Below are 72,089 nucleotides of genomic sequence, written 5' to 3'. Positions count from 1 at the left end.
ATTAGTATTAGGAAGCCAAAGTATTGTTTGATCTAAAGATTGGTTTATGATGCAAATTAGGCAATGGATGCTTTGATAAAAGAGCTGGTAAGGTGTGGTTAAGTTAAATATGAACTAAGCTGGAATTGTTGTTGTTTAGGGTTGCAAGAACTGTTTTAATATGCAGCTAGTTCAATGAAGTAAACCATATTTTCTGTAGAAATATTATATAGGAAAGTTGTAGATAACTTCTTTATCTTAGTTGTGTTAATATTTCATGACTATAGGTCTAGTAGTTTGAAAGTTACGATTTTCTCAATTCCAGTTTCAGAATCTGTCCAAATTCTGTACAGGTTTTGAAAATTGGATTGTTTGGCTAAGCTAAACTGAGAATCAGCCCTTAGTAATTATAGAAGAATTGTAGTATTTTTCTTAAGCTTTCCAACAAATTTCGGATCACCCTTTTTGGTGATCTATAAGTTAAGTTATAGCTGTTTGAAGTGCGATCTCTGAATATGTCCAAATTTGGATACCAAAGTGGTTTAGAAGGTTAGTTAGCTTATTTGTATTCTTGTTCTAAATTTGGAGTGTATAAATAATGACCCTATGCTTTATGAATCTTTTGGTGTTATGTTCGAACTAAAGAAAATATAGGAACTATATATAGTTTTATAATTCTTGATGTTTGGATTTAATTCGTGTAAGTTAGAGAACGTGATCATTATGCTTGGTTGTGTATCTCTATCTAATGCTTGGTTATGAATGTTTGTGATGTCTTGTTTGAAATATTTCCCCTCTTTAGTATAGGTTATTTATTATTTGCTATTCATGTCCTTACTCATATGCATTATTGCATATCATCTAGGTAGTTAATTAATCATGTGATGTGGAGGCCAAGAGTTGGATTAATCTCAAAGTGATGCTGATGAATAAACCAGAGGAGTGGATGATCTGATCAAGTACCAGGATGGGAGATGCTCACTAAGTGGTCATCATTTAACAACACTGACGTAGTGTTTATCCCAGGCAAGTCCCGGTGCATTTGCCATCTCCATGCTGTTTTAAAAACTTTTATCATTTATCTGCTACATTAGGTGATAAGAGCTGAGTGAATAAACAATTGATGCATTACCATTCCTTGGAATTTGATTGTCCTCCTTGCTACCTGTTTTATAAAGAGAACTAATGAGGCTTAGCCCTACCTAGAGAATTAAAACTTGTTTCTTTTTAAAAGAATATTGTGTAACACTAGGTATGGGTTTGTTTTATGAAAAAGGAACTTGCAATAATGAAGGCATCACTCATGATGATGAATTCATTATTCAAGTATGGTACCTCTGTCAGGTACATGATTTTGGGAAGGAAATAATAATTTTAGACCAAACGTTGAGCAGGAAAGGTCGCCCGTTTATGTCGATTAAGGATCGCAATGAAAGTAGGCTTGCTGATCTAGGACCTTTTAACTGGACACATGCCTCGTCATGGCTAAGCTTAGCCTTGGCTGGACCAATACCAGAAAGGCCGGCCCGCAATGGAAGTGGAGAGATGGCGAGAGTATAGTGTATCCACCTGGCAAGAGGCTGGATGGTGGGTACTGAGCTCTCGGTTGGCGGGGACCCGTTCTGGTCTTGAGAAATCCGGTGACGAGTTGACATATGCAAGGATTAAGTGCTACATATATCGTGTGGTTGGAGATCCTCATCTGAGTATTAATCGATTCAGATCACCGTTACTTCTCGGATATGAAGATTGGATCACTGCTCTGCATTGTAGATAACAAGTGAAACTAAAGCTGCTAAAATGAAGCTAGTGTAGGACAAGTGAATGCTCTAGATTAGGCAAATCTAGATTCAGAAAAAGTACTTAACTTGTGAAGTAAAATTTTGGCATAAGGATCCACTACTAGTAAGCTCTTCTGTGAAATGAGTCTTCAATATTTGATAAGCTTTACCTTGAATCCCTTCAAGGCAGCATATCCTTTAGAGTCTTTTCTTTAGTCGGGTAAGTCTTGCTGAGTAATTGCGTACTCAGGGCTTTATTCCATGTTGTTTTTCAGGTTATAATTTTGTTCTGTTGTGGATGGTGCTAAGTGCTGGTGGGCTCGGCCTTCTCATATGTATAAGTATATCCTATCTATAGTTTCTTTATTGAGGATTGTCACTTAAGCTAGCATGCATTTCAAACTTACAAATATTTTATGACAATTCAAAGTGTAACTCTTTTGAAACACTTTCTTTTGTAATCAACTCCGATAATTGTATAATGTAAACTTATTATAACTTGTAACCATTTTGTAATAAAGAATTTCTGCTGTAAATGTTGGTGTGTGATTTTTGTTTACTTAATCCTGCGATCTTGGCGATTAGTGGTTTATCCAAGGTTCTTGGGACACTCGAACAGATCCTGTTAAGTTGTTTGGTACACATGCATAGCCGTCTGGTCCTTGGGACAAAGACAGGTGCATGTGGGTCCAATAACTTGAGAGGTTCTGTGACATGGACACACCAAAAGGTTGAGTTGTAATTGCATGAGGTGAGGATGTCAAGTTCTGACTTTGATGTTCACTAGGCAACTCCAACAACATACGCTTTCGTGGAGGTGAAGCTTCACCTTCACTAGCCATTAGAGCGGATCACAGTTTCTACCTGCAAATAAAAATTGTGACATTGAATAAAAATTGCAGCATTAGAGTAGATCACACCTTCATAGTTTCTACCATGCGTGGAGGTCGAGCTGTGGAGGCCGTGCGTGGAGGTTGTGCGGCCGAGCTATGGATGTGGATGTTGTGTGTGGAGGCCAACTATTTGAAGATGGGATTACATACCGACGTGGATTACTTACCGGTCGATCTATGGATGTGGATGCATTGCGTGGTGCTAGTGCATGCGTCCGTGTAGTGGGTGCCGCAGCCTGACAGTGCGTCCGGCAGTGGTGCGTCCGTCCGGCAATGCGTCCGTCCCAGTGGGTGCATTCGAAGGAGCTAGGCGGAGAGGGTTAGGTTAGGTGGGTGTGAGCGCACGTGAGGAGGAAGAGCAGCGACAGGAGGAGGAGTAGGTGTACAGAGACATCGCTGTCGGCCCGAGCGAGACTAGTGTGGAAAGGAGTTGCCCTTCCTTGGAGTGGGTGCGTCCATGGCGGCTGGGTGCGCCCGGCAGTGGTTGCGTGCGTCCATGGCCACAAAGCTAGGATTACAGATTACTTACTGGATTGGGGTCAGTGCGTCCGTCCATGGTCTGCACGCGCAGCCCAGCAGAGAGGAGGAAGATGAGTCACAGACTCACGGCCTAGAGCACTGAGCAGTGAGAAGTGGCAACTGGCGGCTGTGTGCAATGTGCCTGTGCGGCTGTGCCTAGGCGAGGGCGATGACTGTTGTTGACTCGTTGTTGGTGGTGGGATGTGCGATGGGCCAACGACTGATGGGTTGCCCGTGGTGGGCTGATGCCTGCCCTACCATGGGCCATGAGTTGTGAATTTGGAACTTGTGCTGGGCTAGTTAATAGTTTCAGTAAATTCCGAATTTTGAATTTGGTAAATTTCGACCCAAAACGGTAACAGAAGAAAATGGTCGGTAAAGGACTGTACTGATTTTGATACCGATTCCGATCTAATATTCCGATGACCGATTCCGATTCCAAGAAATACCGATACCGAAGATTCTAGTAGGAAAAATCAGAAACTATTTACGAAATTCCGAAAAGTTCCAAAATCGTTTTCATCCCTACTCCCTCGTACCACTCATGCGAATCCACAGGCAATGCCATCCTCGGTGCCCCTGCTTCTCCCTCCCTCCTCCCTCCGCCGCAGCGCGGAGCCCCACCGGGCGCTGGCCCCGACACGGCTTTGTCGACCGTTGTGCCGACCCTCCGCCGGCTCCCACACGCACCTCCTTGATCGCGTGCGTCGCCGCCAAGGTCACCATCGTCGCGACCACGCACCGCCACTCTGAAAGTCGCCTAGAGGGGGGGTGAATAGGGCGAAACTAAAATTTATAAAGTTAATCACAACTACAAGCCGGGTTAGCGTTAGAAATATGATCAAGTCCGCGAGAGAGAGTGGAAAACAAATCGCAAGCAAATAGGAAGTGTGACACACGGATTTGTTTTACCGAGGTTCGGTTCTCGCAAACCTACTCCCCGTTGAGGAGGCCACAAAGGCCGGGTCTTTTTCAACCCCTTCCCTCTCTCAAACGGTCCCTCCGACCGAGTGAGCTTTTCTCTTCTCAAATCAACCGGGAACAAAACTTCCCCGCAAGGACCACCACACAATTGGTGTCTCTTGCCTCGGTTACAAGTGAGTATTGATCTCAAGAAAGAATGAGAAAGAAGAAAGCAATCCAAGCGCAAGAGCTCAAAAGAACACAACAAATCTCTCTCACTAGTCACTAAAGCTTTGGGTGGAATTTGGAGAGGATTTGATCACTTGGGTGTGTCTTGTATTGAATGTCTAGCTCTTGTAAGTGGTTGGAAGTGTGAAAACTTGGATGACTTGAATGTGGGGTGGTTGGGGTATTTATAACCCCAACCACCAAACTAGCCGTTTGGTGGAGGTTGTCTGTCGCATGGTGCACCGGACAATCCGGTGCACACCGGACAGTGTCTGGTGCGCCAGCCACGTCACCAGGCCGTTGGGTTCCGACCGTTGGAGCTCTGACTGCTGGGCCCGCCTAGATGTCCAGTGGCACACCGGACATGTACTGTAGAGTGTCCGGTGCGCCACTTCGCGCGTGCCTGACTTCTGCGCGCTCTGGCACGCATTTAATGCTTCTGCAGGTGACCGTTGGCGCGAAGTAGCCGTTGCTCCGCGGGCTCACCGGACAGTCCGGTGTACACCGGACATGTCCGGTGAATTATAGCGGAGCGAATTCCCGAAGCTGGCGAGTTCGAGAGTCGCTTCATTCCTGGAGCACCGGACATTGTCCGGTGTACACCGGACAGTTCGGTGAATTATAGCGGAGCGCTTCTGGATTTTCCCGAAGGTGAGGAGTTCAGCATGAAGTCCCCTGGTGCACCGGACACTGTCCGGTGGTGCACCGGACAGTCCGGTGCGCCAGACCAGGGCACACTTCGGTTATCCCTTGCTCTCTTTGTTGAACCCAATTCTTGGTCTTTTTATTGGCTAAGTGTGAACCTTTGGCACCTGTATAACTTATACACTTAGAGCAAACTAGTTAGTCCAATTATTTGTGTTGGGCAATTCAACCACCAAAATCATTTAGGAAATAGGTGTAAGCCTAATTCCTTTTCAATCTCCCCCTTTTTGGTGATTGATGCCAACACAAACCAAAGCAAATATGGAAGTGCATAATTGAACTAGCTTGCATAATGTAAGTGCAAAGGTTGCTTGGAATTGAGCCAATATAAATACTTATAAGATATGCATGGATTGTTTCTTTTATTTTTAATATTTCGGACCACGCTTGCACCACATGTTTTGTTTTGCAAATTCTTTTGTAAATCCTTTTCAAAGTTCTTTTGCAAATAGTTAAAGGTAAATGAATAAGATTTTGCGAAGCATTTTCAAGATTTGAAATTTCCTCCCCCTATTTCAAATGCTTTTCCTTTGACTAAACAAAACTCCCCCTAGATGAAATCCTCCTCTTAGTGTTCAAGAGGGTTTTAAGATATCAATTTTGAAAATGCTAACTTCTCCCCCTTGTGAACACAATAAGATACCAATTTTGAATTTTACCAATTGAAATTTACCAATTGAAAATCCTTAGTTTTAAAATTAGGTGATGGTGCGGTCCTTTTGCTTTGGGCTAATACTCTCTCCCCCTTTGGCATGAATCGCCAAAAACGAAGTCATTAGAGCCCTTGAAGTAATTATCTCCCCCTTTGGTCATAAATAAATGAGTGAAGATTATACCATAAGACGGAGGCCTTTTCTCCCTCAAAGATGGAGAGTTGCTCGGAGTGACGGCGAAGGATGAGTTACGGAGTGGAAGCCTTTGTCTTCGCCGAAGACTCCAATTCCCTTTCAATATACCTATGACTTGGTTTGAAATAGACTTAAAAAGACATTAGTCATAGCATATGAAAGAGACATGATCAAAGATATATTAATGAGCTATGTGTGCAATTCAACAAAAGAAGTTCCTAGAATCAAGAATATTTAGCTCATGCCTAAGTTTGTTAAAAGTTTGTTCATCAAGAGGCTTGGTAAAGATATCGGCTAATTGATCTTTAGTATTAATGTATGAAATCTCGATATCTCCCTTTTGTTGGTGATCCCTTAAAAAGTGATACCGAATGGCTATGTGTTTAGTGCGGCTATGCTCAACGGGATTATCCACCATGCGGATTGCACTCTCATTATCACATAGAAGAGGGACTTTGGTTAGTTTGTAACCGTAATCCCTAAGGGTTTGCCTCATCCAAAGTAGTTGCGCGCAACAATGGCCTGCGGCAATATACTCGGCTTCGGCGGTAGAAAGAGCTACCGAATTTTGCTTCTTTGAAGCCCAAGACACCAAGGATCTTCCCAAGAACTGGCAAGTCCCCGATGTGCTCTTTCTATTAATTTTACACCCCGCCCAATCGGCAACCGAATAACCAATCAAATCAAAGGTGGATCCCCTAGGATACCAAAGCCCAAACTTAGGAGTATAAACTAAATATCTCAAGATTCATTTAACGGCCGTAAGGTGAGCTTCCTTAGGGTCGGCTTGGAATCTTGCACACATGCATACGGAAAGCATAATATCCGGTCGAGATGCACATAAATATAGCAAAGAGCCTATCATCGACCGGTATACCTTTTGATCGACGGATTTACCTCCTTTGTCGAGGTCGAGATGCCCATTGGTTCCCATGGGTGTCTTGATGGGTTTGGCATCCTTCATTCCAAACTTGCTTAGAATATCTTGAGTATACTTCGTTTGGCTTAGGAAGGTGCCTTCTTGGAGTTGCTTCACTTGAAATCCTAAGAACTACTTCAAATCCCCCATCATAGACATCTCGAATTTTTGTGTCATGATCCTACTAAATTCTTCACATGTAGACTCGTTAGTAGACCCAAATATAATATCATCAACATAAATTTGGCATACAAACAAGTCATTCTCAAGAGTTTTAGTAAATAAAGTAGGATCAGCCTTTCCGACTTTGAAGCCATTATCTAAAAGGAATTCTCTAAGGCATTCATACCATGCTCTTGGGGCTTGCTTGAGCCCATAAAGCGCCTTAGAGAGTTTATAAACATGGTTAGGGTACTCACTATCTTCAAAGCCGGGAGGTTGCTCAACATAGACCTCTTCCTTGATTGGTCCGTTGAGGAAGGCACTCTTTACGTCCATTTGATAAAGCTTGAAGCCATGGTAAGTAGCATAGGCTAATAATATACGAATTGACTCAAGCCTAGCTACGGGTGCATAGGTTTCACCGAAATCCAAACCTTCGACTTGGGAGTATCCTTTGGCCACAAGTCGAGCTTTGTTCCTTGTCACCACACCATGCTCGTCTTGCTTGTTGCGGAACACCCATTTGGTTCCTACAACATTTTGATTAGGATGTGGAACCAAATGCCATACCTCATTCCTCGTGAAGTTGTTGAGCTCCTCTTGCATTGCCACCACCCAATCCGAATCTTGTAGTGCTTCCTCTACCCTGTGTGGCTCAATAGAGGAAACAAAAGAGTAATGCTCACAAAAATGTGCAACACGAGATCTAGTGGTTACCCCCTTATGTATGTCGCCGAGAATGGTGTCGACGGGGTGATCTCGTTGGATTGCTTGGTGGACTCTTGGGTGTGGCGGCCTTGGCTCTTCATCATCCTCCTTGTCTTGATCATTTGCATCTCCCCCTTGATCATTGTCGTCATCTTGAGGTGGCTCATTTGCTTGATCTTCTACTTCATCAACTTGAGCTTCATCCTCATTTTGAGTTGGTGGAGATGCTTGCGTGGAGGAGGATGGTTGATCTTGTGCATTTGGAGGCTCTTCGGATTCCTTAGGACACACATCCCCAATGGACATGTTCCTTAGCGCGATGCATGGAGCCTCTTCATCACCTATCTCATCAAGGTCAACTTGCTCTACTTGAGAGCCGTTAGTCTCATCAAACACAACGTCACAAGAAACTTCAACTTGTCCAGTGGACTTGTTAAAGACTCTATATGCCCTTGTGTTTGAATCATATCCTAGTAAAAAGCCTTCTACAGTCTTAGGAGCAAATTTAGATTTTCTACCTCTTTTAACAAGTATAAAGCATTTGCTACCAAAGACTCTAAAATATGAAATATTGGGCTTTTTACCGATAAGGAGTTTGTATGATGTCTTCTTGAGGATTCGGTGTAGATACAACCGGTTGATGGCGTAGCAAGCAGTGTTGACCGCCTCGGCCCAAAATCGATCCGATGTCTTGTACTCATCAAGCATGGTTCTAGCCATGTCCAAAAGAGTTCGGTTCTTCCTCTCCACTACACCATTTTGTTGTGGCATGTAGGGAGAAGAGAACTCATGCTTGATGCCCTCCTCCTCAAGGAAACCTTCAATTTGTGAGTTCTTGAACTCCGTCCCGTTGTCGCTTCTAATCTTTTTGATCCTTAAGCCGAACTCATTTTGAGCCCGTCTTAAGAATCCCTTTAATGTTTCTTCGGTATGAGATTTTTCCTGCAAAAAGAATACCCAAGTGAAGCGAGAATAATCATCCACAATAACTAGACAGTACTTACTCCCGCCGATGCTTATGTAAGCGATCGGGCCGAATAGGTCCATGTGTAGGAGCTCCAGTGGCCTGTCAGTCGTCATGATGTTCTTGTGTGGATGATGAGTACCAACTTGCTTCCCTGCTTGGCATGCGCTACAAATCATGTCTTTCTCAAAATGAACATTTGTTAATCCTAAAATGTGCTCTCCCTTTAGAAGCTTGTGAAGATTCTTCATCCCAACATGTGCTAGTCGGCGGTGCCAGAGCCAACCCATGTTAGTCTTAGCAATTAAGCATGGGTCGAGTTCAGCTCTATCAAAATCTACCAAGTATAGCTGACCCTCTAACACACCCTTAAATGCTATTGAATCATCACTTCTTCTAAAGACAGTGACACCTACATCAGTAAAAAGACAGTTGTATCCCATTTGACATAATTGAGAAACGGAAAGCAAATTGTAATCTAATGAATCAACAAGAAAAACATTGGAAATGGAGTGGTCAGGAGATATAGCAATTTTACCCAATCCTTTGACCAAACCTTGATTTCTATCCCCGAATGTGATAGCTCGTTGGGGATCTTGGTTTTTCTCATAGGAGGAGAACATCTTCTTCTCCCCTGTCATGTGGTTTGTGCACCCGCTGTCAATTATCCAACTTGAGCCCCCGGATGCATAAACCTACAAAATATGTTTATTTCTTGACTTTAGATACCCAAATGGTTTTGGGTCCTTTGGCATTAGACACAAGAACTTTGGGTACCCAAACACAAGTCTTTGACCCCTTGTGCTTGCCCCCAACATATTTGGCAACTACCTTGCCGGATTTGTTAGTTAACACATATGATGCATCAAAAGTTTTAAATGAAATGTCATGATCATTTGATGCACTAGGAGTTTTCTTCTTAGGCAACTTAGCACGGGTTGGTTGCCTAGAGCTAGATGTCTCACCCTTATACATAAAAGCATGATTAAGGCCAGAGTGAGACTTCCTAGAATGAATTCTTCTAATTTTGCTCTCGGGATAACCAGCAGGGTATAAAATGTAACCCTCGTTGTCCTGAGGCATGGGAGCCTTGCCCTTAACAAAATTGGACAATTTCTTAGGAGGGGCATTAAATTTGACATTGTCCCCCTTTTGGAAGCCAATGCCACCCTTAATGCCAGGGCGTCTCCCACTATAAAGCATACTATGAGCAAATTTAAAATTTTCATTTTCAAGTTCATGCTCGGCAATTTTAGCATCTATATTTGTTATATGATCATTTTGTTGTTTAATTAAAGTCATGTGATCATGTATAGCATTAATATCAACATCTCTACATCTAGTGCAAATAGTAGTGTGCTCAACGGTAGATGTAGATGGTTTGCAAGATTTTAATTCTACAACCTTAGCATGCAATATATCATTTTTATTTCTAAGGTTGGAAATGGTAGCATTGCAAACATCAAAATCTTTAGCCTTAGCAAGCAATTTTTCATTTTCATCTCTAAGGCTAGCAAGAGAAATGTTCAATTCTTCAATCTTAGCAAGCAAATCATCATTATCATTTCTAAGATTGGGAATTGAAGTATTACAAGCAATAGAATCAACCTTAGCTAACAAATTAGCATTCTCATCTCTAAGGTTGTCTATGGTCTCATGGCAAGTGCTTAGCTCACTAGATAATTTTTCACATTTTTCTACTTCTAGAGCATAAGCATTTTTAACTTTAACATGCTTTTTGTTTTCCTTGATTAGGAAGTCCTCTTGGGAGTCCAAGAGATCATCCTTCTCATGGATGGCACTAATTAATTCATTTAATTTCTCTTTTTGTTGCATGTTTAAGTTGGCAAAAAGAGTACGCAAATTATCTTCCTCATCACTAGCATTATCATCGCTAGAGGATTCATATCTAGTGGAGGATTTAGATTTAACCTTTTTCTTTTTGCTGTCCTTTGCCATGAGGCACTTGTGGCCGACGTTGGGGAAGAGAAGTCCCTTGGTGACGGCGATGTTGGCGGCGTCCTCGTCGTCGGAGGAGTCGCTAGAGCTTTCGTCGGAGTCCCACTCGCGACAAACATGGGCATCGCCGCCCTTCTTCTTGTAGTACCTCTTCTTCTCCTTTCTTCTCCCCTTTTTGTCGTCGCCCCTGTCACTGTCACTAGAAATAGGACATTTTGCTATAAAGTGACCGGGCTTACCACATTTGTAGCAAACCTTCTTGGAGCGGGGTTTGTAGTCTTTCCCCCTCCTTTGCTTGAGGATTTGGCGGAAGCTCTTGATGACAAGCGCCATTTCCTCGTTGTCGAGCTTTGAGGCGTCGATTGGTTGTCTACTCGGTGTAGACTCCTCCTTCTTCTCCTCCGTCGCCTTGAATGCGACCGGTTGAGCTTCGGACGTGGAGGGGCCATCAAGCTTGTTGATCTTCCTTGATCCCTTGATCATGAATTCAAAGCTCACAAAATTCCTGATTACTTTCTCGGGAGTCATTAGTGTATATCTCGGATTGCCATGAATTAATTGTACTTGAGTAGGGTTAAGGAAAATAAGTGATCTTAGAATAACCTTAACCACCTCGTGGTCATCCTATTTCTTGCTCCTGAGGTTGCGCACTTGATTCACCAAGGTTTTGAGCCGGTTGTACATGTCTTGTTGTCACACCCGGATTTTAGGGGGTCCAAAACCCGGGCGCGAACATAATCACCAGGTGTGCTGGGACCAAGTCTCACACTTATGATGAATCATGGCACATGATCGAATGTCACATCTTTACTATATAACAGGAGTTCTATGCAAAATAAATAATTACATTATAAGGAGACAACGGTCCAGCAACTCAGAGTTGACTGGGAGACGACGGCCTAGACATCTCACGAACTCGCACAGCATCCTCCACGCGCCTCATCCTGCGGTACCTGTTCTTGACCTGTGGTGGGGGTGTGAGACAGCAAGAGTGAGCTCACATACATTCATCGCTCAATAAGTTGTGGGGAATAATGTGAATGAACTCACCAAAGGTGGGAGTTCATGTGAAGTGTAAGGCTTACCAAAGAGGATGGTTAGAGCTGAGCATTGCTTTTAAAGTTGGTCAAAATTTTATTAGCAATTACTAAGTATAAGTAAATATCAAACCCAATTAATTAGTAGAACAAAAGTAACAACATCACCTGCGATGCAATGCATATGACAAATTGAATTTAGTTCCATAAATTAATCATGTGAGGGTCCGAGCTGCTCATGACCGTGAGCACGGCTAGTATACCAGTTTTACACTCTGCAGAGGTTGCGCATCTTTACCCACAAGTCATGTTACCATCTACCAAGGGATCGCGACTTCCCATACACCTCTACCGAGGAGGCGAGGCAGGGTAACACTACGAGGCCTTTACAAAGTTCCACTAGCTTCAGAAAACCCGCTACAGTTTATATGAAGCTCCAATGCAGGGACCCCTCGCATGACCGCCATCGCACCAAAATCATCCCAAGGACCTCCCTACACTGACCACTCCCCTACTGCCCTTGCCCCTTTCGGGTAAGGTAGTCCTCCACTAGCTTTCCTAATTAATCAGCCAAGGGCGTCCATAAACCCTTGTGGTAGCACTGTTTTCCCGGGTGGTCGCTCCATGTTCCAATTAACATAATGATCTTATCATGAACAGTAAATAACAATGGATAACAAAAGTATAATCATGAATAATGTGTATCTCAATGCCCAAATCCACATAAAGCACTAGCAAGTACTACCCAGAAGTTTAGTGGTAAACAAGGCATAAAGATAGTCAAACTAGGGTGACCTATTGGGTCCCATCAAAATTAACCTATGCAGATCATTATGATTAATCAGAACATGAATGGGTAAAAAAAGTGATCAAGGGCATAACTTGCCTTGGACTTGAGATTCCAGGCACCAGGATGATCTTCAGATGACACGTGTCCTCACTGCTAAACGTATCAATACAGACAAACATGGTATAGGCAAAATTAACATTACACCAAACATAAGAATAAACTGCATAATAATGATCTACGTGAAGCTACGAGATCGCAGAAACAAGAACCGCTAAATTCGGGGCTACGATTATTAAGTTATGAATTTCTGAAATTATTTAGTGATTAGAATAGATTAATCCAAATGAATAATTTTAATTAAAGTTTCATGGCTAGACAGTGTTACTAGGTGGTAGACAATATTAAAACAAAATTAATGTCTCTGGAATAAATTAATTTGGAGCTAAAATGAATTTAATATGAATTATATAAGTTTCTGGATTTCTTTGTGTATTGAAAATCAAATTCTAAATTCATTTTCCTGATTTTCCCTAAGCCCAGGACTGGGCGCCAATAACAGAAAAACACAGGGGTCATAATCACAATTACCCTAAGACTCAGGCTTCCCCACAGTGTGGACTGCGGGTTAATATAACAAAAGGGAAGGGGCTCTTTTAGAAAATGTGAACGACGAAAGGGTATCGAGCGGTTTAAGCCGTCCAGATTAGATCTAGCGGTGAAGATTGGATCTGGCGTGTTATGTGCTGGTGACCAGCGAGGACCATTGGATAATGGATCAACGGTCCAAGTCACTTTTGAACGCGATCTAATCCTACACGTCGGTAAATGATCGAACGGTGGAGATAGGCTCTAGTCAAGTTGGCCCTATCTTCTAATCCTGGCCACTGATAATGCGATCTACGGTTCATGGGTTGTCTTCCACCACCGATAGTTGCGCGCAGCAGATCCCGCACCAGCGGCGGCCGCCCCCACCGGCGGAGACCATCACCGGTGCATTGCATGGTCGCGATTCCAAGCCCCATGGTTAACTTCCTCGATACTACACCCAGGGCATCGTACGGAGATCGAGATGAATGGTTCCTTACCATCAACATGACAACGGACAACACGGTCATGGGCGTTTGGCGGATGCGCCATGGAGTGCGATGGCGACGAGCAATTGCTCGGCCGCGGCCTGGCAGCAACGAGGACGCGCACCCGGGAATCACTTTGAGTCACACCGGTCGCTGGTCGTCCAACTGCGGGCCGAGGTCGAAGTAACCCCACGGCGGATGGCTCCCGGACTCAGTTCACGCCACGCCCGAACTCTTCTCTCCATTGCACAATCGGGGGTGGCTCACAGTGAAGGGAGGGAGAGACGGCAACCTCGGCGTCCTGTCTTATAGCCCGAGGCAGGCCGGATCCAGGAGGCCGAGTCCGCGGGAGCGCGTGTTTTGGAGCAGCGTCAGGGAGCGCCCGCCATGGATCTCACGGAGGCGAAATTCGATGGAATCCCACGACAACTTGTTGGATGGGCAACGACGTAGGCGTTCTGTCTTTATCCCAAGCGAGGAAGATCCAGAACCCAACGATCACGGCGTTCACCCGCGGATTCCGCACACGATTGCAACAGTTCGATCCGAACCTCACGGACCTGAGCGCTCGTGGGGGAAGAAGGATTGAATGCCGAGGGGGCCCACATGGCAGTGAGAAAGGTAGAGCGAGCACGCGGGCTGAGGGGCTGGATAGTGGGGCCCAAATGTCTGTGCCCACGCGTGTGGACACAAGGTAGATGAGCCGCTTGGGCTTGAGGGAAAGGGATTTTGGCCCAGTAGCGCAGGTAGCTCATTTCTCTTCTTATTTTCTTTTTCTGATTTCTCTATTTTTTTATCTCGATTTCAAATCAAAAACCAGTTTTAATTTCAAACTTGTGCCTTTAGATGCACAAACAAGAGTGCCAATATTAATGAATATATTTTTATTCATTTATATTTTCTTTATTGGGTATATTATTTTCCTACCCTTCTCTTTTCTTTCTTTTTTCCATTTTTCAAACTTTAAGATTGTCCCATAGATTTGAATACAAATGCAACCATACAAGAACTACAGCATGAGATGTATTTATTTATTTATTATTTGTCCAACATAATCCTATTTATTAAATATGCACAAGGAAAGGAAGACCAAATAATCACCAAAGTTTTCATAACTTCAAAACACCCACTTATAAATATTTCGATTTATTTATTTTATTAGTTTTTTTTTTCTTACACAAATTTTGGGCTTTACAAATCCTACCCCCTTAAAAGAAATCTCGTCCCCGAGATTAGTAAGGAAGAGGATATAGGAAGAATGATTTTCAATTTAGCTTTTAGTTTCTAATTAGTGCAAAAATCAAGAGTCTCTCATTTTTTTTTATTAGTTAGTGACTAGGAGAGCATGGGTATCTAACCACTAAATATGAGGGATAAAGGATGGATAGGTTGGGGTAAGAAGGAGTATGGCCAAGAAAAAGACTTTATCCAAAATGTTTAAGTCCTGATTCATCTTGAGATTTGCTTTGACTGTTATATCCTTCTTTGTCGATGTTGATCTTTTCTTCTTCGGTCTTGGTCTCATTGATTCGAGGTTAGTGTATATCAACGGAGTTAGGGAATATAGATTTGGATGAGATAGACTACATGATGTGGGTCAAAAGTTTGTTTAAGGTTAGTGGGGATAGATAGATTATGCAACTCATCATGACTCTACTGGTTGAGTTGGTCTAATGTGCTAAGTTAAGTTAATACTTGGCTAGTAGGGTCTAATCTCTTCTACCAGTATCACTAATCTGTTTAAGTAGATCACATTAGATCAGGATCTAGATTAGGTTGGCTGTGACTAGAATGGACTAGTTTAGGTTAGATAGATTTACGAGGGTAGGATATATATTATTAGGATATGTTAGAATCCTTTTGAGACAGGATGAGGTATATGGTGTAGGTAGGTTAGAAGCTCTGTTAGGTTAACACAGAGGGATTATGCAACCATCGGATGGTTAGGATAGTTGCATGAGGCCGAATTGGTATAAGACATTAATTTAGGTTAAGTTATGTTTGTAGAAGCAGTGTCTAACCCATATCACCAGATTAACTAACCTGTTAATAACTCACTTTAGATTGGATAATATTAGATTAGATGGGATCTAGATTAGATCGGTTAAGATATGAGGTCAGTTAGATCTATTAGGATAAGATAACATCTTTTCAAGATAAGATGAATCTATTAAGGTGAGAGGGTATCTTTTAAGATGAGATTGATTTATTGAGATGAGATAGATCTTTAATGAAGGATAATCTAGATTATTTAGTTATCTTATGAATTTTATTTATTTATATTTATGCCTATATGTATATGCATATGTAATTGTGGACATTACTCATCACACTCAATCAAAGAACCAAATCAGACAAAAATCACAAGAGCAAACATTCAAGTGCATAGATAAAAATAGTTTTGTTTTTGTTCCTAAGATTAGGTTTCCTATTCCTAAAAATCACTTTTAGATACAGGATTTTAAAGTGTGAAATCCACATTTGTCTTTAGAAGGAAAAGGTAAGAATAATCAGAGTAAAGCAGAATTAGATGAGAAAAGATTAAGAAAAGTTTAGAAAGAATCAGAGTAGCAAAGGTAAGTAAGTATTGGTTGTCCAGTTCTATCTAGGTTTCGTCCTACAGTCAACATTTCTCTGATACCACTTCTGTCACACCCGGATTTTAGGGGGTCCAAAACCCGGGCGCGAACATAATCACCAGGTGTGCTGGGACCAAGACTCACACTTATGATGAATCATGGCACAGGATCGAATGTCACATCTTTACTATATAACAGGAGTTCTATGCAAAATAAATAATTACATTATAAGGAGACAACAGCGCAGCAACCCAGAGTTGACTGGGAGACGACGGCCTAGACCTCTCACGAACTCGCACAGCATCCTCCACGCGCCTCATCCTGCGGTACCTGTTCTTGACCTGTGGGGGTGTGAGACAGCAAGAGTGAGCTCACATACGTTCATCGCTCAACAAGTTGTGGGGAATAATGTGAATGAACTCGCCAAAGGTGGGAGTTCATGTGAAGTGTAAGACTTACCAAAGAGGATGGTTAGAGCTGAGCATTGCTTTTAAAGTTGGTCAAAATTTTCTTAACAATTACTAAGTATAAGTAAATACCAAACCCAATTAATTAGTAGAACAAAAGTAACAACATCACCTGCGATGCAATGCATATGACAAATTGAATTTAGTTCCATAAATTAATCATGTGAGGGTCCGAGCTGCTCATGACCGTGAGCACGGCTAGTATACCAGTTTTACACTCTGCAGAGATTGCGCATCTTTACCCACAAGTCATGTTACCCATCTGCCAAGGGATTGCGACTTCTCATACACCTCTACCGAGGAGGCGAGGCAGGGTAACACTACGAGGCCTTTACAAAGTTCCACTAGCTTCAGAAAACCCGCTACAGTTTATAGAAAGCTCCAATGCAGGGACCCCTCGCATGATCGCCATCGCAGCAAAATCATCCCAAGGACCTCCCTACACTGACCACTCCCCTACTGCCCTTGCCCCTTTCGGGTAAGGTAGTCCTCCACTAGCTTTCCTAATTAATCAGCCAAGGGCGTCCATAAACCCTTATGGTAGCACTGTTTTCCCGGGTGGTCGCTCCATGTTCCAATTAACATAATGATCTTATCATGAACAGTAAATAACAACGGATAACAAAAGTATAATCATGAATAATGTGTATCTCAATGCCCAAATCCACATAAAGCACTAGCAAGTACTACCCAGAAGTTTAGTGGTAAACAAGGCATAAAGATAGTCAAACTAGGGTGACCTATTGGGTCCCATCAAAATTAACCTATGCACATCATTATGATTAATCAGGACATGAATGGGTAAAAAGAAGTGATCAAGGGCACAACTTGCCTTGGACTTGAGATTCCAGGTACCAGGATGATCTTCAGATGACACGTGTCCTCACTGCTAAACGTATCAATACAGACAAACATGGTATAGGCAAAAATTAACATTACACCAAACATAAGAATAAACTGCATAATAATGATCTACGTGAAGCTACGAGATCGCAGAAACAAGAACCGCTAAATTCGGGGCTACGGTTATTAAGTTATGAATTTCTGAAATTATTTAGTGATTAGAATAGATTAATCCAAATGAATACAGTGTTACTAGGTGGTAGACAATATTAAAAAAAATTAATGTCTCTGGAATAAATTAATTTGGAGCTAAAATGAATTTAATATGAATTATATAAGTTTCTGGATTTATTTGTTTATTGAAAATCAAATTCTAAATTCATTTTCCTGATTTTCCCTAAGCCCAGGACTGGGCGCCAATAACAGAAAAACACAGGGGCCATAATCACAATTACCCTAAGACTCAGGCTTCCCCACAGTGTGGACTGCGGGTTAATATAACAAAAGGGAAGGGGCTCTTTTAGAAAATGTGAACGACGAAAGGGTATCGAGCGGTTTAAGCCGTCCAGATTAGATCTAGCGATGAAGATTGGATCTGGCGTGTTATGTGCTGGTGAGCAGCGAGGACCATTGGATAATGGATCAACGGTCCAGGTCACTTTTGAACGCGATCTAATCCTACACGTCAGTAAATGATCGAACGGTGGAGATAGGCTCTAGTCAAGTTGGCCCTATCTTCTAATCCTGGCCACTGATAATGCGATCTACGGTTCATGGGTTGTCTTCCACCACCGATAGCTACACGCAGCAGATCCCGCACCAGCGGTGGCCGCCCCCACCGGCGGAGACCATCACCGGTGCATTGCATGGTCGCGATTCCAAGCCCCATGGTTAACTTCCTCGATACTACACCCAGGGCATCGTACGGAGATCGAGATGAATGGTTCCTTACCATCAACATGACAACGGACAACGCTGTCATGGGCGTTTGGCGGATGCGCCATGGAGTGCGATGGCGACGAGCAATTGCTCGGCCGCGGCCTGGCAGCAACGAGGACGCGCACCTGGGAATCACTTTGAGTCACATAGGTCGCTGGTCGTCCAACGGCGGGCCGAGGTCGAAGTAACCCCATGGCGGATGGCTCCCGGACTCAGTTCACGCCACGCCCGAACTCTTCTCTCCATTGCACAATCGGGGGTGGCTCACAGTGAAGGGAGGGAGAGACGGCAACCTCGGCGTCCTGTCTTATAGCCCGAGGCAGGCCGGATCCAGGAGGCCGAGTCCGCGGGAGCGCGTGTTTTGGAGCAGCGTCAGGGAGCGCCCGCCATGGATCTCACGGAGGCGAAATTCGATGGAATCCCACGACAACTTGTTGGATGGGCAACGGCGTAGGCGTTCTGTCTTTATCCCAAGCGAGGAAGATCCAGAACCCGACGATCACGGCGTTCACCCGCGGATTCCGCACACGATTGCAACAGTTCGATCCGAACCTCACGGACCTGAGCGCTCGTGGGGGAAGAAGGATTGACTGCCGAGGGGGCCCACATGGCAGTGAGAAAGGGAGAGCGAGCACGCGGGATGAGGGGCTGGATATTGGGGCCCAAATGTCTGTGCCCGCGCGTGTGGACACAAGGTAGATGGGCCGCTTGGGCTTGAGGGAAAGGGATTTTGGCCCAGTAGCGCAGGTAGCTCATTTCTCTTCTTATTTTCTTTTTCTGATTTCTCTATTTTTTATCTCGATTTCAAATCAAAAACCAGTTTGAATTTCAAACTTGTGCCTTTAGATGCACAAACAAGAGTGTCAATATTAATGAATATATTTTTATTCATTTATATTTTCTTTATTGTGTATATTATTTTCCTACCCTTCTCTTTTCTTTCTTTTTTCCATTTTTCAAACTTTAAGATTGTCCCATAGATTTGAATACAAATGCAATCATACAAGAACTACAGCATGAGATGTATTTATTTATTTATTATTTGTCCAACATAATCCTATTTATTAAATATGCACAAGGAAAGGAAGACCAAATAATCACCAAAGTTTTCATAACTTCAAAACACCCACTTATAAATATTTCTATTTATTTATTTTATTAGTTTTTTTTCTTACACAAATTTTGGGCTTTACACTTGTGGCTCCTCCCCTTGGCGTAGACGGAAGCGACCGAGCTCCCCCTCGATCGTTTCCCACTTGGTGATCTTGGTGAGTTCATGACCCTCGTGCACAGTCTTGAGCACGTCCCAAACTTCCTTGGCGCTCTTTAATCCTTGCACCTTGTTGTACTCCTCCCTACTTAGTGAGGCGAGGAGTATGGTTGTGGCTTGGGAGTTGAAGTGCTCGATTTGGGCCACCTCGTCCTCATCATAATCCTCATCCCCTACGGATGGTACCTGTGCTCCAAACTCAACAACATTCCATATACTTTTGTGGAGTGAGGTTAGATGAAATTTCATTAAATCACTCCACCTAGCATAATCTTCACCGTCAAAGGTTGGCGGTTTGCCTAATGGAACGGAAAGCGATGGAGTATGTCTAGAGGTGCGAAGGTAGTGTCAGGGAATCTTACTAAACTTCTTGCGCTCATGGCGCTTAGAAGTTACGGAGGGCGCGTCGGAGCCGGAGGTGGAAGGTGATGAAATATCGGTCTCGTAGTAGACCACCTTCCTCATCTTCTTTTTCTTGTCGCCACTCCGATGCGACTTGTGGGAAGAGGCTTTCTTCTCCTTCCCCTTCCCCTTCTTGCGGGACTCTTCCGATGAAGCCTTCCCATGGCTTGAAGTGGGCTTTTCGCCGGTCTCCATCTCCTTCTTGGCGTGTTCTCCCGACATCACTTCGAGCGGTTAGGCTCTAATGAAGCACCGGGCTCTGATACCAATTGAAAATCGCCTAGAGGGGGGGTGAATAGGGCGAAACTGAAATTTACAAAGTTAATCACAACTACAAGCCTGGTTAGCGTTAGAAATATGATCAAGTCCGCGAGAGAGAGTGGAAAACAAATCGCAAGCAAATAGGAAGTGTGACACGCGGATTTGTTTTACCGAGGTTCGGTTCTCGCAAACCTAATCCCCGTTGAGGAGATCACAAAGGTCGGGTCTTTTTCAACCCCTTCCCTCTCTCAAACAGTCCCTCGGACCGAGTGAGCTTTTCTCTTCTCAAATCAACCGGGAACAAAACTTCCCCGCAAGGACCACCACACAATTGGTGTCTCTTGCCTCGGTTACAAGTGAGTATTAATCTCAAGAAAGAATGAGAAAGAAGAAAGCAATCCAAGCGCAAGAGCTCAAAAGAACACAACAAATCTCTCTCACTAGTCACTAAAGCTTTGGGTGGAATTTGGAGAGGATTTGATCACTTGGGTGTGTCTTGTATTGAATGCCTAGCTCTTGTAAGTGGTTGGAAGTGTGAAAACTTGGATGACTTGAATGTGGGGTGGTTGGGGTATTTATAACCCCAACCACCAAACTAGCCGTTTGGTGGAGGTTGTCTATCGCATGGTGCACCGGACAGTCCGGTGCGCCAGCCACGTCACCAGGCCGTTGGGTTCCGACCGTTGGAGCTCTGACTGCTGGGCCCGCCTGGATGTCCGGTGGCACACCGTACATGTACTGTAGAGTGTCTGGTGCGCCACTTCACGCGTGCCTGACTTCTACACGCTCTGGCGCGCATTTAATGCTTCTGCAGGTGACCGTTGGCGCGAAGTAGCCGTTGCTCCGCTGGCTCACCGGACAGTCCGGTGAATTATAGCGGAGCGAATTCCCGAAGCTAGCGAGTTCTAGAGTCGCTTCATTCCTGGAGCACCGGACACTGTCCGGTGTACACCGAACAGTCCGGTGAATTATAGCGGAGCGCTTCTGGATTTTCCCGAAGGTGAGGAGTTCAGCATGAAGTCCCCTGGTGCACCGGACACTGTCCGGTGGTGCACCGGACACTGTCCGATGGCACACCGGACAGTCCGGTGCGCCAGACCAGGGCACACTTCGGTTATCCCTTGCTCTCTTTGTTGAACCCAATTCTTGGTCTTTTTATTGGCTAAGTGTGAACCTTTGGCACCTGTATAACTTATACACTTAGAGCAAACTAGTTAGTCCAATTATTTGTGTTGGGCAATTCAACCACCAAAATCATTTAGGAAATAGGTGTAAGCCTAATTCCTTTTCACACTCCACCGACGTCGTCGCCATGACTGCGTGCCACTGCTCGACCGTCGTCCCCCGGAGATTGTTCCATCCCTGAGACTGCCCCCTGCGCGCCTCGCAGGTGGGCGTGTCCGGCGCACTCGACTGTGGCCCATGTTTCACTTCTACGCCATCTCAAACGGCTCACGGACACCGTCCTCTATCTCATAATAGTATAACACACAATTGTACATAAGTTATCATGGTATTATATGTTCCCGTTGTAAGGCACGAGCACTCACCTATTAGGTTAAAGAAAAGTGTAAGAGCATCATGAAAAGCTAAAATGATAGTTAAAAATAACCTTGACAATGATACAAGGTAGGTATAGATATACCTATATATTTCCTCGCGCACCAAACTTCAGCGGCCGTTTTCATGTCGCGGCCAAATCGATTTATATCATAATCGGTCCATACCGTTGAGTTGTAAGTCAGATTTTAGCAGAAATCGACGTGAGTCCGGATGTGTCAAGATGAGATGCAGATGCCCATGTAGCAGAAATCAGAATTTACCTTAATGTCTAGTTTAATCATAAACAAGAAGGGAATCTAGTCCCATCGCTTTGCTCCCAAACTAGCAGGGCCGTCCTACGAAAATTCGAGACCCTGTACGAAACTAAAACATGAGGCCTGCTAGGCTAAAGAAAATAAGGTTAAATGTGTAATATAATGTAGTATGTAGTACATTGCAATAAGATATATCAAGAATGGTACCTATTTGAATAGCATCATTCTTTCAGTATTTTTTGAAATGAAGTCTTCAATGATATGCTCATAATCCATTTTCTCCAACATTTTGCCTTCAAGTGCTATTATAACCAAAATCTTTGTACTACTCAAATCTCGTTGTAAGAGAGGCTATAGCTTGATCAACTAGAGGTACAAAATACTCTACTCGAAACAAGTCCTCTCGAGACATTGTGGTAATATTTGTGTCTTCTGGGTTTTCATCGTAACGTCTCTTTCTTTTAATTTGTCTTTTTTTAGGAAATGTTGTACCAATATCTATCTCAAGTGCAATTTCTTTGACTGACTCCAAAGCTTCTAAGAAACCAGTTTCCCTATAGCCCTCAAAGAAAGAAATAAGCCCTTGCACTTTCTCAATAGCAACATCAATAAGCATATCCTTTGCTTGCATTCAAATTAACAGCATACAATACCTCATACCAAATGACTATCGCCACTATAAATTCATACTGTCCAAGTTCATTATTTGCTAGACCTTTAGCCTCACTGCTTTTTGCCGGATCATTATCAGTATCAGATACCTAAAATTAAAAGAAGGAAAACATTTTTAATATATAAGATAACCAACAAAATTATATAATTAATTCAATACTAATATGAAAATATTGAGTACCTCAAGTAGAGCCTCACAAATGTCTCCACATTGAAATCTGATAGCTTTAATACTGTCAATACGACTCTCTCATCGTGTAGCTCTGAGGGTTGGTTTTTGTGACAATTCGTCCATTGATCCTCTCCAATTACCTTGTCACCAAGCCAGCCCTAACTCACTAGCCAATGCGCGTAGCAGGATCACAGGGAACACACAGGGAGCTTCTATTCCAGAAATTAAGGCCCGGTCAAGACTTCAATGAATGTCAGCAACTCATCAGCTGTTACCTGTCTACCAGCTCCATTGCTAGCAGCAATAACGGCCCCATCAGTCATGAAGCTGCTCAGTTCCACAGTACCAGCTCTGCAAAAGATCGATAGATGCGGTAGTAGTAAAATCCCAGGATGCGAATGCAGTGACACTTGATGTTCATGTGCCCCTCGTCAGATCCCATCCCCCTCGTTCGCGCCAAACGTGTACAAACGCAGAGGCAGCAGCTTAAATTTCCGCTGTACGTGCGCAGTAACTGCACTCTCACTCTCTCTCGATCTCTCCCTGTAACGTACTGCGCAAACCTACCAGCATTGAAGCATCACCAGTTAGTTGATCACCATCCTGGATTCCTGGTGGTGGTACCAAGCATGCATCGGGCCGACGACGAAGCTACTAGGACCGCTTCACACCGGCCTGCTCTCCTATAAGTAGCAGTGCCTCAATGCGACGCCTTTTGGCAAGTTCGATCCAGATTATAGCAGCTAGCTCACCGTCACCGACATACAGTACAATAGCAGCTTATTAGCTTGTGTCAGTCCATCCATCCATCCATGGAGAAACTCGTCTACTTCGCGACCATTATATCCTTATCCATGGCGGCGCTGCTAGTGCCACTCCGCGTACAGTGCGAAGAAGCAGCTAGAGCTGCTGCTGCCAGAAGCTGCCATGCCGGCACCGGAGCTTCTGCTTCTGCACCAGCCGCAGCAGCAGCGTGGAAAAGGAGCTGCGGCGGCGGCAAGGCGGGGAAGCAGCAGCCGCAGGTGGAGGGCATGTTCGTGTTCGGGAGCTCGCTGGTGGACAACGGCAACAACAACTTTCTCAACGGCTCCGGCGTGCGCGCAGACTACCTCCCCTACGGCGTGGACTTCCCCCTCGGCCCCTCCGGCCGTTTCTCCAACGGCCGCAACGTCATCGACGCGCTCGGCGAGCTCCTCGGCCTCCCCGGGCTCGTCCCACCCTTCGCCGACCCGCGCACCCGGCGGGCCCGCGCCGCGCTGCGCGGCGTCAACTTCGCCTCCGGCGGCTCCGGCATCCTGGAGCACACCGGGCAGGTCACCGTGAGTCCTCCTCTCTAGCTATCCTAGCCTAGCTCCTCCGTCCTTGAGTCCACGTAGACGTAGCATTAATCAATGAGAATCGCTCTTAGGGGCTAGCATTGATTAAACATGCGCGCGCTTCCATTTATGTTCGTTCAGGGCAAGGTGGTGAGCCTGCGGCAGCAGATCACCAACTTTGAGTCGGTGACCCTTCCTGACCTGCGGGCCCAACTGCGTGGACCAGCTGCGGCCGCCAACCACTGGATCAAGGGTCAAGATTCCTTCCACAAGTGCTACCTCTCCAAGTGCCTCTTCGTCATCGGCACAGGTGGCAATGACTACCTGCTCGACTACTTCAACCCCGGGAACGGCACCCAAGGTGGGCCGCCCTTGTCAGAGTTCACTGCGTCTCTCATCACCAAGCTCTCCGGACATCTTCAGGTACACCAACTCTTGCCACTTGTAACTGCACACCGTGTCGTGCTCGTGCTACCTTGTTCCTGTTCTTGCTCAACCTCACGTTAATATGGCTTATTTTCAACGACTGCATTCTAATGTGTGCTGCATGCACCAGTCTTTTTGCCCCCTGTTTACTTATGAGCTAATGGATTTTTTGGCTAAATCATCAGTTGGTTGGCTAGCCAAATATAGCTATTTTTAAGTAACTAGCTTAGGGCGTATTTAGGAGGGCTCTAAAATGCGCAGCCTTCGACTCTTCCAACTGCACTAGCTCTGGCAACGGAGCTATTTTCTTGCGGCTCTTGGGAGGGGGTCATTCCCTGTGAGAGCGCATTTCACAGAATTAACGAAGCCAGAGCCGCTGCAGCGTTTCTCGCCTGCGCACATGGACTGCCGGACGTTGGTCGGCCAGGAGCCGGAGCTCCCCGGAGCCATCCCAAAGAGGCACTTAATACATGTTTATCAAATAATAGGCTCTTAATTAAAGAAGTGGGTGGTAATTTAGCAATTACTGGTAGCTCTGAGTGTGTAAAAGGAAGGTTAATTTGTTCCTAGTTCAGGTGAAAGTAAAGATCGTGAACAATAACCATAAAAGGGCTCATTAATTGGACGGTTTAAGGTTTCTTCTCTGATGTATGCATCACGGTGCCACATACTGGCATCCGCGCTGGCGTTTAAATCCATATGCAGATGCTCATTTAATTGTACTATAGAGTACAACGATGAGTAACGGTGTATACAGTTCCTAAGGGGTGTTTGAATGCACTATAACTTATTATTGTCAGAGACTATAATTAGGGGTACCCTAAAACTCCTAATCTCAGCTGGTAACTCCCATCAGCACAAAGCTGCAAAGGCATGATGGGTGCGATTAAGTCAAGGCTCGGTCCACTCAAGGGACACGATGTCGCCTCGCCCGAGCCCAGCCTCGGGCAAGGGCAGCCGACCCCGGAGGATTTACGTCTCGCCCGAGGACCGCCTCCAGCAACGGACACACCTTCGGTTCGCCCGAGGCCCAGTCTTCGCCAAGAAGCAACCTTGGTCAAGTCGTCACGCCGACCGACCGTATCGCAGGAGCATTTAATGCAAAGGTGGCCTCACACCTTATCCTGACGCGCGCCCTTCAGTCGACAGAGCCGAAGTGACCGCAGTCACTTCGCCGCTCCACTGACCGGCCTGACAAGAGGACAGCGCCGCCTGCGCCGCTTCAACTGCTGTGCCACTCGACAGAGTGAGGTTGACAGCAGCCAAGTCTGGCCTCAGGCGCCATAGGAAACTCCGCATCGCCCGACCCCAGGGCTCGGACTCGGGCTCAGCCCCGGAAGACGACGAACTCCGCATCGCCCGACCCCAGGGCTCGGACTCGGGCTCAGCCCCGGAAGACGACGAACTCCGCCTCGCCCGACCCCAGGGCTCGGACTCGGGCTCGGCCCCGGAAGACGACGAACTCCGGCTCGCCCGACCCAGGGCTCGGACTCAGCCCTAGCCTCAGCCGACGGTCTCCGCCTCGCCCGACCCAGGGGCTCGGACTCGACCTCGGCCTCGGAAGACAGACTCGACCTCGACCTTGGAGGAGCCTCCACCTCGCCCAACCCAGGGCTCGGACTGACCAAGTCACAGGAGGCACCATCATTACCATACCCCAAGCTAACTCAGGCTACGGGGAACAAGACCGGCGTCCCATCTGGCTCGCCCCGGTAAACAAGTAATGATGGCGCCCCGTATGCTCCATGACGACGGTGGCTCTCAGCCCCCTTACGGAAGCAAGGAGACGTCAGCAAGGACTCGACAGCCCCGACAGCTGTCCTTCCGCCAGGCTCCAGCGCTCCTCCGACGGCCACGACACCACACGAACCGGGTGCCAAAACCTCTCCGGCTGCCACGACGGCATGTACTTAGGGCACTAGCTCTTCTTTGCTAGACACGTTAGCACACTGCTACACCTCCCATTGTACACCTGGATTCTCTCCTTACGCCTATAAAAGGAAGGTCCAGGGCCCTCTTACAGAGGCTTGGTCGCGCGGGGAAGGACGGGACGGCGCTCGCGTAAGCCTCTCGCTCCCTCCCGCGTGGACGCTTGTAACCCCCTACTGCAAGCGCACCCAACCTGGGCGCGGGACAAACACGAAGGCCGCGGGTTTCCCCTTTTACGCCTGTCTCCCTCCGGCTTTTTCCCCCCTTCGCGCTCCGTCTCGCGCCGACCCATCTGGGTTGGGGCACGCGGCGACAATTTACTCGTCGGTCCAGGGACCCCCCCGGGGTCGAAACGCCGACAGTTGGCGCGCCAGGTAGGGGCCTGCTGCGTGTTGACGAACAGCTTCCCGTCAAGCTCTAGATGGGCAGTCTCCAGCAACCTTTCCAGCCCGGGACGATGCTCCGTTTCAGGAATCTTGAGTTCATGTCCCTCGACGGCAGCTACGACATGATACTCCTTCCCCCGCCGCACGACGGCGACAATGGCGGCCGACAACCCGCCCGCCGGCGGCGGAATCGACGACATCTTCCCCACGTGGTGGAAGAACGTCTTTCGGGTTTGTCCCGTCACCTCCCCCGCCGACGGAGGAGGAGGCGGGGCAACCAAGGCCAAGCAGGAGGCGGCACCTCGTCGGCTGTCGAGCGAGTCGACGGCGTCGGCGCCCCAACGGGGGACACGCCGGGCATCGACCTCGCATCTGAGACAAAGACGAGCGCCGTTTCCCCGCAACACGCCAACTCCAAGCAAACGGACGACGCTAGCACGCTCGCAAAGGACTTGCTGGGCGTCACCCTCGTACCTGAGATGACGGTGCAGTCTGCCCCTGACGCGACTTCGTCACCGCCCGTCGACCAAGAGGTACCGACCGACTCCCATCTCGTGCCTTTTGGATTCAGCCTCGACCCACCAGGCGACTTCGCTTCTGTGGACGCTCTCAAAGAGGCGAGTCCAAACCCTCTGGGGTATCGTATGCGGTCACACTGGGACCGGCTGACGGCCGTCTCGAACTAAGGGCCCTTGGGTTCCGAGGAAGATGACGAGCCCGACTTTTGTTGGGATTTCTCCGGACTTGGTAACCCCAGTGAGATGCGGGACTTCATGACCGCATGCGACTACTGCCTTTCCGACTGTTCCGACGGTAGTCGCAGCCTCGGCGACGAGGACTGCGACCCAAGTCGTGAATTTTTCCACGTCGATCTAGGGGGTCCCGGCGAAGGCAACCATCTTGGTATACCAGAAAACGGTGATCCCCCTAGGCCTGCGCCTCGCGTTGACATCCTTCGGGAGCTAGCTGTGGTCCCCGTCCCGACGGGGGGGTCATGACCCACAGCTCGAGCAAATCCGCGAGATGCAGGCTAGGCTCGACGAGGGAGCAGGAACACTTGAGCCGTTCCGCCGGGACATTGGGCAGGAATGGGCAGGCCAACCTCCGGCCGGAGAAGCGCGTCATCTACCCCAGGGCATCCAGCACCGCATCGCCGACGATGCCAGGGCAAGGCCACCACCGGCCTCCAGTGGGGTCGGCCAGAACCTGGCTGCAGCGGTAATACTTCTCCACGCGATGCCGGAGCCATCTACCACCGAGGGGCGGCGTATCCATGGAGAGCTCAAGAATCTCCTGGAGGATGCCGCGGTCCGACGGGCCGAAAGCTCTGCCTCCCGAAGGCAGGGGTACCCCTCGGAACATCGCGCCGCGACTTCCCGATTCATGCGGGAAGCCTCGGTCCACACCGGGCGCACGCGCAACACAGCGTCTGCGGCCCCGGGTCGCCTCGGCAACGAGCACCATCACCGCAACCGTCGAGCCCACCTCGACGAGAAGGTGCGCCGAGGCTACCACCCCAGGCGTGGGGGACGCTACGACAGCGGGGAGGATCAGAGTCCCTCGCCCGAACCACCCGGTCCGCAGGCTTTCAGCCGAGCCATACGACGGGCATCGTTCCCGACCCGGTTCCGAACCCCGACTACTATCACAAAGTACTCGGGGGAGACGAGGCCGGAACTGTGGCTCGCGAACTATCGGCTGGCCTGCCACCTGGGTGGAACGGACGATGACAACCTCATCATCCGCAACCTCCCCCTGTTCCTCTCCGACACCGCTCGAGCCTGGCTGGAGCACCTGCCTCCGGGGCAGATCTCCAACTGGGACGACCTGGTCCAAGCCTTCGCCGACAACTTCTAGGGCACGTACGTGCGCCCTGGGAAATCCTGGGATCTCCGAAGCTGCCGCCAGCAGCCGGGAGAGTCTCTCCGGGACTACATTCGGCGATTCTGGAAGCAGCGCACCGAGCTGCCCAACGTCACCGACTCGGATGTCATCGGCGCGTTCCTCGCCGGCACCACCTGCCGCGACCTGGTGAGCAAGCTGGGTCGCAAGACCCCCACCAGGGCGAGCGAGCTGATGGACATCGCCACCAAGTTCGCCTCTGGCCAGGAGGCGGTTGAGGCCATCTTCCGAAAGGACAAGCAGCCCCAGGGCCGCCCACCGGAAGATGTCCCCGAGGCGTCAACTCAGCGCGGCACCAAGAAGAAGGGCAAGAAGAAGTCGCAAGCGAAATGCGCCGCCGCCGACGCGGACCTTGTCGCCGCCGCCGAGTACAAGAACCCTCGGAAACCTCCCGGAGGCGGCAATCTCTTCGACAAGATGCTCAAGGAGCAGTGCCCCTATCATCAGGGGCCTATCAAGCACACCCTTGAGGAGTGCGCCATGCTTCGGCGCCACTTTCACAAGGCCGGGCCACCTGCGGAAGGTGGCAGGGCCCGCGACGACGATAAGAAGGAGGATCACAAGGCAGGAGAGTTCCCCGAGGTCCGCGACTGCTTCATGATCTACGGTGGGCAAGTGGCGAACGCCTCAGCTTGGCACCGCAAGCAAGAGCGTCGGAGGTCTGCTCTGTAAAGGTGGCGGCACCAGTCTACCTAGACTGGTCCGACAAGCCCATCACCTTCGACCAGGGCGACCATCCCGACCGCGTGCCGAGCCCGGGGAAATACCCGCTCGTTGTCGACCCCGTCATCGGCAACGTTAGGCTCACCAAGGTCCTCATGGACGGAGGCAGCAGCCTCAACATCATCTACGCCGAGACCCTCGGGCTCCTGCGGATCGATCTGTCCTCGGTCCGGGCAGGTGCTGCGCCTTTTCACGGGATCATCCTCGGGAAACGCGTCCAGCCCCTCGGATGACTCAATCTACCCGTCTGCTTCGGGACTCCCTCCAACTTCCGAAGGGAAACCCTCACGTTCGAGGTGGTCGGGTTCCGAGGAACCTACCACGCGGTGTTGGGGAGGCCATGCTACGCCAAGTTCATGGCCGTCCCCAACTACACCTACCTCAAGCTCAAGATGCCGGGCCCCAACGAGGTCATCACCGTCGGCCCCACGTACCGACACGCGTACGAATGCGACGTGGAGTGCGTGGAGTACGCCGAGGCCCTCGCCGAATCCGAGGCCCTCATCGCCGACCTGGAGAGCCTCTCTAAGGAGGCGCCAGACGTGAAGCGCCACGCCGGTAACTTCGAGCCAGCGGAGACGGTTAAGTTCGTCCCTCTCGACCCCAGCAACGACGCCTCCAAGCAGATCCGGATCGGCTCCGAGCTCGACCCCAAATAGGAAGCAGTGCTCGTCGACTTTCTCCGCGCAAACGCCGACGTTTTCGCGTGGAGTCCCTCGGACATGCCTGGCATACCGAGAGATGTCGCCGAGCACTCGCTGGATATCCGAGCTGGAGCCCGACCTGTGAAGCAGCCTCTGCGCCGATTCGACGAGGAAAAGCGCAGAGCCATAGGCGAGGAGATCCACAAGCTAATGGCGGCGGGGTTCATCAAAGAGGTATTCCATCCCAAATGGCTTGCCAACCCTGTGCTTGTGAGAAAGAAAGGAGGGAAATGGCGGATGTGTGTAGACTATACTGGTCTAAACAAAGCATGTCCAAAAATTCTCTACCCTCTGCCTCGCATCGATCAAATCGTGGATTCCACTGCTGGATGCGAAACCTTGTCTTTCCTCGATGCCTACTCAGGGTATCACCAAATCCGGATGAATGAGTCCGACCAGCTCGCGACTTCTTTCATCACACCTTTCGGCATGTACTGCTATGTTACCATGCCGTTTGGTTTGAGGAATGCGGGTGCGACATACCAAAGGTGCATGAACCACGTGTTCGGCGAACACATTGGTCGAACGGTCGAGGCCTACATCGATGACATCGTAGTCAAGACGAGGAAAGCCTCCGACCTCCTTTTCGACCTTGAAGTGACATTCCGATGTCTCAAGGCGAAAGGCGTAAAACTCAATCCTGAGAAGTGTGTCTTCGGGGTCCCCCGAGGCATGCTCTTGGGGTTCATCGTCTCCGAGCGGGGCATCGAGGCCAACCCAGAGAAAATCGTGGCCATCACCAACATGGGGCCCATCAAGGACTTGAAAGGCGTACAGAGGGTCACGGGATGCCTTGCGGCTCTGAGCCATTTCATCTCACGCCTCGGCGAAAGAGGCCTGCCTCTGTACCGCCTCTTAAGGAAGGCCGAGTGCTTCACTTGGACCCCTGAGGCCGAGGAAGCCCTCGGGAACCTGAAGGCGCTCCTCACGAACGCGCCCATCTTGGTGCCTCCCGCCGCCGAAGAAGCCCTCTTGATCTACGTCGCCGCTACCACTCAGGTGGTTAGCGCCGCGATCGTGGTTGAGAGACGAGAAGAGGGGCATGCATTGCCCGTCCAGAGGCCAGTCTACTTCATCAGTGAGGTACTGTCTGAGACCAAGATCCGCTACCCACAAATTCAGAAGCTGCTATACGCGGTGATCCTGACGCGGCGGAAGTTGCGACACTACTTCGAGTCTCATCCGATAACTGTGGTGTCATCCTTCCCCCTGGGGGAGATCATCCAGTGCTGAGAGGCCTCAGGTAGAATTGCAAAGTGGGCGGTGGAAATCATGGGCGAGACGATCTCGTTCGCCCCTCGGAAGGCCATCAAGTCCCAGGTCTTGGCGGACTTTGTGGCTGAATGGGTCGACACCCAGCTCCCAACAGCTCCGATCCAACCGGAACTCTGGACCATGTTTTTCGACGGGTCACTGATGAAGACAGGAGCAGGCGCGGGCCTGCTCTTCATCTCGCCCCTCGGGAAGCACTTACGCTACGTGCTACGCCTCTACTTCCCGGCGTCCAACAATGTGGTCGAGTACGAGGCTCTGGTCAACGGGTTGCGCATCGCCATCGAGCTAGGGGTCCAACGCCTCGACGCTCGCGGTGACTCGCAGCTCGTCATCGACCAAGTCATGAAGAACTCCCACTGCCGTGACCCGAAGATGGAAGCCTACTGCGATGAGGTTCGGCGCCTGGAGGACAAGTTCTACAGGCTCGAGCTCAACCACATCGCCCGACGGTACAACGAGACTGCGGACGAGCTGGCCAAGATAGCCTCGGGGCGAACAACGGTTCCCCCGGACGTCTTCTCCCGAGACCTGCATCAACCCTCCGTCAAGACCGACAACACGCCCGAGCCCGAGAAGGCCTCGGCCCAGCCCGAGGCACCCTTGGCCCAGTCCGAGGCACCCTCGGCTCAGCCCGAGGCACCCTCGGCCCTCGAAGGTGAGGCACTGTGCGTCGAGGAGGAGCGGAGTGGGGTCACGCCTAATCGAAACTGGCAGACCCCGTACCTGCAATATCTCCACCGAGGAGAGCTACCCCTCGACCGAGCCGAAGCTCGGCGGTTGGCGCGGCACGCCAAGTCGTTCGTCTTGCTGGGAGATGGGAAGGAGCTCTACCACTGCAGCCCCTCGGGCATCCTCCAGCGATGCATATCCATCGCCGAAGGCCAGGAGCTCTTACAAGAAATACACTCGGGGGCTTGCGGTCATCACGCAGCACCTCGAGCCCTTGTTGGAAACGCCTTCCGACAAGGTTTCTACCGGCCGACCGCGGTGGCCGACGCCACTAGGATTGTCCGCACCTGCAAAGGGTGTCAATTCTATGCGAGGCAGACACACTTGCCCGCTCAGGCTCTGCAGACGATATCCATCACCTAGCCGTTTGCTGTGTGGGGTCTGGACCTCGTCGGCCCCTTGCAGAAGGCACCCGGGGGCTACACGCACCTGCTGGTCCCCATCGACAAATTCACCAAGTGGATCAAGGTCCGACCCCTAAACAGCATCAGGTCTGAACAGGCGGTGGCGTTCTTCACCAACTTCATCCATCGCTTTGGGGTCCCGAACTCCATCATCCCCGACAACGGCACCCAGTTCACCAGTAGAAAGTTCCTAGACTTCTGCGAGGATCACCACATCCGGGTGGACTGGGCCGCCGTGGCTCACCCCATGACGAATGGGCAAGTAGAACGTGCCAACGGCATGATCCTGCAAGGACTCAAGCCGCGGATCTACAACGACCTCAACAAGTTCGGCAAGCGATGGATGAAGGAGCTCCCCTCGGTGGTCTGGAGTCTGAGGACAACGCCGAGCCGAGCCACGGGCTTCACACCGTTCTTTCTAGTCTATGGGGCCGAAGCCATCTTGCCCATAGACTTAGAATACGGTTCCCCGAGGACGAAGGCCTACGACGACCAAAGCAATCGAGCTAACCGAGAAGACTCACTGGACCAGCTGGAAGAGGCTCGGGACATGGCCTTGCTACACTCGGCGCGGTACCAGCAGTCCCTGCGACGCTAACACGCCCGAGGGGGTTCGGTCTCGAGACCTCCAGGTGGGCGACCTGGTGCTTCGGCTGCGACAAGACGCCCGAGGGCGGCACAAGCTCACGCCTCCCTGGGAAGGGCCGCTCATCATCGCCAAAGTTCTGAAGCCCGGAACGTACAAGCTGGCCAACAGTTAAGGCGAGGTCTACAGCAACGCTTGGAACATCCGACAGCTACGTTGCTTCTACCATTAAGATGCTTTCAAGTTGTTCGTACACCTCGTTCACACACAAAGTCTAGTCATCAAGGAAGGGTCAGCCTTGCCTCGGTAAAGCCCGACCCTCCCTCGGGGGCTAAAAGGGGGGAACCCCCTCTGCGTCAAAATTTTCCTCGAAAAAAGTCTTCCATCAAAAAGGCTTCTGCGTTCCCCGGCTATATTAGTAGCAGGACCCCAAGAAGCGAATGAGGGCGCATGTAAGTGGCAAGGCCGACCGAGCCGAGGGACTCCTACGCCTCAGGGATACGGATACCTCACTCGTCACCTACCACGAAAAATGACTCTTACTTGGGCAAGCCACCCTGCTACTGACGAACGGGGCCAGATACGCAAAACAGAAGGAAAAGGAGCGCAACCTTATACTACGATAATAAAGTGTTCGGGCCTCAGTGGTCGCAAAAGACACATGTGCATTCAAAGAAAACTGCTCCGGCAGAGTCAGGCGTCGCCCGGAGAAGGAGCTGCGCCCTCGGCTTCGTTCGCACCCTCGGCAAGGTCCGCCCCGGCCTCGGACGACGGCGCAAGCGGGAGGATCTCTGCCTCGAAGGTGGTTGCCAGCACCGCGCTCGGGCCCGCGGCGGCCGCGTTGAGCCTCTGGACTTCGGCCAGGGCGGCTTCATCTTCGTCGGGGAGGCAATACCCCTCGCTGACCCGCTCCAGATCCACGACATAGTGGGAAGCAACCACGGCGAAGGCCCGCCTGACGCCGTGATGTAGCGCCTCGCGGAGTCTGCCACGTGCATGGTCACCCAAGGCCTGCAGGCGACTTTGAGGGGAGCTTCCCGAGGGGACGTCGTCGAAGCCAAAGACCCGGCAGAAAGCCGAGATGGCATCAGACATGGCCGTGTGGTCGGCCTCCCTCTGCTCGGCCGCCTGAGCAAGCGCCTTGGTGGACTTATCAAGGGCAGACTCGAGCTCTGCGAACAGCCAACGTGCAAGAACTCAAACGCAAGTTGAGGAACCAAGCTGAAACAAAAACTTAAAACAGCCAAGATATACCTCCGTCTCGGGCATGCTGCTCCGAGGATGCGGCTTGGGCCACGGCTAGGTCTGCTGCAAGGGCTCCGGTCCGGCTTTCGGCCTCGGCGGCCCGGCCCCGAGATTGGTCCCGCTCGCCGGTGACCTGGTCAAGCTCCGACTGCCGCCGTTGCACCTCTGCGCGTGCCGCTGCTGCCTCTGCTCCCAGATCGGCACAGAGCAACCGAAGGTCCGCCACCTCGTCGCTCTGCTGGGAGAGGCGCGCGGTAGCCCTGGCAAGCGTGGTCCTCAGGGACCACAGCGAACCCCAGACATCAACCTCGCGGCGGATGAACGACGACTTGGCGGCGCTCAGATCCGTCAGATCCTGAGGAAAGGAAGCGGGGCGTCACAAAGAACGCCTTGATCACGAGAAAGGTATGCCTGAAATCATTACCTGGAGGATCTTGGGAACGTCCCTGCAAAAGACCTCCAAGGATGACCGGAGCGACCCCACCGTTGCCTCGGCACACTCACGGAGCTCGTCCCAAGACTGCTCCTCCCGCTCATCGTCAAGAACGAAGAAGGGATCCGAGGCCTCACGGGTCTGGAACCGAAGCAACTGGCACCGCCCCTCGGAGCTGCGCCGCGTGGGGACAAGGCTGCCGCTCGATGGGACGGGTCGCGGTCCCGCGCCCCCCTCCTCCGAGGCACCAAGTAGCGACGCCTCGGCCATCTCAGCGTCGGCGGCGATGGGTCGCTCCACGGCCAGGACGGCAACGGCCTCGGCAGCGGCCGGCGCCAACGCTGGCAGCATGTCTGGTGGGCCCGAGGCCACGGCCGCTCCAGCAGCCTCCCCCAACGCTGGCCGCCTCGATAGAAGAGCCAGCCTCGGGAGCTCGCTCCACGGCAACTGGTGCCGCCTGAGCCCCCCGCTGTGGGGCGTCTTGCGAGGAGGTCAGCTGGCCGGTGAGGCCTAGCGCGGCACCAGCTGCGGAAGCCGACGCCGTCTTGAGGGCCTTCCGGGGAGCCAGATCGGTCGGATCGTGACTCCACTTGCTAAGGAGAAAAGGAAAGTCAGGGTCGGGACATACAAACGAGGAGCCGGGACAAAGACATCCCAAGGTACTTACCCACTCCGGGCCATGATCAACCGTGCCTGTGGGGAGGTCTCTCGAACCTCGACCCCCGAAGGTACCGCCGAGGTCTGCCTCGCTACCAGCTTCGGTACCATCCTCGCCTTGGGCGCCCTAGACGGCCGAGAGACGGACTGCCCAGGCGCAGCCACGACGACCTGAGGATCGCCCTCCTGCGCAGCCGGCACGGGCGATGGTTCTCGGGGAATAGGCAGCTCGGCCTGACTCCCTGGGGTCACCTCAACTTCCCCAGTCGAGGGGTCAAGTACCCCCTCGGTCTGCCCCCGCTCTTCGGACCGGGACCCCGACGTCCTGGCCCCGGAAACCGACGGCGCCAGCCCGCTCGGGGGCTGGCTTGATGACTCCTGGCCCAGCCTCAGATCCGAGCTGAGGCCAAGGCGAGCAGCCATATCGTCGTCTTCGTCATCGTCTTCATCGTCGTCGTCGTCGTCAGGCGTTTCCGGCGACGGCTCCCTCGGGAGCCCATCCCTCTCCTGCCGACGACGGAGCCTTTCCAAGGCGTCCCGAGCCCGCATCCGCTCGCGGGCCCGAGCCTTCTTCGCGTCCTTTTTCTCCTTCCTCTTCTCCGCGGCAACCCTCCGCGCAGCTCGGTCCACCGCGTCCTCCGGGACCGGTGGCCGGGAAGGCTTGTGCCACCCTACCTCCTGGAGACAGACGGAAAGTCTCGGCTGTGAGAACCAAGGGCAATCCGACGCAAGGAGAAAGAAGGAGCGGGCACTCACCAGGGACACACACCCGCGGTCGGGACGCATCAAGGGCTGGGAAAGGGCGCCGGCGTCCGATTTCCCCAACGTAACGGCTACCCGCCTGTGGAGGTCGTCGATGGGAAGGGGATCCAAGGACATCCGCAAACCCTCCAAGTCGGCCTCCGGCGTCATCTCCCAAAGCGGCAACCGCTGCTCCGTCAAGGGAAGCACCCTCCGGCGATGAATGGCGGCAACCACTCCCGCAGCGGTGAGCCCTCCTTTCCGCAACACCTCCAGGGCCTTCAGAAGGGGCTGGAGATTCTTCTGTCTGTCGTCCGGGGTCCCGTAGCGCTAGGCATCGGCGGCGACGGTCACCACTCGCTGAGAAAACGACGGGAGCCTCCCGTCGTCATTTCGGATATAGAACCACCGGCGCTGCCACCCTTTCTTCGAGGACGCAAGGATGGCGGGAATAAACTGCGGCGCCCGCGCCTGCCTCAGCTGGAGGATGCAGCCACCGGCCCGCACTGCCGCGCGGACCCTTCTCTCCCCCGTCGGCGAAGCAAAAAGCTCCACGGAGAAGAAATGAGTCCACAGGTCCCAGTGAGGGTCAATCCCCAAGTATCCTTCGCAAACCGCTGCAAAGATGGCGGCTTGCGAGATGGAGTTGGGGTTGAGGTTGTGCAGCTCCACCCCATAGACATGCAGAATCGCCCGCATAAAACGGCTTGCCGGCACTCCAAAACCCCGCTCGTGAAAGGAGACAAAGCTCACGACATACCCCGGCGGCGGGGATGGGGCGGCTCCGCTCGGGGGGGGGGCATCCACTCCGGCTGCCTCTCATCGGAGAGAGGGCGAAGTAAACCCTCAGCGACGAGGGCCTCCAGGTCATCCGCCGTGACGGTGGAGAAAGGCCACGGGTCACGCGGCGGAACAATGGTCACCCGGTCGGCCATCACCAAGCAGAGGAGGTGGCAGCGGAAAGGACTGGGTGGGCGGTTTCCTTTTCTCTGGCTATTCCCTTGGGTTGCGAAAACCTAAGAAGGAGGCAAGTAGCAGAGCAAAGAACCGTCACTGGTCCCTCTCCCGAATATATAAAGACCCAGGCGAGACCCGTTCAACGCGTCGCCCGAACCCACCGCGGGATTCAAAACTCAAAGCGAAATGCCCGTTCCTCGAACGGCTCGCGCACGCTCAACGGCTGCCCCGCGAACCACTCGTCACGTCGCATTAACTCTGCGGCGGGACAGGCGGCACCTTTGGCACGAGAAGCGGGCGACGCTTCGCCTTCGCCATAATGACCGCGTCAAAAAAAGTGCGCCACATCATTTGATTTTGTATCCTTTTCCTTTTCCTCTTTCTCTATCTTACAACAGGGACCGGGAAAGGGGAAACCCCAAAAGGGATCCTTCTCCGCGAAGGAAACGGGCCCCGAGCCCCCCTACTGATCAAAGGTTCGAAGGCTGGCCCCTCTAAGGGGTTCAACAGCCGCCTCAGAGCGCTCGGGCTCCGCGCCCACTACTGTTCAGAGGTTCGAAGGCCGGCCCCCCGGAAGGGTTCAACGGCCGCCTCAGGCCACTCGGGCTCCGCGCCCACTACTGATCAGGGGTTCGTAGGCTGGCCCTCGAAGGGTTCACAGCCGCCTCAGACGCAGAGCGAGGGATGACCCTGGGTACATTCGATACATAACCAAGGCTCGGGCTACGCTCCCGAGGTACCCTAGGACATTTCCGAGACCAGCAGGAACGATCTTGTAACGGAATCCCATCAGAGGGAGGCATCGAGCCCTTGGACCCCGTCAAAAGGGGACCGGGTCCGGCAAATCACCCGCAGGTACTTTTGGAGCGCGCCTCCGGGCCTCTAGCCGACCCCTAACAAATGGGGCACGGGCGTCCACTCGGATTACCCGTTAGCAGCTCACTGGAGACACCATGTTCGGCGCCCTCCAAGGGCAACATGGCGCTTTCCCCCCCTCCTCCTTGCAGAAAGGCGACGCAGGGGCGTATGTAAAAAAGTCGAGTCTGCCCTTGACCGTCCTCTCGCTCTGTGCGGAGGCTCGGGGGCTGCTCTCGCAAACCCGGCTCTGGCCAAACCGTTGATAGCGTCAACATACCAGCCCGAGAACTTGGGACCCGACCGTGCACCCGGGCTACGGCCAGCTTGCATGAGGGAACAACCAGACCGGCCAAAGCATCGCGAAACACATTAAGACCTCGAAGGAGTCAAACCACTCCTCCGAGGCCTTGGGGGCTACACCCGGCGGGTGCGCTCACGCGCACCCACCGGAACAAAATGCAACCGAGAAAGGCCGATCCCCTTGCAAAAAAGTGCGACAAAAGCCTCCAAGCGAGTATTAACACTCCCTTCGAGGCTCGGGGGCTACTGTCGGGGACCATAATTAGGGGTACCCCCAAGACTCCTAATCTCAGCTGGTACCCCCCATCAGCACAAAGCTGCAAAGGCCTGATGGGTGCGATTAAGTCAAGGCTCGGTCCACTCAAGGGACACGATCTCGCCTCGCCCGAGCCCAGCCTCGGGCAAGGGCAGCCGACCCCGGAGGATTTACGTCTCGCCCGAGGACCCCCTCCAGCAACGGACACACCTTCGGTTCGCCCGAGGCCCAGTCTTCGCCAAGAAGCAACCTTGGCCAAGTCGCCATGCCGACCGAACGTATCGCAGGAGCATTTAATGCAAAGGTGGCCTGACACCTTATCCTGACGCGCGCCCTTCAGTCGACAGAGCCGAAGTGACCGCAGTCGCTTCGCCGCTCCACTGACCGGCCTGACAAGAGGACAGCGCCGCCTGCGCCACTCCGACTGTTGTGCCACTCGACAGAGTGAGGCTAACAGTAGCCAAGTCCGGCCTCAGGTGCCATAGGAAACTCCGCATCGCCCGACCCCAGGGCTCGGATTCGGGCTCTGCCCCGGAAGACGACGAACTCCGCATCGCCCGACCCCAGGGCTCGGACTCGGGCTCAGCCTCGGAAGACGACGAACTCCGCATCGTCCGACCCCAGGGCTCGGACTCGGGCTCAGCCCCGGAAGACGACGAACTCCGCCTCGCCCGACCCTAGGGCTCGGACTCGGGCTCGGCCCCGAAAGACGACGAACTCCGCCTCGCCCGGCCCAGGGCTCGGACTCAGCCCTGGCCTCAGCCGACGGTCTCCGCCTCGCCCGACCCAGGGGCTCGGACTCGACCTCGGCCTCGGAAGACAGACTCGACCTCGACCTCGGAGGAGCCTCCACCTCGCCCAACCCAGGGCTCAGACCGACCACGTCACTGGAGGCGCCATCATTACCCTACCCCAAGCTAACTCAGGCTACGGGGAACAAGACCGGCGTCCCATCTGGCTCGCCCCGGTAAACAAGTAATGATGGCGCCCCGTATGCTCCATGACGACGACGGCTCTCAGCCCCCTTACGGAAGCAAGGAGACGTCAGCAAGGACTCGACAGCCCCGACAGCTGTCCTTCCGCCAGGCTCCAGCGCTCCTCCGACGGCTACGACACCACACGAACCGGGTGCCAAAACCTCTCCGGCTGCCACGACGGCATGTACTTAGGGCACTAGCTCTTCTCTGCTAGACACGTTAGCACACTGCTACACCTCTCATTGTACACCTGGATCCTCTCCTTACGCCTATAAAAGGAAGGTCCAGGGCCCTCTTACAGAGGGTTGGCCGCGCGGGGAAGGACGGGACGGCGCTCGCGTAAGCCTCTCGCTCCCTCCCGCGTGGACGCTTGTAACCCCCTATTGCAAGCGCACCCGACCTGGGCGCGGGACAAACACGAAGGCCGCGGGTTTCCCCTTTTACGCTTGTCTCCCTCCGGCTTTTTCCCCCCTTCGCGCTCCGTCTCGCGCCGACCCATCTGGGCTGGGGCACGCGGCGACAATTTACTCGTCGGTCCAGGGACCCCCCGGGATCGAAACGCCGACAGTTATCTAAAAATATACTAATAGAATTAGATAGCTAACAAATAATTAGCTAACTAGTAGCTAATTTATAAAAAATAGCTAATAGCTCAAATATTAGCTATGGTGTTTAGATTTCTCTAGCTAATTTTAGTCACTAACTATTATCTCTAATGCATTCAAATACCCTAACACATGTGGACAGTGGTTCGCCCTAAATTGGACTGACTTCATCGCAGCCCCCTCCCCTTATACTAGCTCCAACAAGGAGCTCTAAAGGGTCCTGTACCCTAAATCTAGAGGACGAGGACGTCCTCTACTCTCTCTAGCAGCGTCCTCTAAACGGTCCTCTAAATTTAGAGGACGTTGCTAGATCCTCTATATAGAGTTTTTCTAAACGGTTCTCTATTTATTTGAATATTTTAAACAACCGGTTTAGTAAAACTAAAATATATCCAATATATTTGAGAGTATGACAAATACGTATGTACAAAAATAAAAAATAAAAAATGTCTTTAATGTAGGTATTTATATATAGAGGATGTGATTTAGAGGACGTTGTTGGAGAGGAAGTAGATATAGGAGATAGAATCTTTTAGAGAAGCTGTAAAGTACGGATATAGAGAATGTATATAGAGGACGTCGCTGGAGACAGTCTTACACATTTGGACAGTGGTCCGCCAAGTGCTGCAGCGCCTGCCCCTAAAACCTCCCCTACCGTCTACAGTCAAAGAGGATTGCACAATGCTACACCAGATCTGGGGGAGCGATAGTCGTCCCATGCCCTCAAACGTTGTGCACGATAGTGATTTTGAGTAGAGGAAAAATTGGTAAAGGATGATGAATATGTATGGAAAATAATATTGTATAGTTGTAGTAAAGTATAGGTAGAGAATTTAGAGAAAACCGATGCACATCATTTTAATATTGTATAGTTATAGTGTAGTGAAGTATAGGGAGAGAATTTAGAGCAAATAATGTATAAAACATTTTATACAAAATTTTATTCTTATTTATAAAAATGTGCTTGATAGCATAAAAAAGATCATCATGTACATCTATTTTAAAATATAAAATTTGTCAGAATAATTTGGATATCAGATTTAGGTATAAGAGTACACATGTTTTTTTAGGAAAGCATGCCTTATTTCATTAGAGGATGAGGTAGCTAGCTAGGTACACACGTTGAAACACCGGAAATTTATTGGGAGGCACTACTGTAGTATACCAGCGTGGTAATAAGCTAGACATAAACCGTTGCATTATTCCAGAGGTTGTACGCTCTTGGCGCACGGAAGTTTGTGATCTTCTCGATCCAGCCGACCGGGTGCACCCCCGTGGTACGGGCGTTCCTCAACATCACCGGCGGCGCCTGCATCGAGCCGGTGAACGACGCGGTGGCGCTCTTCAACGCCGAGCTCAGGCGGCTGGTGGATGGCGCGAGGCGGCGCATGCCCGCCGCCAGGTTCGCCTTTATCGACTCCTACAGGATCATCAAGGACATGCTGGACCACCCCGCCAAACATGGTACGATCGAGTTATATATATGTTAATAAATGCTAATGCCCACATCTCTCGCTCTCGCTCTAAATGCAGCCTGATCTCGTTAGTACCAGCACCATTGATTGATGATCTTCCAGTTCTCAGCAGGATGAATCCAAATCGAGCAACTAGTTTGACTAATTTTATATTGCCTTTCTGCTGGTGAATTGAAATGAAAATAAACATATATTCAGGCGTTAGGGAGACGAGCAGAGCCTGCTGCGAGATGTCGAGGAGCTCGTCGGGCGTGCTGTGCAAGAAGCAGGGGCCCATCTGCAGCGACCGGACGGAGTACGTCTTCTTCGACGGGCTGCACCCGACGGACGCCGTGAACGCCAGGATCGCGCGCAAGGGCTACGGCTCCAGCTCGCCCGACCACGCCTACCCCATCAACGTCAAGAAGCTAGCCATGCTGTAGCCCTTGTAGAAGCTAGCCATGCATGCTTGTAACCTAGCTTTGTACTAGTAGTAATAATCTAGAATTAATGCCTACCTCATCAACGCCAACATCGTTCGACTACTTACTAGTAGTACTAGTTCTCTGTGAAATAGTCTAATAAGCCATCTCCCATTCGTCTTTGCTAGGCGTTAAGTGTTTTTAGTGAAGAGTACGCGCGGGCATGCAGGGTGGTCTAGACAATCCTAATGTATAGTATCCGCTACTTGGTCTTTTATGTATCATGAGTGATGCATTCGTCTTTTATAGTATCCGCTACTTGGTCTATATAATCCTAATGTATAGTATGCATATGTCTTAATGTGTGTAGTGCAGACATACCTTCCAAGTATTGATAGGCGATATATATTGTCAATTTTTTGGAATCGATGAGAATATTCATTTGAAACTATGAAACGCAAGCCCTTAATTAATAGTGCGGGATAGGTACAGCAAAAGGTTACTTGTATATTTAACAAACGCGTTTTCGATTTAGGGGTGTTTGAATGCAATAGAGCTAAACACGTTTTGGATTTAGGTGTGTTTCAATGCACTGAGCTAATAGTTAGTTGGCTAAAAAAATTACTAGTAGAATTAGCTAACTAACAAATTCCTAGCTAATTATTAAATAATTTACTAAAAATAGCTAATAGCTGAACTATTAGCTAAAGTGTTTGGATTTCTTCAACTAATTTTAGCTACTAACTATTAGCTCTATATATTACATTCAAACACCCCCTTAGTTTTACAAAAGTAAAAAATTGTATGCCCTTAAGCATAGCATACCTATATACACTAAATGCACTAGTACACAGAAGGTCTATAGTGACGGTTAAAAACGTATTTACACAAGTGTTTTTCCGAACTACCAGTATAAATAAAAAATTAAAACCGCAAGTCACGGATTTTTTCGCACAAAATTTGCGTGCTACGCGGCTGTGGGCACTCAAACTCACGACCTTACTTTCGCGAGTAGCCTCCTCTATCACTCTACTCATCACTTAGCTTGTGTCTTCATAGTAGTTTTTTCGCACATATTAGAATAAACTGAGGATATATTGGTTGTTCGAGGCTGTAAACAAATTCAAACAAAAACATTATTAACTACAAAGTTTCATAACTTTTAGACTTCTACAGGTTTTATTTTGGTACTTTTTTACATCCGAGGTTGTTTGCAAAATTTGTATTTTGAATTAAAATTTATCAAATTCAGATGCAATTTTGGTAGCCCAAATGATTTCAAATGAAAAGGTTAAAAACTACAAAGTTTCATAATTTTTGGAGACCTACAATTTTTTGATGATTTTTCCAAACGAGGTCATTTGAAAAACTCAAAAAATCGATTTCAAAGTATTTCTACTAGCGGGGTTTAAAGAAAACCGTCAGTAGAAATTGATTTTCATTGGCGGTTTTCTTTACAAAATCGTCAATAGAAATCATGCTTTTTTACTGGCGGTTTTCTTAAGGAACCACCAGTAAAAATGCATAATTTGTACTGGCGGTTTTGTAAAAAAAAACACCAGTACAAACGTGTTTTTCACTGATGTTTTTTGGGTTTGACGGGCCATTTTATTTCACTGATGTTTGATAACTAAAACCGCTTGTACAAATTATACTCCGCAGAGACGCGCTCCTCGCTTGCCCCTTCTGGGTAAGGTGATCTCTCTCTAACTTTCCTAATTACTTGGCCAAGGACGTCTCATTCCACCCTTGTGGTATCACTATTTTCTCGTGTGGTTCTCTATGTTCCAATTAACACAATAATCTTATCATGAACAATAATTATAATAATGAAACATGATCATAATTCAGATATAATATTAATCCCAAAACCAGGTAGAGCAATAGGAAGACTACCCAATAATTCATTTGTTTGCAAGGTGTGGGGTAAACAAACTAGAGTAACCTATTAGATCCCTTCAAATTAACCTGAGCATGTCACGATGATTAACAGGAACATTATTAGGTAAAGAAGAGTGATCAATGGCACAAATTGGCTTATACTTGAGATTCCAGGTACTTCACCAAGTTGGTCTTCAGATTTCTCGTCACCTCGCTTCTATACGTAGCAATACATATAGATAGGCAAGGAACATATAAAAATATCATCACACCAAACATGAGAACCAATAATGTAATAATATTCTATGTGTTGCTACGAGATTGTAGGTTCGAGAACTACTAAATTCGGAGTTACGGTTAAAAAGATATAGTTTTCGGACGATCTAAGTGGTTAACTATAAAAACTATGCTCTATGTGTATTAATATAAATCATATGAGAAAGATGTTCTAAATAAATAACCATTTCAATTTTAATCTATGTTATAATTTTATTACAAAACATGTTTAGTCAAATTATAACCAGGGGCTGATTAGCTTTGATTAGAGAGGTTAGAACATAGGTTAAATGAATCTCTAAATTATAAAAGTCTGTGATACGGTACAAAGGATGCTATTATTTCGTAGACAAAATTATTATGAAGCTAACACAACTTGAACGGATCAAATCGAAGTTATAACGGAGGAGATATGGTTTATCTAAGCTTTCTAGAATTATTATTACACCTAAAAATTCGATTTCCAGTTTTTTATTTTAATTAAACCGATCTCATGTACTGCAGGTTCTATTATTTGATAAACTAGGGTCTGATCTGAGAAATGCAGGACTTATGTTCAATGGTCTTTATACATATGGGGATGGCGGGTTGATTTGTAAATAAGCCGGGGACTCTTTAGCAAACACCACACGACGAAGGGGTACAGGCATAAGAGATCCCTTAGATCTCGATTTGACGGCTACAGATAGATTATGAAGTGATACACTTTTATAGCCACGGGATCCACAATCCATGCCCACGATTTAATGAGGTGTGATCCAATCGAAACCGCTCGATCTGATCCATTGGCCCGGATTGAATGCACGAAAGGGTATCCAGCTTTTAATCAGGACCACACATCCCCGATTTGACGGCGTAGGGGCCGTCTCCCACCCCTGGCCGCTAGTGATGGCGTCGCCCATGCGCGATGACGGAGACCTTGCCGGTAAACCCAAAACCGACACCCCGGTGAGCCAATGCGCAAACAAAACAGCGCTACACGTTATGGAGAGGTTAGTGAAGATGTTGAGAAGGTTCTCACCAGCGAAAGCGTTATGGTGGGGCCGGTCCACGGAAGGAGGCGGATCCACGGCCGCTAGCTAAGATCGACCCTACTCGAGTCCGGACATCTTCGTGCTCCAGGAAAAAGCCTTCAGATTCGCTACACACCAGTGATCATCCTAGGTCGCTTCGACTTTCCGAACACAAATGGGTGCCTTCGACGACGGACGACCATCCATCTCCGATCGGCAATAGCGAGGCGGTACGCCGTTGCTCTTGACGTCTTAGGCACCCGCCCTCCTGGTGTACCACCAGGGCCGATAACCGAGGTCGAACCGGCGGCGCAGCAGGGGTTGTCTTTGGCGATGGTGGCAGCCGCTTACAGCTCTCTCTCTTTCTCTGACTTCAACTCACGCGGTCACGCCGGTGATTTGATAGAACCAGGTGGTGCGATGCCCAGTTTTATGGTAAAAAAGGAACGAGGCCAGGACCAGAATCCATGCCAGCCCTGCGGAGTCTGGTTTGATTTTCTTACCGGGAAGCACGAAGTTCATTTCTTATCTGGCGGTTATGGTTCTGCTCACGCTCGCTATGGTGAAGGAGAAGCTTCTGGCTGGCGAGGGCCGCGAGGCCCTTGTGCCAGCGAGCAGAGAGAGATGTGCACGGCTAAGGCATCTGACGGGGTGACCCCACGTAACAGCAGTGCGCGTGCTGGCGCACGACCGCAGTGAGCGAGAGGCTGGGCCAACAGTATGGAATGGAGGTGGGCCGTGGGTAGAGAGGTTTCGGCCCGTGAGTGATTTTTTTCTTTTCTATTTCCAGATTTCAGTTTTCAAATACAACTTTAATTTCTAACCAAAGTTTGTATACCAAACTTCAAAATGCACAAGCAAAACAATTCCAGCATAAAAATAGGTTTTTATATTAAGTATTTATTTATCTTTTCGTGCATGCAAATGCTCTTACATAGATTGTTGGGGGCCTTCTTCTGCGCCGAAGGTCCTCTAAGCAAAAACACCTTCGGCAGAACGATATGCAAGCAGACGTAACACGAAGGAATATGCCAAAGCTACAACCCAGAGAGCTTCGGCATAATGACGCGCCTTGAGACGAAGGGCGGCACCGACTTAAAGAGGAAAAGACCGTTCAGTCCCTGATAATTTGTATCATGTTTATAATTTGTTATCAAGGACATAAATGTAATTTCAGCCAGGCTGCGTCCCGTGCCTATAAATAGGTGAACAGTAACCCCATACTGTTCACACTGACTTGTATTCCCTCCCACGTCAAGCCTGGATTTTTACCTTCTGTCAAGCCGAAGGTACTAATGTAACTTGATATTGTTCATGTTTATTTATAATAATATAATAAAAATGTGCTGATGACGTCATATGATTATTCATGTTATTTTTCATTTCATATGCTTCTACTTTCATTATTATATGCTGAGATGATGAAGGTACGTCCTTCGTCTGAAGATCAATATATCCTAAAGGAGATAATGCTTCGAAGGACGAAGGTCTTTAACCATTAACATTTTGTGTTGCCTTGTCCTTAACTCGTAGCATTTGAGAACAAGTCCCCAACATTGGTGCCCACCTCCGGTGAACTCACTTCCACAATTGAGTTGATGGCTTCGTTCAGCAACCAAGTTGTAGCACCTTCGGCTACGAAGCTGGTGCTCCCAATCATGGGTGGTTCAGGTTCAGAGCTAGCCAACAAGAAACAAAAGAAGGAAGCGCAAAGAAGAGTGCAACATGTTGGGGTGCAAGGACCCTTCGTCAGGTCCAAGTGGTCCCATATCCCAATCACCTTCTCCCAGGAGGACCTTCAGCTAAAAGACTATCCTCACAATGATGCTATGGTCATATCTTGTGTCATCAAGGGATTTCTGGTTCACAATGTTCTGGTTGACACAAGCAGTGCAGCGGACATTATATTTGCAAAGGCCTTCAAGCAGATGCAAGAACCAGAGGACAAGATTCATGATGCTACACACCCTCTCTGTGGCTTCGGAGGACGGCAGATTGTGGCACTTGGCAAAATCACAATGTCAGTTACCTTCGGTTATGTTCACAACCAAAGAACTGAGCAAGTTGTTTTTGACATTGTTGATATGGAATACCCGTACAATGCGATCATTGGTCAAGGAACACTTAATGCCTTCGAAGCAATACTTCATCCAACATACTTGTGCATGAAGATACCTTTGGATCAAGGGCCCATTGCCATTCATGGAAGTCAAGAAGCTGCCAGAAGGGGTGAAGGGAGTTGGACAGATTCAAAGGCAATCCACAACATAGACAGAGCCGAAGCTTGTCAACAATACAAGCACAAAAGAGAGAAGGCTGCTTCGGCAGATCAGCCAAAGCCTATGCTCCTATGTGAAGATATAGCAGATCAAAGGGTACTGATAGGATCTCAGCTATCTGATGAGCAAGAAAAAACTTTGATAAGGTTTTTGTTCAACAACAAAGATGTCTTCGCTTGGATAGCCAATGATCTTTGTGGTGTCAACAGAGATGTTATCGAGCATTCGCTTAATGTGGACCCATCTTTCAGGCCAAGGAAGCAAAGACTTCAGAAGATGTCTGATGATAAAGCTGAAGGTGCTCGGAACGAAGTAAAGATACTTCTCAGTGCTGGTGTTATCAGAGAAGTAACATATCCACAATGGCTAGCCAACACTGTTATGGTGAAGAAGGCTAATGGCAAATGGAGAATGTGTATTGATTTCACAGATCTCAACAAAGGATGTCCAAAGGACGAGTTTCCATTACCAAGAATAGACTCCCTTGTAGATGTAGCAGCTTCTTCGAAGCTCATGAGTTTATTGGACTGCTACTCAGGCTATCATCAAATCTGGATGAAGAAGGAAGATGAGCCAAAGACTAGCTTCATAACTCCCAGTGGTACTTATGTTACCTTCAGATGCCTGAGGGGCTTAAGAATGCTGGAGGAAGCTTCAGCAGAATGATAGCCAAGGTCCTTCATTCTCAAATAGGTAGGAATGTGCTGACTTATTGTAATGCCCAAATTTTGTGTAAGAGAAAAATAACAAGATAAATAAATAAGTATACTTATATGTTAGTGTTGTGGGAAGTATTTGATTTTTTTTGTGTGTACTCAATTAAGGAAAAGAAAGATAAGGGGGTAGAATTTGTAACATCCCAAAATCATAAATTTGGGTTTAGGAATTTTTTTTTTAAAAAAGGATTAAATTGTCTCCTAACAAAGAATTATACATTGGAAGTTACCTTTCCTACAAAAAATGATAATGTTAAAATCTTGAATTTAAACTAGAATGACAAACAAAAAGATAAGTAGAAAGATCATTAATTATCTATTCTATGATCTATGTAAATAAGAACATTTACGTTAAACTATTTCATAATAGAGATTTTACAATAGGGAATATTTATTACAAGTAAGTAAGTAATAACTAATGAATCTTTGAATGAGCTCTTAATTATACCTTACATTTAAAGAGTGATAGTTTTTGCAACAAAAGTTTTATATGTCTGTTCTACATTTAAAGCATTTTTCATAAATAAATAATTAATATATAAAGTAAATAGGGCTTGCATCCCACGCTGGGTAATTTTGAATTGTTGTATCTTGCATGTAAATTGAAATTGAGTTATGCATTTGGAACTCAAAAATAGAACACAAGAAAAGAAAAATCTAACTGCAGTAGCTACCCTATTCGGCCCACTGCCCATTTCCCTCTGCGCGGCCCAACTGGTGTTTCCCACGCGTTTTTGCGCTGAGTCACCGTCGTGTGGGGCCCACTGGCCAAGAAGATATCGCGCACACACCTTGGACACCTACGGGTGGGCCCGATTTGTCACCCTTGGTTCATCTCTGCGCGTTCCCTTTTTGTGCCACTGCTAGATGGGGCCCAGATGGCGGTCAAAGGACCAATTTCTCTCACGTTTGCCTGTCACCGACGCGTGGGCCCTCTCCGCAGACCGTTTGTTCCCAACAGAATCACGCATATCTCCTTCGCGCTGCCGCGGACTCCGCCGCGATTCCTGCCGGCAAGTTGTCGGCTGACTGCGGCTCTCGCCCCTATATATGAAGCCCTCCGTGGGGATCTCCTGGTATCAACCACGTGTGCATCCTCATCACGACTCGACCGTGAGTCACCGCGACCGCGAGCGTCTTCTGGTTGATTAGCTCAATGCCAGGGGGCTCCTCCTTGCTTCTCCGGTCCACTAGTTGGGTGTATCACGTGCAGGCAGCTGGGTCGCAAGTCTTCAAAGCATCGCTTGGCGAGGAGGTCTCCGGGGTGAACAGAAATCGCTCACCGCGGTGTGCATCGGTCTCACACTCGTGCCTTGTTGTGGATCTGTCGCTGCGCGTCGTCTCTGTAAGTATGAGTCGTCCCTGCCTACTCACCACCGCCTGGTTAAGATTTTGTCCATGAATAACCTAAGCTTCACGGTCGAGTGTGCTCCTACGCATTGGTTGCCGTGGGCTTCTTCCCTGTTGCTGGACTGCTACAGCGACATCGTGCGCAGCGAGCTCCACCTCCCACGCCAAGCCCCTGCGCAATGTCGTTGAACTCTGCCTTGTCGATGCCACACGGATCTTGACCTCACCGGCGTGCCCCAGAACACGTTAAAAGGGTGGCCAGCCATGGCAACCACCATCGGGCTCTGGGCGTCGCCACCCTGGGTGCTCACGCCACCACAGTTCGTCTTGGGGAAGAAGAAGCTCGTGAACCGCATGCTCGGTGATGAACGGCTGTGGTGGGTGATGGGCTCGTGGCCATAGATCAGCTAGTGGACGGCTTCGATTAAATCGCTTGGTACCCCTTTGATTCATCAAATCATGGCCATAGATTGTGAGATAAACGGTGGATCCGGTTTCATTAACTCGGGGCCAACAGATCTTGATCCAATGCCCCTGGTTACCTACCGATTCAACTTCTAATCTGGGCACTTGATGAGTGATCCAGCGGCTCAGATCGTCCAATACCCCTTCGCCGTGGGTTTGTTGCATAAGAGCCCCTGCTCTTTATACGAATTAACCCGCCGTCCGTGGGCGATGATCATTGAGTCTAGGGAATTGTTACAGATTGGACCCTGAGTTTTGTATTATTTGGTGCCCAGTCCAGAACACTTAGGATATTCAGGGATTAATAAAGAAACAGGTTTTTAGTATGAAAATAATTCCATAAACTTGCATAATTCATAGTTAATTCATTTTAACTCCAAATTGAGTCATTCCAGTTGCAATAATTTTGTATTAATATTGTCTATCAACTAGTAACACTATTTAGCCATGAAACTTAAATTAAAATTGTTCATTTGGATTAATCTATTCTAAGCACTAAATAATTTCGGAAATTCATAACTTAATAACCGTAGCTCCGAGTTTAGTGGTTCTTATTTCTACGATCTCGTAGCGACGCGTAGATTATTATTACACAATTTGTACTTATGTTTGGTGTAATGTTAATTTTGCCTATACAATGTTTGTTTGTATTGTTACGACTAGCGTGAGGTCACGAGTCATCTGAAGATCATCCTGGTACCTGGAATCTCAAGTCCCAGGCAAGTTGTGCCCTTGATCACTTCTTTTTACCCATCCATGTTCTGATTAATCATAATGATCTGCATAGGTTAATTTTGATGGGACCCAATAGGTTACCCTAGTTTGATTATCTTTATACCTTGTTACCACTGAACTTTTTGGGTAGTACTTGCTAGTGCTTTATGTGGTTTTGGGTATGAAGATACATTATTCATGATCACACTTTTATTATCTGTTTATTATCACTGTTCATGATAAGATCATTATGTTAATTGGAACATGGAGCGACCACCCGGGAAAACAGTGCTACCACAAGGGTTTAATGGGACGCCCTTGGCTGATTAACTAGGAAAGCTAGTGGAGGACTACCTTACCCGAAAGGGGCAAGGGCAGTAGGTTAGTGGTGAGTGTAGGGAGGCCCTCGGGAGGATTTTTCTGCGATGGCGGTCCTGCAAGGGATTCCTGCATTGGAGCTTCCTATAAACTGTAGCGGGTTTTCTGAAGCTAGTGGAACTTTGTAAAGGCCTCATAGTGTTACCCTGCCTCGCCTCCTCGGTAGAGGTGTATGGGAAGTCGCGATCCCTTGGCAGATGGGTAACATGACTTGTGGGTAAAGATGCGCAACCTCTGCAGAGTGTAAAACTGGTATACTAGCCGTGCTCACGGTCAAGAGCAGCTCGGACCCTCACATGATTAATTTATGGAACTAAATTCAAATTGTCATATGCATTGCATCGCAGGTGATGTTATTACTTTTCTTAATTGGGTTGGTATTTACTTATACTTAGTAATTGCTAATAAAATTTTGACCAACTTTAAAAGCAATGCTCAGCTCTAACCATCCTCTTTGGTAAGCCTTACACTTCACGTGAGCTCCCACCTTTGGCGAGTTCATGTACATTATTCCCCACAACTTGTTGAGCGATGAACGTATGTGAGCTCACTATTGCTGTCTCACACCCCCCCCACAGGTCAAGAACAGGTACCACAGGATGAGGCGCGTGGAGGATGCTGCGATGTGTTCGTGAGAGGTCTAGGTCGTCGTCTCCCAGTCAACTTTGGGTTGCTGGACCGTTGTCTCCTTATATGTAATTATTTATTTATTTTGTATAGAACTCCTGTTATGTAGTAAAGATGTGACATTCGATCCTGTGCCACTATGCATCATATGTGTGAGACTTGGTCCCAGCACACCTGGTGTTTATGTTCGCGCCCGGGTTTTGGACCCCTAAAATCCGGGTGTGACAGAAGTGGTATCAGAGGAATGTTGACTGTAGGACGAAACCTAGATAGAACTGGACAACCATTGTCTACTTACATTTGCTACTCTGATTCTTTTCTAAACTTTTCTTAATCTTTTCTCATCTATTTCCGCTTACTCTGATTATTCTTACCTTTTCCTTCTAAAGACAAATGTGGATTTCACACTTTGAAATCCTGTGCCTAAAGTGACTTTGAGACTAGGAGACATAATCTTAGGAACAAAAATAAAACTATTTTTTATCTATATGCTTGAATGCTTGTTCTTATGATACTTGTCTGATTTGGATCTTTGATTGAGTGTGATGAGTTGTGGAGTAATGTCCACAATTACATCTACAAATACATATAGGCATAAATATAAATGAATAAAATTCATGAGATAACTAAAAAAGTGTATCTATTTCATATAGATCCATCTTATCTTAAAAGATTCCCTCTTATCTTAATAGATCCATCTTATCTTAAAAAAATTTCTATCTTATCCTAATAGATTCATCTTATCCTAACCACTTTACTTATCTCATCCTAAAGTAACAACCATGATCTAATTAAGAAGGTCTTATCTAGTCTATCTAGTCATAACAATCTAACCTAGATCTGATCTAGTGTGATAGAATAATCTAACCTAATGAAGGCTAACCTTAAGTTGAGCTAATCTAGAGTAAGTTACTTAATGCTGGTACAAAAGATAAGGCCATAACCCCCATGCACTTGTAACTAAACTAGTGCCTTAGACCAACTCAGTCACATGCATGAGATCTGACCTAACCAATAGAGACATGATGGATTGCATAATCTATCAACTTCGACCTAACATCAAACAAACTTTTGACCTACATCATGTAGTCTATCTCATTCATATCTTGATCCTATTCCTCAACCCCGATGATACACACTAACCTCGAATCAATGAGACCAAGACCAGAGAAGAGAAGATCGACCTCGACAAGGAAGGATAAAACAGTCAAAGTGAATCTCGAGATGAATCAAGACTTAAACATTGCTGGTGAAGTCTTTTCCTTGTCATAATCTTTCTTACCTCAACCTGTCCAGCTTATACCCTATATAACAGGTAACTAGATACCTAGGCTCTCCTAATCAACCCCTATTGACTATAAAAAAAATGAGACTCCGGATTTTTGAACCAACTATAGACTAAAAGCGGAATTACAAACCAATTCTTTTGTATCCCTTTTCCTACAAATCTCGAGGACGAGATTTCTGTTAAGGGGGGTAGGATTTGTAATGCCCAAATTTTGTGTAAGAGAAAAATAACAAGATAAATAAATAAGTATACTTATATGTTAGTGTTGTGGGAAGTATTTGATTTTTTTTTTGTGTGTACTCAATTAAGGAAAAGAAAGATAAGGGGGTAGAATTTGTAACATCCCAAAATCATAAATTTGGGTTTAGGAATTTTTTTTTAAAAAAGGATTAAATTGTCTCCTAACAAAGAATTATACATTGGAAGTTACCTTTCCTACAAAAAATGATAATGTTAAAATCTTGAATTTAAACTAGAATGACAAACAAAAAGATAAGTAGAAAGATCATTAATTATCTATTCTATGATCTATGTAAATAAGAACATTTACGTTAAACTATTTCATAATAGAGATTTTACAATAGGGAATATTTATTACAAGTAAGTAAGTAATAACTAATGAATCTTTGAATGAGCTCTTAATTATACCTTACATTTAAAGAGTGATAGTTTTTGCAACAAAAGTTTTATATGTGTGTTCTACATTTAAAGCATTTTTCATAAATAAATAATTAATATATAAAGTAAATAGGGCTTGCATCCCACGCTGGGTAATTTTGAATTGTTGTATCTTGCATGTAAATTGAAATTGAGTTATGCATTTGGAACTCAAAAATAGAACACAAGAAAAGAAAAATCTAACTGCAGTAGCTACCCTATTCGGCCCACTGCCCATTTCCCTCTGCGCGGTCCAACTGGTGTTTCCCACGCGTTTTTGCGCTGAGTCACCGTCGTGTGGGGCCCACTGGCCAAGAAGATATCGCGCACGCACCTTGGACACCTACGGGTGGGCCCGATTTGTCACCCTTGGTTCATCTCTGCGCGTTCCCTTTTTGTGCCACTGCTGGATGGGGCCCAGATGGCGGTCAAAGGACCAATTCCTCTCACGTTTGCCAGTCACCGACGCGTGGGCCCTCTCCGCAGACCGTTTGTTCCCAACAGAATCACGCATATCTCCTTCGCGCTGCCGTGGACTCCGCCGCGATTCCTGCCGGCAAGTTGTCGGCTGACTGCGGCTCTCGCCCTATATATGAAGCCCTCCGTGGGGATCTCCTGGTATCAACCACGTGTGCATCCTCATCACGACTCGACCGTGAGTCACCGCGACCGCGAGCGTCTTCTGGTTGATTAGCTCAATGCCGGGGGGGGCTCCTCCTTGCTTCTCCGGTCCACTAGTTGGGTGTATCACGTGCAGGCAGCTGGGTCGCAAGTCTTCAAAGCATCGCTTGGCGAGGAGGTCTCCGGGGTGAACAGAAATCGCTCACCGCGGTGTGCATCGGTCTCACACTCGTGCCTTGTTGTGGATCTGTCGCTGCGCGTCGTCTCTGTAAGTATGAGTCGTCCCTGCCTACTCACCACCGCCTGGTTAAGATTTTGTCCATGAATAACCTAAGCTTCGCGGTCGAGTGTGCTCCTACGCATTGGTTGCCGTGGGCTTCTTCCCTGTTGCCGGACTGCTACAGCGACATCGTGCGCAGCGAGCTCCACCTCCCACGCCAAGCCCCTGCGCAATGTCGTTGAACTCCGCCTTGTCGATGCCACACGGATCTTGACCTCACCGGCGTGCCCCAGAACACGTTAAAAGGGTGGCCAGCCATGGCAACCACCATCGGGCTCTGGGCGTCGCCACCCTGGGTGCTCACGCCACCACAGTTCGTCTTGGGGAAGAAGAAGCTCGTGAACCGCATGCTCGGTGATGAACGGCTGTGGTGGGTGATGGGCTCGTGGCCATAGATCAGCTAGTGGACGGCTTCGATTAAATCGCTTGGTACCCCTTTGATTCATCAAATCATGGCCATAGATTGTGAGATAAACGGTGGATCCGGTTTCATTAACTCGGGGCCAACAGATCTTGATCCAATGCCCCTGGTTACCTACCGATTCAACTTCTAATCTGGGCACTTGATGAGTGATCCAGCGGCTCAGATCGTCCAATACCCCTTCGCCGTGGGTTTGTTGCATAAGAGCCCCTGCTCTTTATACGAATTAACCCGCCGTCCGTGGGCGATGATCATTGAGTCTAGGGAATTGTTACAGATTGGACCCTGAGTTTTGTATTATTTGGTGCCCAGTCCAGAACACTTAGGATATTCAGGGATTAATAAAGAAACAGGTTTTTAGTATGAAAATAATTCCATAAACTTGCATAATTCATAGTTAATTCATTTTAACTCCAAATTGAGTCATTCCAGTTGCAATAATTTTGTATTAATATTGTCTATCAACTAGTAACACTATTTAGCCATGAAACTTAAATTAAAATTGTTCATTTGGATTAATCTATTCTAAGCACTAAATAATTTCGGAAATTCATAACTTAATAACCGTAGCTCCGAGTTTAGTGGTTCTTATTTCTACGATCTCGTAGCGACGCGTAGATTATTATTACACAATTTGTACTTATGTTTGGTGTAATGTTAATTTTGCCTATACAATGTTTGTTTGTATTGTTACGACTAGCTTGAGGTCACGAGTCATCTGAAGATCATCCTGGTACCTGGAATCTCAAGTCCCAGGCAAGTTGTGCCCTTGATCACTTCTTTTTACCCATCCATGTTCTGATTAATCATAATGATCTGCATAGGTTAATTTTGATGGGACCCAATAGGTTACCCTAGTTTGATTATCTTTATACCTTGTTACCACTGAACTTTTTGGGTAGTACTTGCTAGTGCTTTATGTGGTTTTGGGTATGAAGATACATTATTCATGATCACACTTTTATTATCTGTTTATTATCACTGTTCATGATAAGATCATTATGTTAATTGGAACATGGAGCGACCACCCGGGAAAACAGTGCTACCACAAGGGTTTAATGGGACGCCCTTGGCTGATTAACTAGGAAAGCTAGTGGAGGACTACCTTACCCGAAAGGGGCAAGGGCAGTAGGTTAGTGGTGAGTGTAGGGAGGCCCTCGGGAGGATTTTGCTGCGATGGCGGTCCTGCAAGGGATTCCTGCATTGGAGCTTCCTATAAACTGTAGCGGGTTTTCTGAAGCTAGTGGAACTTTGTAAAGGCCTCATAGTGTTACCCTGCCTCGCCTCCTCGGTAGAGGTGTATGGGAAGTCGCAATCCCTTGGCAGATGGGTAACATGACTTGTGGGTAAAGATGCGCAACCTCTGCAGAGTGTAAAACTGGTATACTAGCCGTGCTCACGGTCAAGAGCAGCTCGGACCCTCACATGATTAATTTATGGAACTAAATTCAAATTGTCATATGCATTGCATCGCAGGTGATGTTATTACTTTTCTTAATTGGGTTGGTATTTACTTATACTTAGTAATTGCTAATAAAATTTTGACCAACTTTAAAAGCAATGCTCAGCTCTAACCATCCTCTTTGGTAAGCCTTACACTTCACGTGAGCTCCCACCTTTGGCGAGTTCATGCACATTATTCCCCACAACTTGTTGAGCGATGAACGTATGTGAGCTCACTCTTGCTGTCTCACACCCCCCCACAGGTCAAGAACAGGTACCACAGGATGAGGCGCGTGGAGGATGCTGCGATGTGTTCGTGAGAGGTCTAGGTCGTCGTCTCCCAGTCAACTTTGGGTTGCTGGATCGTTGTCTCCTTATATGTAATTATTTATTTATTTTGTATAGAACTCCTGTTATGTAGTAAAGATGTGACATTCGATCCTGTGCCACTATGCATCATATGTGTGAGACTTGGTCCCAGCACACCTGGTGTTTATGTTCGCGCCCGGGTTTTGGACCCCTAAAATCCGGGTGTGACACTTATGTTGATGACATTATAGTAAAAAGCACAAAGCAAGAAATTCACATTGCTGACTTGCAAGAAACATTTGCCAACTTTAGGCAAGATGGTTTGAAATTAAATCCAGAAAAGTGTGTTTTTGGAGTGAAGAAGGGCAAGTTCCTTGGTTGTCTAGTATCAACGAAGGGAATCGAAGCTAATCCGAATAAGATCGAAGCTATCCTTCGGATGGAGCCGCCAAATACGAAGAAAGGAGCCCAACGGTTGGCAGGAAGGTTGGCATCGTTAAATAGATTCATATCCAGATCAGCAGAAAGGAATTTATCATTCTTTGAAATATTGAAGTCAGCCGAAGTTTTCCAATGGGGTCTGGCTCAGCAAAGGGCTTTTGAAGAGTTAAAGCAATACTTGATCAACTTGACAACACTAACTCCACCTTCGCCAGGGGCTCCATTGCTCTTATATGTAGCAGCCTCTCACTCTGCAGTCAATGCGGCGCTTGTACAGGAGAAGCAAGATGGCGAGGTCAAAAAACAAGCACCAGTATATTTTGTCTCCGAAGTTCTAAGCTTATCAAAGAAAAATTATACAGAGTTGGAAAAGGTGTTATATGTTGTATTGATGGCCTCAAGGAAGCTTCGGCATTATTTCCAAGCATATCATATAATTGTTCCTTTGTCACAACCTCTGAAGGACATAATGAGGAATAGAGAAGCTACTGGGAGGATTGGAAAATGGGCTGTTGAGCTCAATGAATTCTCTATTGATTATGTACACAAATCCTCAATTCAGTCCCAGGCGTTAGCGGATTTCATCGCTGATTGGACGCCAGGGGCTCAGGAAGAAGTAACTAAAGACGCTGAAGCCTGGACAATTTTCTGTGACGGTTCTTGGGGAACCTTCGGCGCAGGAGCCGTTGCTGTTCTAGTAGCGCCCTCTAAAGTTAGAACATGCTATGCAACAAGACTGAACTTTAGTTGTACAAATAACATTGCTGAATACGAAGCCATTCTGTTGGGGCTTCGGAAGCTAAAGGTAATGGGAGTAAGAAGGGCGATCCTTAAAACTGACTCCCAAGTCATCTCTGGCCATGTAGATAAAAGCAGCAAGGCAAGGGACCCGAAGCTTGAAAAATATTTGGACACAGTCCGAAGGCTGGAGGCTTCTTTCGAAGGTTTTTCTGTAAAAAATATTCCAAGAGGGGAAAATGAGCATGCAGACCTACTGGCCAAGTCAGCAGCACAGGGGCTCCCTCTACCTTTAGAAGTATTCTTTGAGACAATAAAAGCACCTTCGGTTGAACTTATGGAGAGAGCAGTCCTCACAATAACACCTGTACATAGTGAAGATTGGAGGACTGAAATCATATCCTTCCTCCAAGGCAATTGTCTTTCGGATGACGAAGTTTATAATAAAAGAATGGAAGCAAGGACAAGACCATACATCATAATAGAAGGGGAGCTATACAAACATGGAGTTTGCTCCCCACTTCTCAAGTGTTTATCCAGAACCGAAGGTATAGAGTTAATGAAAGAGATACATGCAGGTTTGTGTGGATCTCACATCAGGTCCAGTCCTTTGCTAGGAATGGTTTTTAGACAAGGGTTTTATTGGCCGAAGGCAGCTTCGAATGCAGTAGATCTGGTTCAAAAGTGTGAAAACTGTCAAAAATGTGCAAGAGATCAGAAACAACCTTCGTCGTTAACTCAGCTAATACAGCCAACCTGGCCATTGCAAAGATGGGGCCTAGATTTGTTGGGTCCACTCCCACTAGCACAAGGCAACTTGAAGTATGTTGTAGTGGCAGTAGAATATTTTTCGAAGTGGATTGAGGCGAAACCCTTGGCTACAATAACTTCAGTTACCGTCCAAAAATTCTTCTGGTAGAATATTGTTTGTCGCTTCGGTGTGCCGAAGGCAATAACCGTGGACAATGGTACGCAATTTGAGGCCAAAGCATTCAAAGATTTTTGTGACCAAATTGGTACGAAGATCCACTTTGCATCAGTTAGGCATCCAGAATCCAATGCCTGGTAGAAAGAGAGAATGGAATTATAATGACAGGAATAATGAAGCTAATCTTCAATCAGCCCAGAGGAAAGTGGCCAGACGAACTAATTAAAGTGGTGTGGAGCCACAACACAACTACGTCAAGGTCAACAGGATTTACACCCTTCAAGCTCCTATTTGGTGATGAAGCAATAACTCCAGAAGAAGCAAAGACAGGGTCAATAAGAACAATAGCTTCGGCAGAAGACGAAGTTGATTATCAAGTAACAAAAGATACTATAGAGGGGACTAGACTTCAGGCAATAGAGCACATCAATAAATGTCAGACCGAAACAGTAAAATGGCGTGACAGAAAAGTTTGGTTGAAAAATATCAAGCCAGGGCATCTGGTGCTTTGGAAAGTCGCTAACCCAGACACAGTGGGCAAGTTGCAACTGAAGTGTGAAGGTCCTTTTCTAGTAGTATCTTCATCGAGGCCCGGTTCTTATAGATTGAAGGATATTGACGGCAACGACATACCCAGATCTTGGAATGCGGATGAGCTTCGGCGATACTATGTGTAATATGTTGTATTCTTTTTTCATTTTTTCCTATGGCACCCTTTTCCTTCCAAGAGGGGAGAAAGGTTTTTAATGGGGCCATAGCTTATAATTTTTCATTCTTATTTAGCCCTACGAGGACCAAATCCTCCAAAAGATGTAATATGTAAAATCTGAGCATGCACCATCGAGTGCAAAAAGAAAAACAGGGAGAAGCTCAAAATACGTCCCCAAGGAGATGCAGAGCATGACGAAGCTACAAAAAGTCGTTCCTAAGGGAGCGCAGTGTAAGTTTTCTGCTCAAAAGTCGTTCCTAAGGGAATGCAGAGCCAAGAGCATGAGTGCATGACGAAGCTACAAAAAGTCATTCCTAAGGGAGCACAGTGTAAGTTTTCTGCTCAAAAGTCGTTCCTAAGGGAATGCAGAGCCAAATACCACCGAAATATAAGGTGAAGAAGTTCAAAATTCCTGAGGGGATGCAGAACTTATACCATCGAAATAGAAGGTGAAGAAGCTCAAAAGTCGTTCCTAAGGGGATGCAGAGCTTAAGACTCAAAAGCCGTTCCTAAGGGGATGCAGAGTCTGGGTGTGGCTTCGTGTGTGTGTTTAGACATTCATTTGCACGTTACATTACATCATTCATTGCATTCATACACATTCATGCAGACATTCGTAGGATCATCATAATCATAACATAAAGCACAAACAGATACTTCAGTTTTGACAACAATGCTCCAATGAGCATGAAGAAGCAAAGATATGCTTCGTTGTGAACGAAAAGAAGGGAAGGTGTTTTTTGCCTTCGGCTCAAAATGTACAAGTTTCGTCCACAACAAAGCAATTTATACATGGATGGAAAGGTAAAAATATATTACAAGGTATGGACAAATATATAGAGTAATGCTTAATTCTCGATTACAATGTTTTTTACAAGGATAATACAAATACTTCTAAAGAGCTATGCAGGCAGGCCTAAAAAACAGCTTCAGCGACCTTCAGAATTTGCTCCGGTTTATTAATATTCGTCATCATCATCCTACATACAACAAAGCCGTATAAGGTAAAAGGTAATCATAAGAAAAGGTAAGCAACAGGTATAAGTTTCATACCGGATTAAGTAAGCTTTGGGCCTCGTCACCAGCCAAATCCCGACCACCCTTCGCCCAAATTTGTGTTATAAATCTAATTCCTATGCTTCGGGCTTCGCTAGGAATATCAACCAAATCTGTCAAAGATAGGCTGAAGGTAGGTCTGTTCACTCTCTTCGCATGTGTACAACCAGCTTTCAGAAATGTTGCAGCTGTACCACGAGAAGCTAGCAGGGCACAAAAGTCACCATGCCCCGCTATTACTTCGTTGAGCGCCTCAACTTCGCCTTCAATATGTTTGAAGGTGCTGGATATGTTTTCGGCCGAAGGAGTAAACTTTTCAGCGCTGGCCCCAACCGAGTTAAAAACTTTTTCAGTCGCTGCACGCAGCGGCTACCAAAATCTAGACATATGTCCCGAAGTTCTTTCAAAGATTGCTTCAGCTTCATATTTTCAACAGCTTCAGCTTCGTATTTTGTCTGCAAATTTTTTCTTTCTTGTTCAAAGCTCTCTGATTTTTGGAGAAGCTCCCTATTTAATCTAGCATTTTCGGTTTGCGCTTGTGCAAGGGAGCCTTCCATTGCTTGAAGTATGAAATCTTTCTTTTCAAGAGTAGCTTCGTATTCTTTAATCTTGTTCTCTAAACCCTCGATTATAATTTCGTTCTTTTTATCCTTGAGGTCTTGCATTTGCAGCGCTTTGCTCAGCAGCATACTCTGTACAAGTAGACCTTCATCAGCAAACTTGCTTCGTCACAAAAACAAAAAGTAAAATTTTGTTTCGTCACAAGAATATTACCTTGAAATTGGAATAAAACAAACTACCGACGATATGTTGATGTCGATAGCTGCTAATATCGACTTCGAGCTTCGGAAAACCGACACTCTTCGATAGAGTGCCGATTACCTTCGCCCCGGTATGGTCGCGAACGCATCCCAAGGCCTCTTCATCGATCTCGCCAAAGAGCATGGCTCCTGGCTGGTAGCCACAGGAAATGTCGTATTCCTGTAACTCCTTCTTTTTGGCCTCAGATAGTTCTTGTCTGATCAGGTTTCAAAGCTCGAAATCTTTTTCTTCCGGAGCAGCATCGACAATTTTCTTTCCTTTGTTAGGCACTGGGGCCATGACCTGTTCCACAGCTGTAACTGTTTCTTCTGTAGGCATATCCAATAGCAATTTATCAATCTCAGATAATGTGCTTTCCAAGTTGGCAGCTTCGGCCGATATGTTTGCTTTGGCGGTGGCCTTGGCGCTTACAACAGGTGCTATCTTAGATGTCGAGGCCGATGGTGGCGTCTTTTCAATGGCTTGCATTACGCTACCAATATTTCGCTTCTTCAGCCCATCCGCCTTCTTTGTGGCTGAAGGTTCTTCTTTCTTATGAAAAAGCTTCATTAGTTCCGGTTCCAGAGGGCTTAGCAGCTTGATAGGTAGAGATTCAGTCATTACCTTTAAAATTTCTGCCACTTCGGCAGCTGGAGGTGTTGAGGGAGTCTCCTTTTCCTCTTTAGTCACCTTCGGCTCTAGGGATTTAGCTTTTCTTTTCTTTAAAGCTGCCACCTTCGGCTCGGGACTGGTTTTTCTCTTCTTTAAGATCTTCTCATCTTCTTTCACCATTCTGCCAGCTTGTCTGCTCAGAACGCTAACAACCCTTTTTCTTTTTGCCCCTTCGGCACCCTTGTTGAGCCGCTCATAATCAGGGTATTCAAATTTTAGTGCGTCCATTACACGGTTTAACCTTCGTTTTGACCGGGTGCCGAAGGCTGCTGTCATTAATTGGTCTTCCTTTTTAGTGTAGTTCCCCAAAATTTCATTGCTCATAGTTTCAATCATCTCCAGCCATTCTTGGCAAGGCTCTTTGAACTGTTTCTCAAACTTAAAACGATAAGGCAATCGAACAAGTTCATATTTTTTCTTTGTTCCTTTTAGCTTCGGCATGCCCCGATCACTTGATGTTGGAGATGTCCTGTTGGCCAGGTATTCTTGCACTAGGTCTCTGGTGCTGATTTGTTCATCCACCACCCTGATTTCTACTGCGGCCAGCTGGCATGCTGACCCTGGCTGCATATTGCACAAAAGTCTGGTCATTCCGAAGCTTAAAGACAACGGGCACATGACCATCGTCATCAGTTTCCCCCTCTTCTTCTCATCGGCCTTGATATAAAATCATTCACCCTTCCAGCCGGTTGGCCATTTGGTGCGATAACTAAGAACTGGAGCCTTCGTATCCTTGCGGTATGCAAAATTGTAGCAGCCAAAATTTTCATGAAGACCGTCTGCCCTGACCTTCGTCTGATAGTGTAATTTGTGCACTCGGAAGAATGCTTCGGCATCTGGGCTCATCCCTTGGCTTCGAAGGGCCCAGATGAAGACGTTGAGCCTAATAATGGCATTAGGGGTCAGCTGATGAAGATAAATTTCAAAAATTTTCAAGACTTCTCCTATCATCTCGTTCAGAGGGAACCGCAGTCCTGCTCTGAAAAAACTCTTGAAAACAACTACTTCATCATCTTTTGGCACTAGGGTGGTCTCTTCTCCGGCAAATCGGATCAGTTTCCTTTCAGCTTCTCCAAAGTAACCCAGCTTCATCATCATAGGCACGTCGACTTCAGACACAACAGATTTCTCAAAATCTAGGTGGCTGGGTTTTGATGGGATCAAAATGCTATAATCCTCCTCTTCTTCATCAACATTTTCTTCTTCAATGTTAGCTTGTTCAGCTTCAGCAGCAGGTGTGACTTCGTCAATGGTTCCCTCTGTCACAACTAGACCTGACTGTCTCATAACTTCGAAAATTGGAGCTGTCTCGGTGGCCTCGGTCTCCTCTCATTCACGAATCACCCTTGCAGTCGAGCGTACTCTGGCCATCTGATGGATTTTTTGCAGTTTTTACGAAGTTGATGTCTTTTGCAGTTTTGAAGAAGCTCTCTTTTTTGACGAAGTTAACTCAAAATGATGGTCCGCTCGAGAGTGCAGTGAAAAAGCTTTGACTATGGTTAAATTTTTTAACAGCACAACAATGCAATGGCAATGAATGTTATGGTAACTCTGCACCAACCCGTCTGTTTATATAGTGCTGCAGGTGGGAAGGTGAATCGTCAAACCGCCTGTACTCGCTGAACGGTGGACCACTCGGTGCTCAGAAGGTGAACCGCCAGATCGTCTGCATTCGCTGAACGGTGGACCACCTGACGACTGCAGTATTTTAATCGTTTCTTGGCAACGAGCTCAGGGAAGGTGTTTTTTGGACCTTCGGCATTCCGAAGCCTTTGAGATTTTTCATGGATCGAGCTCGTTACGAAAAACAATCTAGCATCGTGAAGGAGCTACTGTTGGGGGCCTTCTACAGCGCCGAAGGTCCTCTAAGCAAAAACACCTTCGGCAGAACGATATGCAAGCAGACATAACACGAAGGAATATGACGAAGCTACAACCCAGAGAGCTTTGGCATAATGACGCACCTTGAGACGAAGGGCGGCACCGACTTAAAGAGGAAAAGACCGTTCAGTCCCTGATAATTTGTATCATGTTTATAATTTGTTATCAAGGACATAAATGTAATTTCGGCCGGGCTGTGTCCCGTGCCTATAAATAGGTGAACAGTAACCCGTACTGTTCACGCTGACTTGTATTCACTTGCACGTCACGCCTAGATTTTTACCTTATGTCAAGCCGAAGGTACTAATGTAACTTGATATTGTTCATGTTTATTTATAATAATATAATAAAAATGTGTTGATGATGTCATATGATTATTCATGTTATTTTCCATTTCATATGCTTCTACTTTCATTATTATATGCTAAGATGATGAAGGTACGTCCTTCATGACCTTCGTATGAAGATCATTATATCCTAAACGAGATAATGCTTCGAAGGACGAAGGTCTTTAACCATTAACATTTTGTGTTGCCTTGTTCTTAACTCGTAGCATTTGAGAACAAGTCCCCAACATAGATAATTCATACACTCCAAAATAGTTATTTAAGGATATAATTCCTAGTGTATATCCTTTATTGAGAGATGATTCAAGTTAAATTCCTAGAGGGCACTTATAATCATATAGCTTTAACAAAGGGATAACTTATTTCACATAAGGATCCTTTTGATTTAATCTTTTATTAGAAACATTTTTTTTGAAGATGTAACTTCAAAGTTGAGAAAATTGTGATTAAAAGGTATTCCAATTCAAAGTATTGTAGAGAGTTTTACTAGATTCCCAAAATAGGATTTTGATGTGTTACAACCGCTCCCATCGTAGCTCGCGCTAACACCTAGCACCTCAAACGTTGTAGCGCTGCTTCTCCTCCTCTTCCATGGGCCGCGACTCCCTGCTCAACTGCTCTTCACCCCACCTGTTGACGCGCGCATGACGACTGCTGCTTGGCCACTCCCTCCCCCATGTCCCTGCTGTCACGCCGCCACCAGGATTATGGATTTAGGGTTGCCATAGGGACACTATCCTATCCTAGTATATATATACTAGGTGTGTGCCCGTGCGTTGCAACGGAAGTTAAAAATTAGTATACAAACATATAGATACAGAATGATATACAAAATATGTGTTTTTTAAAAAAGATATTGTATAACATGTGCAAAGCAAAGTTTTAGTTAGATTTACATACATCTTTTGATATGACATTGCTTAAGGAACTAATTCCAGGGAACATAGATCATTGCACCAATCTAAAGAAAAATGAGAAGGAAATACCTAGCTACATAACAGAAGTATTTACAAAATTGAATTTGTAGAATATAAAAGTATAATTTAACATATCAAGCAATATGGCATAGTTGATTGCGGCATGTTGCAAGCAGTGGTGAGCAGTGTGTGTTCACAAGATACTCAATACTCAAGTCAATTGTCATGACCAACAAAGGCATTGCTGCTCGGTGCATGTAGTCTCGTACAACTTTTAGACATAGTCCAAGGCACCTCACATGTGACATGCATGGTGAAATGCACAACAATGTGTTCATATAGACATTTTTCTTGTAAATCTCAACACAAATAAATTCTTGAGATCATTAAACTGAGCAGTACCTGCTTAAACCCATTACACTTAATTTTAACACCGAGGAGTAGCATAAGCACTCTTTAGTGGCTAATTTTAGCAATGAAACAAAAAGTGACATACCCTCAAGTTAATATGCCAAAATCTTGACAAATCCCAAATTCATAGCAACAATAACAAAAAATGATTAAATAAACAATCTCTGCAATTCTACAACAACAAAAAACAGCTGGTACGAAGCAGACGGATCGAGGTGAAGAAGCGATCGCAACACATAGAGAAAAATGATAAAACACCAAGACGAAAATCTTACCATCCATCAAAATTTCCTTGCCATGTATATAAGCAGCACCATCTCTATCATTGTTAGAACATCAAAACCAGAAGAAGACTACCCCAAAATATCATCAGCCTCCCTGCTATTTTGTGCCCATTCATCAGTAGGAGTCATTTCAAAATTTTGGTTCTAGTCTTTGACAGGATCACCCTCCACAGGAACCTGGTCTTATAGTGCATCTATCACCTTTCAAGGAGTTCCCTTTCTAGAAGTAACAACCTCAGACCATCTGCTTGCCCAAGTTATAGACACCAAAGTGCGCAGAAACCGGAGGTAGTGCAAAAGTTGGGGCACCAAAGAGACCATCAATTGGTTGGAGAAGACAAAGGAAGCAAAAAAAAGTTGAGAAAATAATGTTAATAGAAAAGATAGACAAATAGTTATAAATTTGATAGTAAATAGAGGATGGCAAAATGCACACTTGGGATTCAAACATCTGCCATTCAACCAGTACCAATAGTTCATAGGGTTCATCCGGGCACCCTCATTGTGATGAAAATCACATTCATTACCCTAATGGAAGAAATGGAGAGAAAGATTAGTTTCATATTTGGTTGGAAGGTCAAAAAGACAATAGCAGGGAAATCTGCATGATAGTATTGCAAATGGACTAACATTATGTAGTCTAATCAAGGCTAAAGTAGGCCAAAGCAGAGTTCATTCCCCACAACATCAAAGGGTCGAAAATAGAAACTCAAAAGATTGGTTAATCACACTAAATATGTAAAGATTTCTACTATATCACGAAACAATAAAATGACTAAACTACAGAACCTACTGTTAAACTGGCAGTATAGGATTGAACCATATCCAGCTTAGAAATGAATACTAAACTTATAGAGAACCATTGAAGACTGCAAAGGTCATGTTCATGACCTTGGCTCCGGTGTACACCTTTTCTAGGATTATCTTAGAGCCATACCAAATCCCCAACGAGTAGCCATAGAAGAGGAGCAGCATGACCGTGCCCATGCCAAGCCTGATGGCGAGCCCCTCTCGGACGTGGGACTTGTACACGCTCTTCAAGGACTTGTACACAACTTGCACTAAGGCACCTGGTCGAGGGCGGAGCTGGAGGCCAGCGCATGGAGCCACGACGCACTGTCGAAGAGAGCCGGGAGGGCGCGGCGAGCGTGAGAGCAGCGATGCCGAAGGTGGGAGGTGGGTCGGGCTTGAGGTGGCGGCATGCTAGTCGTGGGACTCGGCGCCCGTGGCACCACCATCGTCGCCCCCACCCTGAAGCGTGCAAAGGCGGAGATAGATGGAGGTAGATGGTGGGGGCGTGGACACCAGGGAGAGCCGGGATCGGGCTAGGTTTTTGCGTGTTGTTGAGGGAAAGACAAAGAGAGAGGGAGGCGTGATGATGAGATAGGTTGGGCAGTGTGTGCCTGTCGTTTGCTCCTGCTCGCTCCCTGCCGCCAATTGAATCTAGCTACCGCTGCAACATGCCTCCCCTCCCGCTCGCTGACCGTCGCTGAGTGGCTGGCCGTAACCGGCATGGAGGAAGACGACACAGGGGACAACAGGCTGGAGGTCGCCGGGAAATGGAAGAGGATGCCGATGCAGTGGGCGCGAGAGGCGAAGCGCAGCAGGGCTAGGTCCTAGGGCTGAAAGGGCGGCGCCTTACGGGGGAATTCGAGAGCGGGCATGGCATGCAATGGCGCCAAATTCAGGAGCGGTATGGACGGGTGCATGCGGGGGCTATGTTGAGGGGAAGTGGAGACGGAGCCACATGGCAGACTTTGATGGGGAGGCGAGGCGAGGGCATTGGTCGTGCAAGGCACCCACTTTGGTGTCTTAATAGTAGTAGGGATATATACACACACACGTGTATATATAATTTTGTCTGAAAATAAAGGGTATCTGACTGAATACCCTTGACTCAATGTGAGACATCTCTGGTCGGAGGGATCCTTTGAGCTAACTATATGTGGCTGATCTCTGTTAAGTCACACCTCTTGTCCCGAGTGGAGTTACCAAAAATTGTGTTTATCGGGGCCAAACTCTAGGGTGTACCTCCTGAAGGTGCCCTTTACGTGAGCGTGGATGGTCCGTGGTATAGAGCCAGACGGTTCATGACCTCGCTGTAGGAGTGTGTCTTCTCTACACTACGTTTTCTGGCAGCGTGGAACCCTATCTCGCCTATCGGGAGGAACCCAGTCGGGCAGGCCACCCGGTGCATCTTTAGACGACGTAGAGTCGTCTAGGGACTAAGAAAATAGGTCGAGAAAGACTAATACTAAAGCTAGATTACTGCTACTTGTGGGGCAAGAAAGTAAAGGAAATAAGATATTTTCTTGATACGAGGATTCCTCATTTAGCCAAGACCAAAGATTTTGTGGACCACGTATTCTCCTTGTCCTTAACCGGCACTATCAGATGCCCTTGTAGGCGACACGAAAACAATATATTTCTTAATAAGGAAAGAGTTACTCTAGATCTTTGTTAGTTTGGATTTATGCCCGGATATGAGGTGTGGGAATATCATGGTGAGGTAGTACCCAACCGGAATGTAGAAGAGGAGGAGAACAATGATTGGGTTGGCGATGATGCGATGCATGAGATGCTAAATTCGCTACGTCCAGAATTAAACCTAAGCTTTGAGGATTTTGCCATACGAGAGGTTTCCAGATTTTTAAACTACTAAAAGACTCTGAAGAGCCGTTGCATGAACACACAAATGTGAGTATACTCGCTTTTGTGACTCGGCTCATGGCCATTAAGTCCAAGTACTTTTTCTCGAACAATTGTTACAATGAGATTTTAAAGTTATTAGGAGATGTGCTCCCAAAGCCCAATAAGTTGCCTAAAGACATGTACCATTCAAAAATAATTATCAAAGGTCTCGGTATAGATTATGAAAAGATTGACGTGTGCAAAAATAATTGTATGCTTTTCATGAAGGAGCATGCGGGAGAGAAAAAATGTTTGAAATGTGGACAATCTAGATTTGTGGAAGTTGTTAATGATGAGGGTGACAAGGTGTTGACAGATGTTGCACATAAGCAGCTCCGCTACTTGCCACTAACTCCTCAAGTGAAACAGTTGTTTCTATCTAAAAAACCGCTATGCACATGCGATGGCACAAAGAAGGTGTCTGCGACAACGATGACCTAATCGTGCACCCTTCAGATGGGGATGCTTGGAAGGCTCTCGACACGTTTGATCCCGACTTTGTAGCTGATCCGAGGAATGTTTGAATCGGCCTCACGACCGATGGCTTCACGCCATTTGGTCAAATGGCATCATCATACTCATGTTGGCCCGTCTTTGTTATTCCATACAACCTTCCACCTTCTCTTTGTATGAAATATGAATTTATATTTCTTTGCTTAATCATTCCTGGCCCAGACTATCCTGGAAAGAACCTCAATGTCATGTTAAAACCCTTGATTGAAGAGTTGAAGGAGCTTTGGAAAGGTGTTGAAGCATATGATGTTTTTACAAAACAGATATTCAAACTTCGAGTTGCGTATTTGTGGTTGGTGCATGACTTCATGGCGTATGCTATTTTTACACATGGTAGATTGACATGTCCATATTGCGGTTCAGATATAGATTGCTTCTGTCTTGCTCATGGTGGAAAGATCACTTACTTCGATTGTCATCGACGATGGTTGCCCAAGAAACACCCCTTTAGGAGCGATAAGAAAAACTTTATAAAGAACACCATGGTCACCAAAGGACCGCCTAAACGTCTTAACGCAGCAGAAATATATGCTCAGCTGAACAACCTTGTCCTAAATGAAAAGGGGGACAAGTACGAAGGATTCGGAGTGGACGACAACTAGACACATATATGTGGTCTCTAGAGCTCCCTTATATGTCGTCATTGATTCTTGTGCACAACATTGATGTCATGCACCAAGAAAGTAATGTTGTTGAAGCCCTCATACACACCTGCATGCATTTTGAAAAAACAAAGGACAATCTGAAAGCTCGAAGAGATCTAGCAATGCTCTGTGACCGACCAACCCAAGTGCTCAATGACAATGGTAAGCCGCCACGTGCCTTGTTCTGTCTTACCTCTAAAGACAAGATCGAGGTAATGAGATGGATGAAAAAAGTTAAATTTCCTGATGGTTATGCTGCGGGCTTGAAAAGAGCTGTGAATTTGAAAATAGGAAAACTAACTGGATTAAAGAGCCATGACTTCCATATACTAATGGAGAGGATTATCCCTGTCATGTTTCGTGGTTATATGCCCGACGCCATGTGGCAAGCAATAGCTGAGCTAAGTTATTTCTACAGGCAGATCTGTGCCAAAGAAATAAGTAAAAATATGATGGAGAAGTTGGAGAAAGAAATACCAGTGTTGTTATGCAAGTTAGAAAAAAAATTCCCACCTGGATTCTTCAATCCGATGGAGCATCTACTTATTCACATTCCATATGAGGCAAAGGTTGGTGGACCTGTACAATATAGGTGGATGTATCACATTGTATGTGCACTCAAAAACCTGCGAGGCATGGTTCGAAATAAGGCTAGAGTAGAAGGATGCATCGCTGAAGCTTTTTTGCTAAAGGAGGTTTCATACTTCACGAGTGTGTATTTCGCAGAGGAACATAATGTCTATGCTGCTACCATGCAATACAATGTCGATGAGGAACCTCCTGTCAGTGATCTCAACATTTTCCAATGGAGAGGCACAATTACTAGTAAGGGCACGTTCTACCACCTTAGCATGGATGAAAGAATGTCCGCATTGCTATACATGTACTCTAATATGGAAGAGATGGAGCCATATTTCATGTAAGTCTTTATTTTATCCCTTAATTTCTTTACCAAAGGGGCCATATTTAATTACTTATTTGTCGTACAGTAAGTTCAACGAGGAAAATTGGACTTATTCCCATCAGCCTACAAGCAAACAACTAGATACGATGCGACGACATGGGAGGCAAGGAAGACCTAATTTTGTTGACTGGTTTCGCGAGCATGTTAACTCTTTATATTCCTTACTTTCATGTCATTTAGCCTTTTATGCGAGGTAGTCATTTTAACTATATATTATTTGCAGTGAACAAAGACTCCTAACATACACGAGGACTTGAGACAGCTATCTTATGGGACGGTGACTTGCAGAACCTTTGGTCAATACGATGTGAATGGCTTCCGTTTTCATTCAGACCAATTTGAAAAGTCTCGTCCTCGTGCAGCCACACGTAACACTGGAGTTCTGAGTAGGGCACTCGATGCACTTAGCAGAGAAACTAATTATTATGGCATCATTCAAAACATCCTAGAGTTTAATTTTGCAGGGAACAAAACTTTGAAATTAGTATTCTTTCTATGTGATTGGTTTGACAGCACTAATGGGATTAGACAAAGTCAATATGGCATAACTGAAGTAAAGCACAAGGAACGACTTCGAGGCCATGATAATTTTATCCTTGCACACCAGTGCGAGCAGGTCTACTATATGTCGTACCCAAATCCGAAGTTTAAAGCATGGTGGGTAGTTCATAAGGTGAACCCTAGGGAACGTTTACATACTCCTTGCACTGCTGGTTATCAATTCAAAGACGAACAGGCCGATGATGTTTATCAAGAAGAAGAATTGCCAACCACTTTTACTATCGATGAGGGTGTTGAATTAAACTCACTAATCGAAGACCGTAACGATGTCACTACTGATGAGTGTGTTGCACGAAAACGAAAACAAAATCCAAGGAACAAAAAAGCCACATTGTGAGCTTTGGATCGAAGAAGACTCCTTGATCGTGATTCCGATGAATTTTGATGTGTAATGCATAATTTAATTTTATGTGATGTATTATTTTATTTTTTATTAATTCACTTAATTTTATGGAGCTAATACCTTTAATGTTTTTCTATTGAACGGGATGAGTGGTAGGAAAACAAAGCGCACTGCTAGGGGGTTTCTTAATGCGGCTAGCAGGATACTCCCTGGTGCACGTTCCCTTTTCCAAGGGAGTTCTTCTAGCCAGAGCAGACAGGAGGCGTTGCTGAGACACGCCCGGCCAGAACTGCGT

The 72,089-nt window shown here is 47.2% G+C and overlaps 1 protein-coding gene and 2 long non-coding RNA genes across 4 annotated transcripts; 1 reads left to right on the top strand and 2 right to left on the bottom strand.

Moving 5' to 3' along the window:
* The first annotated feature begins 23,521 nt into the window (after positions 1-23,521).
* Positions 23,522-42,536, top strand: LOC100284279 (anther-specific proline-rich protein APG). 2 transcript variants are annotated; one of them, XM_008660458.4, is made up of 4 exons: positions 23,522-24,209; positions 24,348-24,629; positions 41,508-41,763; positions 41,973-42,536. In XM_008660458.4, exons 1-4 carry the CDS (start codon positions 23,703-23,705, stop codon positions 42,194-42,196), a joined length of 1,269 nt encoding a protein of 422 aa, XP_008658680.1. In that variant the 5' UTR covers positions 23,522-23,702; the 3' UTR covers positions 42,197-42,536. The 2 variants fall into 2 exon arrangements, with proteins under 2 accessions (XP_008658680.1, NP_001150646.1); NM_001157174.1 differs by having other exon boundaries at positions 23,611-24,203; positions 41,973-42,344.
* Positions 42,537-44,977: 2,441 nt separating this feature from the next.
* Positions 44,978-45,943, bottom strand: LOC111590140 (uncharacterized). Its single transcript, XR_002749222.1, has 2 exons — positions 45,354-45,943; positions 44,978-45,250 (listed from the first exon to the last, which is right to left on the bottom strand). It is a non-coding gene; the product is annotated as an uncharacterized lncRNA (long non-coding RNA).
* Positions 45,944-65,805: 19,862 nt separating this feature from the next.
* LOC103638438 (uncharacterized) lies at positions 65,806-67,678 on the bottom strand. Its single transcript, XR_002265216.1, has 3 exons — positions 67,016-67,678; positions 66,515-66,606; positions 65,806-66,322 (listed from the first exon to the last, which is right to left on the bottom strand). It is a non-coding gene; the product is annotated as an uncharacterized lncRNA (long non-coding RNA).
* Positions 67,679-72,089: the final 4,411 nt, after the last annotated feature.

This window comes from Zea mays, chromosome 9, assembly GCF_902167145.1.
Source record: "Zea mays cultivar B73 chromosome 9, Zm-B73-REFERENCE-NAM-5.0, whole genome shotgun sequence".
Taxonomy (NCBI): Eukaryota; Viridiplantae; Streptophyta; class Magnoliopsida; order Poales; family Poaceae; genus Zea; species Zea mays.
The sequence above is the reverse complement of the archived record's forward strand: the minus strand, read 5'-3'. Positions and strand labels throughout refer to the sequence as shown.

Excerpts from the sequence above, each read along its gene's own strand:
- LOC100284279 (XM_008660458.4), top strand. The coding sequence starts at position 23,703 with ATGGAGAAACTCGTCTACTTCGCGACCATTATATCCTTATCCATGGCG. Across the intron at positions 24,630-41,507 it reads AGCTCTCCGGACATCTTCAG|AGGTTGTACGCTCTTGGCGC; the intron begins GTACACCAACTC and ends GCATTATTCCAG. Across the intron at positions 41,764-41,972 it reads GGACCACCCCGCCAAACATG|GCGTTAGGGAGACGAGCAGA; the intron begins GTACGATCGAGT and ends ACATATATTCAG.